Raw genomic sequence first — 72089 nt, 5'->3', positions numbered from 1 at the left:
ATTTGACTTGGGCTTGTAAGATGTAGTATGTGCAAGAGATAATAAAGCACATTTTGTAAAAATCATAATCATATTTGTGGGTCTTCTTTCACTAATTCAGTTATTGTCCAGTTTGTGATAAGTGATAGTGCGGTTCCAAACCTCTCTCCACATTTTCCTGTCATTGCAGCTCAGGAAATCATCATTGAGTTTTGCAGTGTATTGCAGGCCCAGGAGGAAGGAAATACATTGAATCATGGTTCATCCATCCAATGAGTGTTCTACTTTCAGAATCTGCTTTTAAACATCTTCAATATCTTCAATATTCACAAAGTATTAGAAATCAGAACAGTCTCAGACTTCTCAATGAGCAAGAAAAGAAAACTAAATGACAATAGAGCAAAGCCTGTAAATTTCTGAAGAAATTGCATTATGGGACATGTTTATTGTCTATATTATTAGAGTTCAGAAGTTTTTTACTCTTTTACAAAGGTTATGTAATATAATATATTAGCATTTAGGAAGTTAAAACATAGATTGAGAAAAAATTCCCTAACTTCATCCACCCTAAATCACTATTAATGCTCTTTTTCTAAGTATATATTTCAGCACAGTTCTTACTTCTGCTTTTGATAAATATACATTCTGTCTTGTAGTTGTGACTTTTATTTTTATTGAGATATAATCGATATATAGTATTGTATAAGCTTAAGGTGTACAGTGTATTCATTTCATACATTTATGTATTGCAAAATGACTCCTACTGTGGCAATAGCTAACACCTCTATCACATCACATAATTATATCTTTTTTCGTGGTGGGAACAATTAAGATTTAGTCTCTTAGAAAATATATAATATTTGAAGTTTAAAGATGAATATTTGAAGTTTATCATACAGTATTGATGATTACAATCACTATGCTGTGCATTAGATCTCCAGGACTTATTTATTTATTGGTTGCAAGTTCGTACCGTTAACAGCATCTCCCAAATTCTCCTACTCCAACCCCTCAGCCCCTGGTAACCACCATTCTACTCTCCATTTTTACTAGTTTGGCTTTTTTAGATTCCACATATAAGTGATATCATACATTATTTGTCTTTCTCTGTTTAACTTACTTCACTTAGCATAATGCCATCGAGATCACAAATGGCAGGATTTCCTTCTTTTAAATGCCTGAATGATATTCCATTTTGTGTGTGTGTGTGTGTGTGTCTTCTTTATCCATTTATCCATTGATGGACATTTAGGTTGTTTACAGATCTTGGCTATTGTGAATAATACTGTAGTGAACATGGGAGTAAAGATATCTCTTCAATATCCTGTTCTCATTTCCTTTAGATATATACCCAGAAGTGGAATTGCTGGATCAATTGGAGATTCTTACGGGCAGAGAGGAAGGAGAAGGAGGAGGAAAATCAGTCCTGAGGATGTCTATTTGCTTAGGAAAGTTTAAGATCTGTTGTACATTAGTATATCTGAGGACACAAGATTGGAGGAAGACAAATTGTGGGAGGTGGAAGGTTTTGCCGAAGAGCTAGGAAAATATACTTTCTCCATTAGTCCCTCATAAAAAGGCTCCCACGGAGATTACTGGTAGCCCCAGCTCTTTCGTGACAACGTAGCTTTCCTAATGCAATATTAAGGCACTTAACAGACATAAAGCATATTGGTTACTATCAGGTTGTAACAGTGGAAAGATTAATTATTCTTATGATTCTATTATTGGCTATGTGTTTCTTATCAGAGATAGGATCTAGTGGTTAGAGTCATGAGTTTAGACACATTCTGTTTGGACACAAGTTTGGAAAAATTCCGTTTCCATCATTTAGCAGTTGTGTAACTTTGAGCAAGTTACTTAACCTCTATAAACTTCAGCCCTCAATTTACAAAGAAGGCTACAATCATTTCTATCCTGGGGTTGCTGTGAGAAATAAATGATATACTGTGTTGTGTTCGATACAGCACGCATCACTCAGGAACTTCTCACTAAGTAGTGGCTGCCGTTACTACTGTTATTGATATTGCTACCTAACACCATTATGCTCCCGTTTTCTCATCTTAAAGTACAGTGGGTGGGAGTTAACTTAATTGCTATCTCCTGGAAAATGTGTGGATGTAGATTTTTCTGTCAGTCTTCCTGGGTTAGGCTCACTTAAATCTATTTTAATCGTTGCGAACATATAGTTCTTGTTGTCTGACCTGGTATTAGTTTCATCCCATTACCAGCTCCCCGTAGTGCCCAGTGCTGAGCGCTTATAATTAACCCATCTAACACTGAGAACACTGTTTCTGGAGCCTGATGTTCTCAGCACCGATGCTCAGCTACACTTCTTTAAAATTAAATTTATTGGGGTGCCATTGGTTAATAAAATTATGTAGGTTTCAAGTGTACAACATAATATATCATCTGTATATTGCCTTGCGTGTTCACCACTCCAAGTCAAATCTCATTCCATCACCATGGTTTTGACCCCCTTTATCCTTATCTACCTCCCCTCTCTCCACGTTTCCCTCTGGTAACCACTAGACTGTTGTTTGTGTCTATGAGTCTCTCTTCATCATGTTTGTTTGTTGCTTTTAGTTTTATATCCCGCATATGAGTGAAATCATATGGTTCTCAACTTTTTCTGTCTGGCTTATTTCACTTAGCACGATTATCTCAAGATCCATCCTCATTCTTACAAGTGGCAATATTTCATATTATGGCTGAGTAGTAGTCCATGGTATATATGTACCGCATTTTCTTTATCCAATCATCTATCAAAGGGCATGTCAGTTGTTTTCATATCTTGGACACTGTGACTAATACTGCACTGTACATCGGGGTGCATATATCTTTACAGATAAATGTTTTCAATTAGGGGAGTAGACACCCAGAAAAGGGATTACTGGGTCATATGTTAATTATAGTCTTAATTTTCGAGGAACCTCCATACTGTTTTCCATAGTAACTGTACCAATTTATACTCCCACCAGCAGTGTATGAGGGTTCCTTTTTCCCCGCAACCCCTCCAACTCTAGTTATTGTCTTGTCGATAATATCAGTTATACTTTGGAGTAAATGGTTAAGATTACACTTCTGGTTCCTGAAGCAGAGGGAGAGCTGGGGGAGCCAATTTTGTGTTTTCTCTAAAACAAAATGAGAATTAAAAATAAACTATGACCTTATACAAATCCAAACAAACACATTGGAAAGTTGGTGACCTCTGCTAAAGAGGCGGAAAATCAGATTATTGGCAAAAGATGAACATAATGTATTTTAAATACTAGAAGCAAGCACCTAACTGAAGTTTGTGAAGAGAGAAAGCCATAAAATACAAATATGCTTAAGAAAAGTTGTTGAAAAAATTATAGGAGCAAGAACTTTGCAATATAATAATGCTAATTGTATTAACATGTCTACTACTTTTTCTTTAAAAAAATGCTCACATACTTGTGGATAATACAGATTTGCAGACTGATACGAAGAATGTTCATGTCTAATCAGCATTTACGTGAGTGGGAAATAGCCATCAGCCTTATCTACATTTTGCAGAGACCTGGGTAAATGCTCCCACCACGTAGTAAGACCAGTGCCTTGTGGGAGTCCATGCGGTAAAATTAAAAGAGGACAGGCTTTGGTGGTTGGTTCTGAAATGTGACTCAATGACATTATTTTGGTGACTTTAGGCATGTTTATACTTCTTCTCTATAAAACATCCCAGTTACTTCATCTATAAAATATTCTAACAGCTACTTTAAAATATTGCCGCAACAATTATAAATAATGCTATAAATGACCCAGAATATATAAGACACTTAAATAGCAGCTACTGCAACCAGAGAGCAGCTTCATGTCAGTACTGTCATGAGGTATGTTTAATTTTTTATTTAGATTTTTGTGTTGTAAAGAATTTAACCTTACTTACCCAAATATGTCTGTATAATGTCCTGCCTAAAATAAAAGTCTGTTTAGTGGGGGGCTTTGGGCCACATGGATAGACTAACAATGTGATTTAGGGTGGAAGTTTTAGGTCACACATTAGTAGCTCAGCCTCCTGAGGAGCTGGAGACTGAGCTCAGCCATGTGGACAGCTACTGGGTCTAAGTAACCAAAAAAACCTCTGGACACCAAGGCTCAGATGAGCGTTCCTGGTTGGCAGTGCTCTGTGTGTTGTCAAACACTGTTGCCAATTAAGTAAATGCTATCCAAGACTCCGTGAGAGGGCAGCTGGAAGCTCCATGTTTAGTGGTCTTGGAGACCTCTAAACTTGCAACTGGTATAAGAAATAAGGGTGATTTGTGGACTGTTCCCTAACTGTGTGATTTGGTTTGCAACTTTTCAGTAAGTCCAAAATTATTTCAAATTAAAAGATTATTTGAAAACAAAATAAAACAAAAAAAACAGAATCCACTAGAATCTACTCTGACTAGATAAAGCAGAAAGGCAGGCTTAATATAGGATATTAGGTGAAGGGTTCTTAAAGCTAAGGAAACAAAGCCTCAAATCACACCATCTAATTTCACGACCATGGGAACTTGACTTTACAACAACCACTGGTAGCTCTATCACCAGGGATTCTTCTGCCTCAGAAACTCAATCTTGCAACAACGGATAACACCAGCACTGCTTCTCCTGTGACCTGTACCAGCAAAAAATGGAAGCCCCAATTACAGTGCCCTAAACAAATATACCTCAGCTGCTAAGGAAGCTTGGAATGTGAGTTCTGACATCTCCATTGGGGAGGGATGATATGTTGTGGGAAAAGAAAAGAAGTATAATTAGATAGAATAAACTAAAGAGAAAAAAGAGATTGCAGCTCTAACTTATTTATTCATGATTACAAAGATAAACTCCACAGAGAGCTAGAACTGGCAAAACACCATCTCTAAGCTTCCTAAAAACCCTGTATGGTAGGTATTCCTATCCTCATGTTACAAATGTCAAAACTGGAGTCAGAATTTAAACACAACCAATATCACACAGCAGTAGATCTGACTGATTCCTCACCCTCTCCGTGATACCTCTTTAATATTGCCACCAAACAAAGTACCCAAAATTAGGGAAACCCTTGTACATGAATAATGTAGTAAAATGTATTTAAAGTTCATGTTCAGCTTTCCTTGAAGAATGGCTTTCATTCTGAAATCCCAGTCAATGCCAGGTGTTTCAGGCATTGTTCCAGTAGGTGTGTCTAAGCCCAGGCAACTGCTGGGGAATAAGAGGTCTAGAAAGGCATTCATTCAAGAGATGGTCACAGAGTGGGGAACGCTAGACAGGTGACTTTAGACTTGGAGGATCGAGAGGTTCTTTCTGGCTTTAAAAACACTTTAGTTCACCTTCCTGGGGATGGGAAGACTGGATCAGGCCATCATCTCACTGTTTAGTTCCTCATTTGGCAGAGCCTGCCGGAGGCCCTAAAAACACAATAAAAAGAACCCTGCCCATTTTTTAAACTCCCAACAAGTTTAGCACTAGGACATCACAGACATTTTACCTTGTGAACTGTCATTAGGTTTTCTGCCAATGACTTGAAGGACATGCTTCTAAGTTTTCGCTAAAATATTAGTTTGGGAGGGTCATGAGCTCCAAACAGAAAATTCGCATATGGGAGAATATGACAGTGGCAGGATAATTCCTTTGTCTGACTTGCCACATTTAAATTGCTCTTTCTAAGCATTCTTGAAGATTTCAGTAATGTGGACTTGTTTTCGCATAATGCGTGTGGTATAAACGGTTCAGCACCCATGAACAAAGCTTCCTTTAATATCAAGATGAAAGCATACCAGAGTGATATACTTAGCATGCAAATTGGATCGCGCACTCCTCTGCTTAAAGCCCTTCAATGCTTTCTTTTGCCTTTAGAATTAAATCCAAACTCTACGTACTTACGACAATGGAAAAAAAGATTTGCTTCTTCTGACCTTGGCTTTATAAGCTTGAATAAATTTACCTACCTAACTGTGGCAATATAGTTTGTTACAAAGAAAGATCCAAGAAAATATAGTTCAATTTAGTTAAATAATAGTCATTAAGTACCTATCATGTCTCAAGCTCATGGTATATGATGGGGATATAAATTATATAAAATGTGGACAATCATGCAGTCTAGTGGGGGAAGCATATATAAATCAATAGTTACAGAACAATGAGATATATGCAACAAAAAAAAAGTACATTCAAGATGTAGTAGTGGAACAAAGTAGGGAGTAACTACTGGGGGTACAGAAGTTTGCACAGAAGATAAGGGAACTAAATTGGGCCTTGAAGGATGAAGTTATTAAGCAGAAAAAACAGTCGAGGAAGAGGAACCAGCATATCACAAGGGAGCATGAGGCAACACTATAAGGACTTTTTCATGTTGGATAATCACATGAGGGACAGGACGTGGAGGGGAAAGTCAAAGCTGGGGAGAGATTATGAGGGACTCGGATACCATGCTAGTGTTGGTCGCTAGTCTTCAGCCAATGGTTTTCAATAATTTTTTAATCTACCATAGAGATCTGAATGGAAAATAACATGGCAATGCATCAGGTTTAAAAGATGTATGAAAATATACAATATCATGTGTGCAAATATGTATAATGAATATTTATATTCTAATAATAATAAGATGGGGTACCATAATTATTCAAACATAATTGTGCATTAATTTACATGTTAAAGTGACGGATGAGTCTTAAGCCTGTTTATCTCAGACAGATCGCCACCCCCCACTCAGGCCATCAGGGACGTCATCTTCAGGCAGTTCCCTCACACCCCACCGTCTTCTTTTTGTCTCTCTGAGGGCTTTTCCGGCAGCAAAAATTATATTCTTCAGCCTGCACAAGGGAATAGAAGGGCCCTAAGATGTCCCTCAAACAATGAAAGAAGGTCATTAGTGAGAAAATACTTATTCTTCGACCCGCAGAAAGACAATTCTCAGGGTCTCTTTCTACACCTTCTTTGAGAAGCCCCAGCAGGCACAGCCCAGCCGCCCACGGCAGTGACCATCACCGTGAGTGCTGGTGTCTCTCTCTCTCTCCCCATCTCACTTCTCCACCCCCTCACCGCACCGCTTCCAATCACCTCCCAAAGAAACCCTTGTTTCAGGGTCTAGGATTCAATTTATTTAATGTATCTTAGAAATGTTATGAGAAAAAAAAATGATAAGCCTCATTTCATGTTCAAGAGAACTGAGTTGTTCCCTTTTTCACACTTCGTAAGATAATAGAAGATTATAAGAGTTAAGAATCCCAGCTTCCAGAGATTTGGCCAGGAAGTTATAGTCGAGTTATCAGAGCGTAGCTCTGGTCGTCCATCAAGCACTGTGTTGGTCTTTGGGTAGAGCTGTTTACCTCTCTCGCTCCTGAGCTTGCTTCTCCTCACTCCTCAGACAAGGGTACTGCAGTTCCAGGAAACATGTGACCTTTCTTTTGTCCTGGCTGAATGTCAGTGGCACTGCAAGCTCTAGCCCAGTCCATACTGAATTATATGACCCTCTCAGCTAGCTCCCTGTTCTCTCTGATAGGCCGTGTATTTTGTAAATTTCAAAAAAAAAAAACCTTCCCCCTGACTTCTAATATCACAGGGAGTTACTCTAAGGTATTCATTTGGCTGTGCAGAACAGATTACTCTGTTGTCAAATAGAGTCTTCTGTAAAACACATTTAAAAGCACTGTTTTAAAATGTGGGTTTTATTATTACTCAGGTATGGTGAAGCCAATAGATCAGGAAATAACTGACACTGAATACTTAGTATGTCACACTTCCCAAGATCAGTGAGCGTGCTGCACCATGGGGCCACGTGGGGAAGCACTAGGCTCGGTCGGGAGGCTGAGGGGGCAGGAGGAAAGCACGGACAAAGATCTTTGTTGTGGTTTCTGCGGAAGGAACGGGCAAGGCTAGGCGAGCAGGCGCAGGACTGGCTAGTTTTAATAACTTCAGTGGATTCTGGGGTGTAGGTGCTGTCCCTAGTTGTCTGGTACCTGGTCCTGGAGTGGTTAGGGCAGGTGGACAGTGGCCCAGTGTATGAAAGCCGGATAAAGGAGACGAGAGTGAATGTGGTCTCTGGACTGGTTAGTTTGCACATACCTGGGGTTATTGTTTGCTGTCTATAGGAACTGGCTAGCCCCTGGAGGGAGAGATTTTCCAGATACCAAAACATCAGAAATTCAGAGAATGAAAGAGGCACGAGTAATATAAATACCTTTCCTATAAGTGAGTTTGGTTTAGATAAGATGCAATTGCACTTCCTAAACTGCCTACTTTAAAGAAATTATTTTATAGACTAGTGGTTACCAGAAGGTAGAGGGAGAGGAAAGGTAAATGGGGTAAAGGGGACCAAATATGTGGTGACTGAAAGAAATCTAACAATGAGAGGTGAACACACCTTACTGTTAAAGTGTACAGCTGAAACTTACTGGATTTCATTAACAAATGTCACCATTAAATAAACAAAATTTAAAATAAATAATGTTAGAATAAAATATCTTCTAGTAATAGTAGGATCCAAAAGAGACACCAGTGCCAGGGAACAGGTTCCAATGCTGAGACACACTGGGATTTCTGCTGCTAATAGAGCTAGAAGAGGGCCCTGACATTTCTTTCTGTGTGAAAGGAAAGTCAGATTGAGTAGCTAACAAGTCATGTGAACTAAATGAGAGCTAAATGAATTCATTTACATGGTGTCAATCCGTAGCAGATTGATTCACTTGGTTTTTATGCAGAGCTCCAGGAGAACAAAGCCAATTATTTCCACAAATAGAAAGAATCCAGCTATCTGAGAAGCGACTTTATCATGCTTATTCCTGTAAGGCGGAGGTTCCCAACCCCCAGGCCATGGACTGTACCAGTCCATGCATGGCCTGTTAGGAACCAGGCCACACAGCAGGAGGTGAGTAGCCAGCAAGCAAAGCTTCATCTGTATTTGCAGCCGCTCCCCAGCGCTAGCATCACCGCCTCAGCTCCACCTCAGATCATCAGGCATTAGATTCTCATAGGAGCACTGGTCCCTGGTGCCAAAAAGATGAGGGCTTCTGTTTTAAGGCATAGATCTTTCTTCTTTCTGTCTCATATTTCTCTCCTTTTGTCCTTAGGAAAATAAATAAAAACATACATACATACATACATACATACATACATACATACATACATACATATATATATAAAATCTTGGAAGTTAAAAAGGCAAATTCTAACACAAGAAGTTCAAATTCTTCCTGGGTGTGTTTTCTAACACTGATGTTGCTATAGATGACAATAATTGGCCCATAATGACAACATTCTCTTTTCCAAGTACATGCTAAGAGCCTTACAAGCATGGCCTCATTTCGTCTTCCTATAACCCTCTGAGATAGGTATTCTCACTGCCATCATGTTGGAAATATGAAAACCGAGGCTTAAAGATGTTAGGTAAGTTGCCCACAGGAGCCCAGTTAGAAGAAAGAGTATGACATATAGGACTCAAAACCAAGTCCATCCGATGTTATAATCCATATTTCTAAGGGCTGTACTAATGCTTCTTAAACTTAACATGCATGGAAACCACTTGAGGATCTGGTTAAAATACAGGTTCAGATTCAACAGACTGCATTAGGGGCCTGTGATTCTGAATTTCTAACATGCTCAGGTGATGCGGGTCAACAGACCATCTTTTGAGTAGCAAAGCTAAGCCATTTGCTGGCACTGTCATCTATTCTTTCAGGAAAACAATCCCATTCTTCCAAAAGCAAAGTCAAAGTACATGGCGAAAGTGCCTGGTCAACTTAAACGCTTCAGATAGTTTCTATTCTCACTTAAAATTAAAATACACACACACACACACACATATGTATGTATGTGTGTGTGTGTGTGTGTGTATAGATATATCCACAGTGAATTTCAAAGATTTTCTAGCAGCAAAACTCAGTTTTAAAAATTGATATACTTTAACAGGACATGAAGGAAAACAAGTGACTGAGGAGGCTCTAATGAGCCACCGTAGCAAGGGACACAGGAGGTTTGGTTTACACCAATTTTTCTACTATAAGCTTTGAATGGAAAATACTTTGTCACACCATGTTTCACTAAACCATGTTTCATAATGCTGTCATGTGTATATATTATATTTCTATGGTTTTATTTTATTTTTATATACCAGGCCCAATAACATCTTTAAAAAAAAATGGTACATTTTACATTTTAGAACACTTTCCAGAAAAATTTCCCCCAAAATAGAGTTCCCATCTGTACCCTCTTGCATGCAGTTTTGCTCATTATTATTATCTTGCATTAGTGTAGGACATTGGCTATAATCGGAGAGCCAGTATTGATACATTATTATTAACTGAAACCCATTGTTTACATTGGGGTTTACTCTTTGTATTGTACGTGCTGTGGATGTTGATCCCGCTCCCTTCTGGCAAGACCCACATGCTAGAGATCCCCATCATTCTCACCATATCCTTTTGTCTTCCCAACAGCTGCTGTTTATCTTTTCTTGTGAAAGAAAAACATTTTTTGGTACTCATGTCCTGTCAAAAATAAGAAAATGAAAGATGGACCAGAAAAATCTTCATGTTTTCAGAAAAGTAGAGGAGAGCAGCCACTTGGCTTCGCACACATTTGACGACTGCCCAGCCTCAAATATATTCTGAGTTTGAGATGTTTAATATAGAAGCTTAATATAGAACTCCTGTCCTCCATGCCTCCAGCCAGGTAGGATAGCCACTGTGAAAGAGGACAGGACACAGCAGGATTGTGGGGAACCTGGCATTTTCCAGGGGCACTCAATTCTGGCTCCTCCTCTTGCCCCCTTTCAGTTTCTGCTACCTGCCCTCTTTGCCAAAGTCAATGCCATAGCATCAGGTTCCTCCCACCCAGTGAGGTCCTGCCTCCAAACCTTCCTAGGGACTGCCTTGGGTTTCTTTGATATCATATACAGGATACACATTTAAACTTGATTCACTTAGTATATCCATTGAGACTGACTAAAAACACTACACACGTACACAGAATTTTTTTTGTTTATTTGAAATTCAAATTTAACTGAATGTCCTGTCATTGTTCATTGCATTTGTTTTTCATTGTTGTTGTATTTGTTTGTTTCTGTTGTTGTTGTTATTACTAAATCTAGCAAGCCTGACTCTAAGATTCCTTCTCAGATGCTCAAATATCACTCCGGAGACTGAATGTTTCATTTTTTCCTGTGTGACTTTCCTTACATGAACCCACTGTGTTGAGTTAGTGTCCCTATTTTTACGTTAACTCCTTAGTAGACACTTTTTATATAGCCTAATAGTAATAACAGACCTCTCTGCTAATTTCCACCCCTTTCTGTCTTTCTCCTGTCACCAAAGCAAACATCAGGACAATCCTTAAACAAAAATAAATTGGTAAAGAAACCTCCTTCCTATGAATCTCTCCTTGGCTGCCATCATCTTCACAGACACAACCTCTTATTTTGGGGCTGCATTTTAAGTCTCCCCAATGATATTTATTTTGTCACTTTTATTTGGTGCTACTTACCCGACTCTTTTCATTTTATATAATCTTGAAACACTCTCTTTCAGATCTTCCTTTAATCTATTAGGGACAAGACACTATGCAGTTGTGAACTTGCCGTCTTTTACATCTTAGGACTGTTTTTGCAATAACAGTTTTAGAGTGAAAGTCATAAAATATGAAATATTTGTCCAGCCTCACACCCGATGAAGCCAAAATAGCTGAATCACTGAGCATTTTCTGAGTGTAAAAGTAATAGACCTGTGGACCTCAGGAAGGTTTGGTAATTTGTATTTATGTCGTGGAGGTCAACAAATAAAGGGACTCATTGAGTAATTACTCACCCCAGAGGTTGCTAAGGTTTCAAATGGTTCTTCTGAGCCTCAGGTCCTCTGGTTTCCCCCACATTCTCTCCATTAACCAGTCAGTAAAGGTTCTCAGACCTTTTCAGGTAGAAGCATGTGCTGGTCTCTTCCATCATGGATGGTATTGCTATAAAACTGAAAAGGAACTAGCCGAAAGAGCGAGAGGTCATTTTAAGAAGTAGATCTTTCAAAAATTATAACCTAGCTTACTAGTTTCAAAGCTGAGAGAGCTAGGAATTAGGGATAGCACGTGGAGAATGGTGAAAGCAAAAATAGGAACACAAAATTCTCAGTGTATGAGCTTTTTCAATTACGGGTCCCACTCCTCAACAGAACTGGTTTCAACTGCACAGGAAATCAGTGTATTTATCATTAACATTTTTGAATAATAAGCAATGTGTAGTATACTGTCTAATTAGTTATCCACTGTATTGGCTACACTTGATTATTTTCCAAAAGCAATTCCGCTCTCAGAGGCAGAATATTCAAAAGGATTTGCCGCAGTATGTTTTGGTTTTTTAATCTCTTCTTAGTTATTGCTGAAATCTGGACCATTACACATTAGGTTTGGGCACATTAGGTTTTGTTTGGCCCATTAAGTTTGTAAAATATGCTTAACTGACTTGGATTTTTTGTTTTTGTTTTTTGGTGACTATTGCAGTGAGGCGAATATCACATACAAGTGAGATTTTTAATTTCTAATTAATCAAAGCATCTCTCAGTTCTGCTTCTATAACCATTATGCCTCTTCAATGTCTCTCTTAAGTTTATATTATTCAAAGAGATAATGAAACAAATAGAGCTTTACCATTCTTATAGCATAACAAGAGTTTAAGAAACAAATTTGTGAGGAAAGCTAAGCCAAATAGAAAGATCTCAAAATAGTAAATAAATGGTTACATTGTTGATATTCAACCACTGATTTTTTGGTTTTGTTTGTATGTATACCAAAGTTCCTTTAGGGATTTTTACTTAGAAGGTAATGATCTGACACTTCTCTTTACCAGGCCTGTAGGTCCCATAGGTCCCTTGAGGTCCACTTTTACCCCAAAAGTTGATGAATGCCACCTGACATGATATTTTATTTGTATGTATTTTCTTTATAAACATCATATTTTCCAGAAATTAAATGTGTCCAAAATAATTTAAAATATCCTTAGAGATTTTAAGCTTGTAAAATCGAATATTGTGAGTAATGGTTAAAGTCAACTGACTGTTTGTACAAGTCCCCTTAAAAATACTTCACAAATCTGAAAATAGCACAAAGATAGGAAAGAGCTCAAGTTCTGACGTTGGATGAATTTCCAATTTAAAGGCATCCGTTACGCACAGTCTATTTATATGTGTCCTCTGTGTCGCTGGAGCTCAGCGAATTTGAAATAGATTTGCCCCAAATTACGGAATTACATGTTACAGTTAGACTAATTGCTAAAGCAATACAGTCCAAATCTCTCTTGTGGCAGAGAGGAAACTGAAAACCCAAGTCATTGTGTGATTTGTCCAAAGTCACAACTTCGGGAGGAGGTTTTTATAGGCCCATCACGCAACTCCCTTTACGCAGTTAGTGTGGTAATGCTGTGTTCTGGTCCACACAGCATCTGTTCCAACTTTCTCCTTGTTTGGCTTCCTGGACCGTAGATGCTGGTGTGGCTGTAAACTGCTCTCTTTCAGCCAGGATTCTACACGTGACCTGGTAAAAGAACAGCTGGACTATAAATCTCACTCCAGCTTCAGGGATGCTTGAGCAGTGTTGGAGCTTTAGTCAAACTTTTTGAAATATCCATTGGGGTTAAATGAAGGATCCACAAACGTTCCCAAGTATGCTGTACCTAGTTGTCGAGATTGTTGTATAAGCTGTCACTTATGGACTGCAGCTGCAATAAAGAGTGGAAGTTAGCAAAGCATTTAGGCTCAGGGATCCTAAACCCTGTGACTTCCTTATGCTGGCATGGTCCACGTTCGCTTCAGCTTCGTTTCATGTGACCAAAACATACCCAATGCATGTGATTGGGGATGTCAGAAGCTGCACCCAAGGCCTCCGTGATGCTGGTGCTCTGGGCACTCTCTCTTCTGGATCCTTTCTAAAGCTCAGTAAACATTGTGCTGGCTAAGGCTATTGTGCCTTGAAAATCTGAATGACAATCCGAACTAGAAACCTGCTCTGGTGACCTTGCACTGAGGTTCTGCCAAGAAGATCCACCTATAGAAGGGAGCACCAGGTGATGTGGCCACATGCAAAGCGAGGCAAGCTTCTAGTAGGCACAACAGCAGAAGTATCTGGTTTTTCTGAGGCACGTGTTGGGATATCCAGTGGTACCCTCCCCAGCAGCACACCCAGGATGCAGTCTCTTGTCAAGCTTGTAGCCTGGCCTGGTGATCACTTCACTTGGCCCTCCCAACATGGACACTGAGCATTCCAGGCCCCTTGGCACTCTGCCCACATGTAGGTTTCCAAGGCCCTGCCTCACTCTGTGTGCCTGCCACCAGCCCCAACCTGCCTGCACTCTGTAAGTTGTTTTCCAAAGCCCTCGAGACATACACACTGCATACACCATGGTGTACACCGCCCTGCCAATGAGCAGGATCCCAACACCCCAACTCCTCTTTAGGCCTGCCTGCCACTACCCGCTCCCCCCCCCCCCCCCGAGAGTAGTTTCCTGCTTGTCCAGCAAATGTAGACTAGCTATGGCCTGGGCAACACACAAAGGTCTCTGCTATCCTGTGGGCTGCAACCACACCTTCTCCAGTGAGCTTTGAATCCCAGCCTTGGAGAGGGCCTCTCTCATTTAAAGTGTGTCCTTCGTTGGTTACTCTCAGCCCTGGGGTAGCCTTTAGAGTTCTGTTTCTATCTCCAAAGTTACTTCCCTATTCTATTTATATTTTTTTTTATATTAAACTATTTATAGTCAAATTAATGGTGGTTTCCGTCTCCAGAGTAGGTCCTGATTGATACACTATTTTACATATTATTTTATTTGACAAATATTCACAGAGTCGTTGCAATGTGACTGACACTGTTCTAAGTAGTGACGAAACATCAGTGAACAAGACAAAATTCTTACCCCTATAGAACTTGCATTCTCTATAGGAAGACAAGTTGGAGCAATGAATAAATGAAGTGAGGCCTCTCTGACTCTAGAAGTCAGAAGGTGCCCCTCACATATTTCAAAAAAAGCTAAGCTTTGAGATAAAATTTTCCTTTCTAATTTAGAAAAGTTGGTTTAAAATATCAAGTAATTCAAATCCAGTTCATTCAAATGTTTTTACCATAATCTTTTTGTTTAATCATATTTTAAAATCAAATTGCTTTTGAGTGAGCTTGTCTTACAAGTTCATTTGATATACATTTTAAATGTAAAATTATACTGTTCTTTTACCCTGGTGCTTGGTTCTCTTTTCAGTCACCTAATGTGAGTGGCAGTATTCACTAGCTGTGTCATTACTATGCGGATCGTCCTCCTTTCAAAGTTGCTTAGCAACAATTACTCAACATTCAGCTCTAATCAATTTTTGCACTGCGATGATTCGAAGCCCTGAAAAAGGGGTGTACTATTTCAGGTATCTAGAAGTGAACTCTATTATTTCCCTCCTAAAATAGCACAAATTAATCTTATAGTTTGTATTACAATAATCATTTATTGAAGCCTATACTAATTGCTAATTGAGCCTGGCATTTCTGCATGGTTCTAGTAAACTTAGAGATATCCAGAACACAAAACTAGTTGGAATAAGTACATTTGTGTTTCAAATTCACTCATCTTGAGTCAAGATGCATTTCTTGATCAAATAAATTCTGAAAATGAAAGGATGAAAAACGTGGTTAGACTTTCAAATTTACCAGCCTCTTCAAATGTAATAATTTTATGTGAATCTAACTGACATTACAAAGGTCCTCTAGTCTTTTCCTCTATCAGATCTCTTAGCAAAAGGATAAATTAGAGGCCAAAGAGAAAATGCAAACAACCTTCAAGTGTTGTTCACTGCAAAACCAAGGTTTTTTTTGAAACATTATATAAAATGCTGCCAAATCTAGAAAGTAAAGAGTGTTACATACTGTTATAAAAAATAAAGCAACAAGTGAAAACACAAAAGTATTATCTTTATTTTTCCTCTCAAACAAATGTGTGCTTATGTTACATGTTGAACAAGTCCATGAAGTGTTATGGAGAAATGGAAATCGTGGACAGCTGGATTGTCCTGCAAGAAGGAAGCCAATTATGCTAAATGAAAGAAAACCTGTGGCGGATCCCAAATTAAAATAATTATTTTCCTACTTTATTGAATCTTCAGGGTGGGTCCCCAGTAATCTGTATTTTTAAAAATCCAACATCATATCCAATTTTAAAATTCGCTTGTCAGTGAAATGCTCTTCTTTAATAAGGCCTAATCTGCCATGGTGAGGGAGAAGGGCCAATATTAATGATGAACATTCACATAAATATCACCCAGTCAAAATATAATGCATTGCCACCCGAGACCCCAGAAGTCCCCCATATGTCTATCCTCAATCACAACCTTAGTCACTCCCCTGGAGGGAAACATCCTCCTAATTTCTGACTGTTATTTCCTTCTCTTTGTAGCTTTACCACTAAATATCTGCATCCCTTACGATACTGTTTCATTTTGCCTGTATCTGAACTTCATACTGTCTGTTTGTATTTGACTTCTTTCTTTCAGTCAGTATTATAGTTACAAGAAGCTGTAGTTCGTTCAGTTTCGTGTGCCGTCACTTGTTACCCATTCTAGTGTTGGGGAACAGTAGGATTGTTTCAGGCTTGAGGCTGCTAGACTAATTCTTGGATGAACATTCTTGTTTAGTGTCCTAATCCTCCATGAGTACATAAAATTATCTAGTGTACACAGGTAGAAGTACTTTTGTAGGTTGTAATGTAAATTAATAACAATAATAGCAGTAACAGTGATAGCAAACACTTTATACTGTTTATTATGTTTCCAGGTAATGTTCCAAACATTTCAGATAGCTTAACTCATTTAATCCTCACAAAAATCCTGTGAAGGCAAAAATTCGTTCTTACAGAGTGTGGGAGGGTTAAATCTTACTTTTTTATGTATAAAGTCAAATGCTTAAGGTCATAGAATTAGAAAGATGGGATTCAAACCCATGTACAGAAGGTCCTTGAATAACTTCATTTCGTTCAACATTGTTTTGTAATAATGGTGAGATGCCATAGGAACTTAACTCATGTTTATATCCATTAGCCTATGGTAAAATTGGTTTCATTATATGTCATTTCGCTAAAGTCACAGAACCTATCCACGATGTTAAATGTCGGCAGCAGAATCTGTACTCAACTACCACATCATAATGCAACAGTATTACAGAGCATAAACATCTTCAAACTTGTTAAAGAATGTGAAACTGTTTTCCAAAGAGGTTTTGCTGATTTTATCCCCACTAGCAGGATAAGGGTTTCCACTACCTTCTATTTTGTCAGCACTTGCTGTCGTCAACTTCCTTATGTTAGCCAATTCAGAAGTTGTGTAATGCAATTTCATTGTAATTTAGATTTGTGTTTCTCCATTACAATGGAGGCCAAGGATTTTTTATGTTTACTGACCACGTAGATTCCTTATTTGTGAATTACTTGTTCAATTTTTTTGCTTATTTTTCTACTGGATTGTGTCTTCCTCATTGACATATTGGTGTCCTTTAGATGTTCTGAATACAGTCAGCCCTTCATATCTGTGGGTTCTGCATCCTCAGGTTCAACTAACTGCAGATCAAAAATACTAGGGAGAAAAAACTTACATTGTTGCTAGTGTATACCATGTAGTTAGGCCTACAATGGTTGTATCTGTACTGAACATACAGACTTCTTATTTCTTGTTGTTATTCTCTGAACAGTATAATTATTTACCTAGCATTTATATTTTATTAGGTATTGTAAGCAATCTAGAGATGATTAAAGTATATGGGAAGATGTGTGTAGGTTATATGCAAATATTACACCATTTTATATAAGGGACTTGAGCATCCATGGATCTTGGTACCCACAGGAAGTTCTAAAACCAATCCCCATGGATACCAAGGGATGACTGTACCATTTCTTTGGCCATTATTTGTGGTGCAACTATCTCTTCATAATCCGAGGCTTATGTTTGCACACTTTACTGCTTTTGATGGAAGAGGTAACATCTTAATGTATTCAGATTTATTCACTTCTTTCCTTTGAAGTTAAAGCTCCTTGCATCTTTTTAAAAAATCCTCTCCTACCCCAATATTTTGAAGATATTTTCTATATTATATTCTTATGTATTGTATTGTGTTGTAACTTTCCCTTTAATATGTCAATCTTTAAGAAACCTAGGCACCAAAGTTTTTTACACACAAAAAAACCCAACGCCCTAGAACCATTTATTGAAAAGCAGTCCTTTCTCCACTGCTGGGCAGGACTACATAACCAGTCTCATTGTAACAAAATGCTACACTATCTTAATAACTATAGTTATTTTTTGATATCTGGCAGACAGGGTAAGTCATTTATATCACTCTTCTTAGTGCCTTGGCTATTCTTGGTCCTTCGCACTTTCACATACATTTTAAAATTTGCTTGTCAGTTACTCCCCCCCCCCCAAAAAAAAAAAACACCATCAAGAATTTTGATGAAGATTGCATCAAAATTACAAATCATTTGGGTATATTTACAACATTTAATCTCAGTCTTTGAGCATGGAATACCACTTTAAGTCTTCCTTAGTTTCTTTAAGTAAAATTTGACAATATTCTCCAGAGAGTTTTGAACATCTTTTTGTGAAACTGCTTTCAAAATATTTAATATTTATTGACATTTTAATGATAGTTTTATAAATTTTCACGTTTGTTGCTCCTATATAAAAAAGCAATTGATTTTTCTATAGCAACTTTTGCATATAACAAACTTTGTTAAATTCTCTTATTCTAATAGCTTGTAGATACCTTCAGATTTTCTACATAGACACTATTATCTGAGGTTAAAGTTTTGACTTAAAAAGCAAGTCTTGTCTTTTTCCCAGACTCAAAGAGAAAGTTTTCAAGTATCCATCACTATGTTCGCTGCAGATGTTTGGTAGAACCCCTTTAATTAGGTTAATGAAGTGCCCTTTAAACTAGTTTAAGAGAATTGTTATAATGAATGGATATTGGATGTTTAGCAAATTCTTTTCAACACCTGATGAGAGAGATAATTATGATTAAATCTCCTTTAATTTGATTATGTGATGGATCAGTTTTTCCAATGTAATAACATCTTTAGATTCCTGGCATAAACCTGACCAGGTCATGATGAATCATCTTTTGCTGGATTTGTCTAATTACTTAGCTTAGGATTTTGTGTCCATGTTCCCAAGTTAAATTGGTCTGTAATTTTCCTTTCTCATACCATCATTTGGTATCAGGTATATTTGCCGATCTCATAAAATGTCAGGGAGTAGAGTAACTAACTCGTTTTCTATTCCCTCTTTTTCTATTCACTGGAAGGACTTACGTTTAAAATTATTTATTTCTTGATTATTTGGCAATACTCACAAAAGAAGTTGTTTAGGCCTGAAATTTTCTTTCTAGGAATATAGATTCAATTAATTTAATGGCTAGAGAATCATTCTTGTCTACCTTCTAAATGTTACAAATTTACAGGCTTTAAGTTCATAATTTATCTATTTAATGTCACAACAGAAATAGTTGTCTTTTTCACTCCTGATACTGGGTATGTGTACCTGTTCTTTTTTTCTTAATTAATTTTTCCAGGTTTGTCACTGCTGGGGTTTTTTTTTTTTTTTTTTCAAAAATAAACTTTTGATTTTTTATTCTCAAATCTTTATTTCTTTCTATTTCCTTCTATTTCCTTTGAGATTGCTATTTTTCTAATACATTTAGATGTTCTTCCTATTAATATTCCAGCCTTTCTGCTAGACAGATTAAGTCTATCAATTTCTCCCAACTACTGTTTTAGCTAAAATCCATTAATTTTATTAAGTAGTTCACTAGTGTTCAGTTCCACTTGTATTCTAGGAGCCATGAGGATTTCTTGATTGATATATGGGTTATTTAGAACTGTGTTAACTTCCTAAAATAATGGGGGTTGCTTAATCGCTTCCATAGTACTAATTTAAAATGACCCTCCTAATGAATTGAACCTTTCATTATATGAAATTACTTTATTTCTAGCAATATGTTTGCCTTAACTTTGTTCAGGTATTACTAGATCTGTATCTGCTTACTTTTGGTTGGTATAACTTCTGGCATATTTTACTTCCAAACTTCCTGTATTTTATGCTTTAGGTGTGATCTCTTATAATAGCATGTAACTCCTTTCATTTTCAACATTGAACAATCTGCCTTTAACTGGATAACTTGGTTCATTTACAACAAATTTAATTTCTGATATATTTGGATTATATTTATTATCTCAATTTTTTATACTTATCCTTCCTCTTCTTTCTTTTTCCCTTTACTTTCATTATGATTGTTTTTTCCTATTTCATTTTTCCCTTCTACTAGCTTGGAAGTTACAGACTCATGTCTATATAACCACCATTTTAGTGATTATACAGAAATGGGTTATGCACTAGAAATCACATTTATACTTAATCAGTATCTTCATTCTCTTCCCAGACCGTCCACACTTACAGCACTTACTCCATTCAATACTCTACCAACTTATATCCTTGTTCTTGTGTATTTTTAAATCCCTCCTTTAATACCATGAAACATTATCATGCTATATGGTAAATGTTCCTTTAGATTAATTTTTACAAGCATTTTGATCCTTTGTTCCGTTTTCATCAACTTCCTACTATAGCCAGCACATCCTTTAGAATTTCCCTTAGTAAACACCTGCAGGTGGCAACCTTGCTCATGTTTTGTTGTCGGAAACTCTTTACTCCTATCACTCTTGAAATGTATTTGGTGAGTACACAATTTTAAGTTGGAAGTTATTTTTCTCTCACACATTAGGGAGAGTCATACAACTGGTTTCTGGCTTCCACAATTACTGTTGAAAAGTTAGCTAAAGAAAGGTCTCATTGATGTTGCTTTGAAGGTTATGTGACTTTTGGCTGCTTTTACAAGTTGTCTTCAGCATTCTACTGTTTCACTGTGATTTATCTAAGTGAGGGTTTCATATTTATCCTGTTTGGGATAAATTTGTAGACATGTATCTTTTGATTTGAAAAATTCTCGGCAACTCTTAAAATATTGCTTCTTCCTCATTATCTACTTGAAACTATTATTAATTAGCCATACATTAGTCTCAGTGCTTTATCCCCCACTCGTTCATATTTTCAAGCTCCTTTTCTGTGCTACATACATTCTGGATAATTTCTTCCATCCTATTTTGCAGGCATTAATTCTCTTTCAGGCCCATCTGATCTTTTGTTAAACCTGCGCATTGATTTAATTTTAGTTATTCTATTTTCCATTTTCTAAGACTTCTATTTGGTTCTTTTTCAAATATGATTTGTTTCTTGTATTTTCAAACTTGACTTTTTTGCAACATATAAATGTTTTATATTATGCATGTGCTAATTTCGAAGTTGTTTTCTGCTGGCCTTTGCTGTCTTTCATTCATGGTGCTAGTCTTCCTTGTACAGTTTATTTACACTTTAGGCATCCACTTCCTAGGAAAAGTACTTGTGACCCTAGCATCCTCCCAAGATTTGTTTACGTCTGCCAGGCACTCCTTTGGGGCCATTAAATTAATAAGTTCCAGTACTCAGATGACTTGCATTTGGGGTGGCCTGCAACCTTGCACAAATACTGGAGGTTTGCTCTTGGCTCACTCTTACCCTAGCAATGCAGTCCTTAGGGGCTGGCTTTCACCACCTCGGATGGACTCTGCCTTGTCTTCTGCCTGCTGTGTTCCAAAGGACAGTCAAAACCAAAACTTAAATTCACTTTCAGGCAGTTTCACTTAGATACTGGCCTTCTAAATTAATCTCTTAGGATACTGCCAACTCCTAGATGCTTCTCAAAAATGTTTTTATAGTCTACCTGAAAGTTTTAGTTTTCAGCAAGAGAACTAAGCGCTCAGGGTAAATAGTCTGCCACATTACTGAAAAGGAAAGCAAACATCTTTGTGAAAATGTATATTTTGTAGCATCCTTTTCTTATCATTGTCAGGAAATTTCCCATGTTGCTAAAAACTCTGTAAACCTAAATTTAAATTGTTTAGTTACATGTTATCACAACTCACTTAACCTTTCTGGAATTAGGGGAAATTCTGCTATTCGAAAATTTTTAGTCTTAAAAACCAATTCTAATAACATGTATATATGAAAAACTGTCTACATTTCTGAATTTTTTTTTCCTTAGGAAAGAACCCTAGAATAGAATGGACCCGAAAAGTTATATTTAAAGTTCTTAATACATATGGCCAATTTATTTCCAACAGTTGTATCAGATTCTCCTCAAACACGCCCCCACCCATAATGCTAAAATGCTAATTGTGCAAACTGTCACTATAACTGTATAATCCCAACATATCCCCCACTCCAAATTTCCAGCAAGAAAATGTTATGATCACTTACATAACAGTAAGGTGTTGTTTGCAGCCATAATGTATTAAGGAGTCTGTCAAAGACACATAATAGGAAGATGCTACAGAAAAAAAAAATGTAAAAAATCAGACTGATAAGCAAAGGAATGATATGATTTTGAGACAGTAAAGCAGTAGTGTGTATCAGCTTTAACTGTGTAACAAACGACAACAAAACTTAGTTATTTAAGAGAACTGCTGTTTATTTAGTTTATGATTGGCAGTTTAGGCTGGGGTCATTAGTATATCTGCAGTTGGCTGAGAGCTGGCTGGACTCGATAGCTTCACCTAAGTTAGTTTACTTCTGTTCCATACGATCTCTCATCCTTTGGTTGGCCAGTCTGAGCTTTTTCATATGCAGCTGGCTTGGTTTCCAATAGCACAGGGGAAAGTGTACAAGGTTCTGAGGCTTAGACTCCAAGTTTACATGTTACTATCCACATTCTTTTAAAAGAATCAAGGCCTGTCCTGGTTTGAAGAATTGGAAAATAGATGGAATTCTTGATGGGAGGAGCTGCAAAGTCACATTGCAAAGGGCAGGGGTACCAGAAACAGTAGAGAACCACAGACATTTTTGCAATCCACCACGTGAAATTGTCAGAATTGCTGAATACTGAGAAAGAGACCTCTTAAGAAATGATGAAATTTAGGCTGAATTATAGAATTCGTAACTGGTGAACGGGGGGGTATATGTTAATATCATGCCCTCATTGAAAAGGAAAAGTAAGTTTTATTTTAAGCGAGTCAGAAATGCCAAATAGAATTCTGAAGTTCGGAAATGAGATTTAGGTTGGTGTTATAGATTTAAGAGTATAGCTAATATTTGAAGCATAGATGTGTAAAGTAAGAACTCTGATAATGAAATCCCAGAAAAAAGTTACAGCCTAAAGGAGAGTAAGGCATACACAAAACAAGCAGGAGTGGTAAAAAAGCAGTTGAGAACAGTTAATACTATTAAGCCTCACAAGAGCAAATACAAATCAATTTTTAATGAGCTGACCTATCATGCTGTACACCTTGAACTTCTACAGCAATGTGTGTCAATTATTTCTCAATAAAACTGGCAGAAAAATCTGATATAAATGCAATTGCATTGCTGAAAAATAATCACTTCAGAGATCTCAGAGTAAATATCCATAACTAAAAATACAAGTTGTTTTACTAATATATTTTAAAATTCATAAACATTTTGGGATGTGAGTGGGATTAACATTTAATTTTTCCACTTTAGAAATCAACCTAAGTGTAAAAATTTGAGGGTTTTTATCTCACTAACCATTAGACAATAAATGAGACTCTCAAGATAACTACAAATTATTTAACTACAGACCATATAAGGGGCCATTTGTTATTAATGCTATAGAAATGTATTACATGTTATATAATCTATTATACAAATGATAGTATAACACTGAATCTTAAAGCTTCTCTCTAATCTTTCATTGTAAATAAACAATGACTCAGGGAGAAAGGACATTTAAAAGAACAATATCATTAATAATATTTAATCATGTATTACAGTAGAAATGAAATTTTCAGGATAACAGTGTATTTAAATAACCTTGTTGAAATTTCACATCTATCACATGATATATTTATCTGATGAAGCTAAAACCATGAGGCTAATGCTTGAACAAGTACAGTGTTAAAAACATTTTGGCAAAATTCCGCAAGTTTGTCTATTTTAGAGCCATTCTTCCTTGTTTAATCCAAAAATCAATTTCAATAATGTAAAGTTCCATCTACTAATGATCCTGATATATATTTCATTAACACCAGGCATTCTAAAGCTGAAGAAATAAATTTTAAAAACCAAGGACAGATAAGGGGTTCTGGACTTTATATGCTTTGTTAAGCTTTATGGTACAGACTAAAATTTTGGTTTTCTAGACTCAGTAATACTAAATTGCCGATTGGGTTTCGTGGCTTCTTGCATCAGCTCCTGCAACTGTCCAATTTGTTCATCACGGAAGTCATTAAGTCTTTCTACTGGTAGGGCAGTTCCAAAGCATGCTTTTTCAGTCGAGTTTTGTCTATTTTCATTAGCTTGTTGCCAGAGCACTGCTGCATAAGCCTAGGAAAAAGAAAAAAGTTATAGATATAAAATTAAGATCTGTACTTATCTAATGTCGGCAGACTTAAAGAATTCTAATTCCACATCATTTATTTTTCTCCATTACTGAGTCTTCTGCCTTTAGTGAAAAAGATACAAAACATTCTATAGCTGTGTCTTTACTATTTAGTGATAATCTCAAATATTTTTAAGAGATTAACAGACTTTTAGCAAAGTTCTTAAACTGGAAAGCAGGGGTGAAAGTGGTCCTTGGAGAGGCTTTAGGAACATGTATAAACTACACGGAAATCACATGCAAATCGTATGGACATGCACACTGTTCTGAGGCCATCATTTACATTGGATTTTCAAAAAGGGGAATGAACTTAATCAACTTTGAGACCCACTGTAAGACCCATCTTCAATTTAAAAACTAATTCAGATCACACTGGAGAAAAAAATACTTTTCAAACTTTTGAACCTTCAATATTTAACAACCATCCTTGTCAGGAAAAATCTACATTTTTCATGCTGTGATTTTTTTTTCTCAGCATCTTCAGCTTAATATTTCAACTTCCATTCTTCTGCACAAGTGACACGTTTTTGAAGCAACTCAACTCTAAATCTTTTAATTGGGCAGGAAGTACCACTGTATTTCAGTTCTTGGGTAAGTGAATGAATTCATTAACTCTACATAATTCTGCTACTTCATCTGTGGTTTAAGATAAACTGCTTACACCTGCTGGAAACTTTAATTCCAGACATTTCAAACCTTTACTTGTGTGGGAAATATTCTTGTTTTACAGATATCTATTCCATATAATAACAGTAAAAACACTGCACACTCCCTAAGCTTTATGAACATGCCACAGGGCAAGGTTTCTCAACCCTGCCACTGTTAACAAATCGGACAATTTAGATAATACTTCCTAGCGGGGTGCATTGTAGGATGTTTAACAGCATCTCTGGGGCCTCTAGCCACCAGATGGCAGTAGCACCCCCCCCCCTCAGTATTGCTAATTAAAAATGTCTCCAAACATTGCCCAATGTTCCCTAGCAGGCTGAGAAGTACTGCCCTAAAGATTTTAAAACTGCTACTATAAACACGTAAAAGAAAATATGGTCATAACGAATGCATAGATTAAAAATCTCACCTGAGAAACTGTAAGAATCAAATGCAGGCTCTAGAACTCTAAAATTCAATATCCAGAATTTAAAACAAAATTCACCGAATGGGCTTAATAGCATATGAAAGTTAAAAGAAAACAGGTTCAATAAGGACATGGTTCCATAGTGTAGCAGTTAGTACATCTGCTTTACACGCAGAAGGTCCTGGGTTCGCGCCCCAGGGGAGCCATGGTCCATAGTCTACGACCATGCCACCCTGAACAAGCCCAATATCTGATCTTGGAAACTAAGCAGGGTCAGGCCTGGTTACTACTTGGATGGGAGACCACCTGCTGTAGGCATAAATAATTATCCAATCTGAAAAACTATTAAAAATTAACTTAAAATCAATGATTTCCAGTACAATGTCAAAACATCTACCATTGGTTTTAATAAAATCCCAGAAGAAGAGACTGAGGCAGAAAAAAAATTTGAAAACTGAGTATTTGAAAAGTAAACATACAGGTTCAAAAACTTAGCAAGCTCCAAGCAAGATAAATACAAAATAAAGCCATGCCAAGGCATATCAGTAAAATTATTGAAAAAGGCCAATAAAGTGAAAATCTCAAAAGAAATTTATGAACAGTTGCAGTATAGATTTAAAAAATAGAAAATGTTTTTTTAATATTTACAAATATAAATACATGCCAAATATATAAAAATGAGCATGGAAATCCACATACTAAAATCAGGATACTAATTACTTCTAACAACAAGGAAGGGAAGAAAGACTTGGATAAAGTTTTAGCCGTACTTTTAACATTTTACTTACATTTTAAAAGACTGTTCTAAAGCAAATACTGTCAAAATTCAATATTTGTTAAATGTGGGTAGTGTATACATAAGCCTTTTACAACATTTCTTTTTTTCTTATATTGAAAATTTGCATAATTTTACACAAATTTATATATAATTTCAGAATATTTCATTAGGGTATAATATGAAATAATTAAGGTAAGAGTCTAATGCTTGTCATAAACTCTTTTGTTTCTTGAGGAAACGAGAAACAAATTTCACACAGAAGTGTAAGAAGATTCCAGATCAAGATGGCAACATAGGAGGCTACTCTTCCACAGACACCCTGAATCTACAAGTACATATGGAACAATTCCCTCTGACAGAAATCCAGAAACTAGCTGAGCAACTCCTACATATTGGGCAAATGAGAAAAAAACTGGCATCAAAACAGGTAAGAAAAGCTGAGAGTCTTGCCATAAATCCCAACCCAGCAACATACAGCTCCTGAGAGAGAAAGCCCCAAAACACATAACTGAAAGCCAGCAGGGCTTGCATCCATGAGACCCACAAGGATACAGTGAAGTAAGAAATAGTTTTTAATAGGTTTGTATGAATTCACTGTGGCTATTCCCCCAGGACCCAGAACAGACAGCAGACTGAAACACCTTTTAACTCTATGAAAAGAGACCCATTTGCGGATCTTAAAAGCTGCAGTTTGAGGAGCAGGCTTCTAATTTAACACAGATCCCGGGGCTAACTGCAATCTTCTCCAGAGACCAGAGAGGCTGGCAGGTGCCATCTTGGCACTCTCCCATTGCCCCACCACAGGTCACCAGTGTCTCTGTGCATGAAGCTTGTGCGCAGTGGTGCCATGCCATTTGTGGCTGCCGCCAGGAGGACACATCCCTGGATGTGCTTGGCTCTAGTAGCCAGTTGGCTTGTGTTCACAGGTTCAACGGGATAGTAGCAAAAAAGGAAATAGTTCTTAACTGGCTATCGCACCAGGACGTAGTACAGAGGAAGTAGACAGAAATGCCTGTTTCCCCCATCCTTCCCTAACAGATATTTGCATACTTCAAAGACTGCTGCCTCAGGGTCCTGGTTCCAATCAGCCTGCATCTAGGTACTAAGATCCTCTGCTTTGGGACACTGGCAGGTCTGGCACATCCTCCACTACTGCAAGTCACTGAGACAAACGATTTTACGGGAGTGTTGAACGAAAAGGCCACTCTGTCAAGAATGAAAACCAACAAAAGGAGTTAAGGAAAATGAAAAACAGCAATACATTACAAACAAAAACAAGATAAATCCCAAGAATAATCTTCATGAAATGGAGATTAGTCATTCACCTGATAGAGTTCAAAATAATGATCATAAAGATGCTCACTAAGGTCAGGAGAACAATGCATGAACAAAATGAGAATTTCAACAGAGAAAATATAAGAAAATGCCAAACACTGAAAAAACACAAAAACTAACCTGAATAACACAGAGGGGTCAACAGCAGACAGAAGGATCAGCAAACTCAAAGACAGTACAGTGAAATTCATCCAATCCACTTAATGGACTAACAGGACAAAGATCACTATGTGCACAACAGGGGTCCCAGAATCCGGAGAGAGAGAGAAAGGGGAAGAAAATTTATATGAAGAAACAATGGCTGAAAACAGACATGCAGATCCAGGAAGTCCACAGAGTTACAAATAAGATAAATCCAAAGAGACACAGATGCATTATAATTAACATGTCAAGAGTTAAAGACAAGGAGAGAATCTTAAAAAGAGAAAAAACTTGTTATAGACAAGGGAACGCCCATAAAACTACAGATTTTTCAGCAACAACTTTACAGGCGAGAGAGGAATAGCATGATATACTCAGTGTGAAAAAAAAGAAAAATTTACCAACTAAAAATACTCTACCTGGCTAAGCTGTCCTTCAGAATTGAAGGAGAGATATAAAGGTTTCCAGATAAGCAAAAATTGAAGTTCACCACTAGTAGACCAGCCTTACAAGAAATGTTAATGGGACTTCATGCTGAAACATACAGATATGAATTAGTAATAGAAAAACATACAAAAGTACAAATCTTGCTGATGAAGGTAAGTATATAGTTAAATTTAGGATACTCTAATGTAAAGGTGCTGAGTAAATCACTTATAAATCTAGCATGAAGGTTAAAACATGAAAGTATTAAAATTTGTTAATGAACACACAAGGTAAAAGGTGTAAACTGTGAAATCAAAATATGGGGTATTTATAAAGTTGTAGAGCTTCAGTACATGTTCATTGTTAGGTTGTTATCAGCTTAAAATTCACTGAAATAAACATTTTCTATAAGCTTCATGGTAACCACAAAACAAAAACCCATAATAGATTCACAAAAGAAGAGAAAGGAAATCTAACAATACCACTACAGAAAATCATCAAATTACAAAGGAAGAGAATAAAGGAGGGAACTAAGTAAAAAACAAAAAACAATTAAGGTAGCAACAGTAAGTCCTATCAATAATTACTTTAAATCGACTAAATTCTTGAGTTAGAAGACACAATGAACGCATTAAAAAACAACCTCCCAACTACACGCTGCCTTCAAGAGACTCACTTCAGCTTTAAGAACACATATGAAAGTAAAGAGATGACAAAAGATGTTCCATTCAAATGGAAACCAAAAGAAAACTGGAGTAGCTATACATCTACTCTAAGACAAAAACTAATAAGAGATAAAGGGTGTCATTATATTAGATAGGGGTCAATCATAAGTATTTATGCAGCCAACGTAGCACATAAATAGGTTTCACAATTTCCTCGCTAAAAGAATAGGATTTTAAATTGATACTTTGGCATATGCTTGTGAACCTTATAAAATTTACTTCATGTACCATTAAATTACCATGTGTATTTATGGAGTAAATCACTGAATTTGTGCTACCTGCATCACAGACTAGCATCCGAGTGGAATAAAATTCCATACCTGGCATGTAAAACTCAAGACTGATTGGTTCTTATGAACAAATCTGGGTCACAGTTTAACAGCAACAAGGACAGAATTGGCAAGGAGAAGAGAATGGGATTTGAACATGATGGTGACAGAGTCGTAGAAAGCTAAGAGTCAAGAAAATCTATGGATTTCAGAGAGTTGAGACCCTAAATGTGAGTAACAGGAATATCAGAGCAGAAAAGCTACTGAAGCCATTCATATCTTACTTACTGACATACATATATATAAATACATAAAGGATTGGTCAAATTAACCATGGTACACCTACACTATAAAAGAGTATGCAACAGTTAAAAAAGCAACTTGCAGATTATATAAATACAATGCCACTTGTATACATTTTTAAAATATGTACAAATTTATATATGTAATAGAGTGTGTGTGTGTGTATATATATATATGCGGAGAAGCTGAAGGATGCCCCTAAAAGTTTTGGGGGCAGTCTTTCCTATTTTGTTTTGAATATATCACCTCTGTACTGTTTTTATCTCATAATGTTTAATATTTAAATGTAAGAGAAAGCAAGGAATAAGGAGGCTTACAGGGGAAATTTTGAAATGGAGAAAGATATAGGTCTGGATTTTCATGATCTAGAGTCCAAATCAATTTGCTGATTGTAATTAATTGGCCATAAAGATTAACAAAAGAAAATGTAAATTCTCATTACTTTGTTTAATCACAACTCTGTTATTTCCCCTTTAGTCTTTAAAATATTGCAACTAAATGACCCAAAAGTAGAAACATTTTTGGTTCTGTAAGAAATTATGACATATCAAAATCTAAACTGTCTGACTATAAAAACTATTTCACAAAAAGGTATGCATTTATCATATCCCTCCCTTTAAAAGTGAACCGAATGGTTTATTTCTTTTGAACTACAGAAATTAAATTCCCTTAACAAGATAGGCATATATGGTACTGCCATGCCCATAATTTTCTGGAAGGCTAAAATGACAGTTATTTTTCAGATTTTTGGCAAATTATTTGTACCCCTTTGATATGAACTCCCCAAAGAGAAGGACAACCACTGGAAAGAAAAAGTCGTTATTCAATTATTGTAGGATTAGCAATATTGAACCAACAAACTTTCGAGTATTTAGTCAAGTATTCCCTAGAGAACTGATTAAAAATGCCATGCCTCCTTGAGGAAGAAACACAAAAATACCCACCTCCATAAGAAACCTTAAAGTTACCTGAATTACATAACTAAATCCAAACACACCTAAGGGATTTGAAACACAGCTGCCCAAGTCATTAATACAGAAAAAAAAAAAAAAAAAGAATATGTTGGTAATTAGTTTGATTTCTTGGCTCTCTTTGTCCAAATTTTATGGTTTTCAAATGATTAATGGTTATCCATTTTTTATAGTACAAAAAATATCAATAACCTGTGGTATTTCCTAACCCCCAAACTTATAATGCTTCACAGTGATTCACAGAAAAATAAGAACAGAAAGTAGCAGTAGTGTCACTAATAATTGTATGTCTCAGGTGGCCATGAAGCTGGGCCCCTCTGGAATCACGTTCCCCTGTTTGTCTGCCCAAGGCAGTGAACCAGACTCAGGACTCACCTGTGACTCCAGAGATGAGCTCAAAAGGTGTTAGTTGCTACTTACAGCAGGGCCAAAAAAAGAACATAGGACAGCATGGGAGGTTCTTGGTTAGGGAAGCAGTATTATAAAAGATCTCAAAGTGCACACTTAAGAAAACAATACTATAAAGAGAAATTTTCATTTTTAAGAAGATTCCAACTTGCCTCACAGAAGAGCCACTCTTCTTTCTGATTTTTCACTTTTATTTCATTAAATGCTTACTTTAGTTGTCAATTATCTAACCGCTAAAAGGATTTAACAAACATAAAATCTGCAAAAGAAAAGTCAAGTCTTTACAATCTCTCTTTGGGGGAAAACATACATCCAAATGTGAAGAGATGTATGGCCAACTCAGTAAGATGTGAAAAACTGAGGGAAAAACTATTGGAAAAGAGGCAAAATGAATGCACATAATATATATAACAAGAAAACGTTAAAGATTGACTAAACACATTAGAATTAATAAGGGTGCTCGGTAAAATTAATACCAAAATAGCAATATCACACACACCCCAAAAATAACTTAAATGGAGACATATACCCAGATTCACAGATTTAATGCAATCCCAGTCAAAATTCCAACAGGGTTTTTGTGGAAACTGACATGTTGATTCTAAACATATAAAAAGTCAGTGCAACTAGAATAGTCAAAACAGTTTTGAGAAAGAAGAATAAAGATTGATTTACACTACCTGATTTCAAAGTTTACTATAAAGCTACAATAAATAATCCAGACAGTATGGGATTGGCAAAAACACAGATACATAGAATAACAGAACAGAAAACCAGAAATAGCCCCACAGCCAAATGATTATTTACAAGGGTACAAAAACAATCTAATGAAAAAATATCTTTTCAACAAAATGTGGTGGAATAACTTGACATTCACATGCAAAAAAGTGAAAATCCATATCACAGTGTATACAAAATTAACTAAAAATAGGTCATATACTCAAATGTTAAAAAATTATAGAACTTCCAGAAAAAAAATAGGTATCTATTTTTGTGACCTTGGCATGCAAAAATTCTTATAATTATCATATAATTAAATTATATAATTCTTATATGTATAACACTGAAAATATTTCATGTAAGAAAAAATTGATAAACTGGATTTAATAAAAATTTAAGAGACTGCTTTTCTAAGGATACTTAGAAAAATGAAAAGGCAAGCCACAAACTGGGTGAATATATTTGTAATACAAGTATCTGACAAAGGACTTTTATCTACAGTATATGAAGAATTCTTATAACTCAATAATAAAGAGGTGAACAATTCAGTTTAAAAAAAGGAGACTCGGCAAAGGATTTGAACAGATACTTTGCCAAAAATATAAGGATCACAATAAGCACATGGAAAGATTCTCACACTGCTGGTTATTAAGGAAATACAAATTAAAACCACATTGAGCTATAACTACACAACCACTAGAATGGCTAAAATTAAAAGGACTAAGTATTGGCAAGAACGTAGAGCAACCAAATTTTCAAACACTGCTGGTGGCAACATAAATTGGTACAACTTTGGAAAACAGTTACATAGTTTCTTAAAATACGAAAGAAATAACCCAGCTATTTCAATCTTAGGTTTTTACCTAAGAGAAATAAAAGTGTAAGTCCACATAAAGACCAACACACATATGCTCATGAAACTTTGTTTGTAATAATCAAAACTGGAAACAACCCAAACTGTTCAATAAGGTAAATGGATAAACAAATTTGGTATGCCCATATAATGTACTACTACTACTTAGCTACAACACTGCTGAATTCCAAAATAACTATGCTGAGCGAAAGAAGCCAGAAAAAACAAGTACTTACTGGAAAATACTGTTTATATAAAATTCTAGAAAATATAAACTGATCTACAGTGACAAAAAAAAAAAAAAAAAAAAAAAAAAAAAAAAAAACCACTCATGTTGCCCGGGTCCCAGGGAGGAAGAAAGAGTACAAGAGAACAGAATACAGTGAGGCACAATGAAACATTTTGGAGTGATGGATATTTTGTTCCCAATAGTAGTAATGGTTTCATGCGCGTACACTTAGGTCAAAATTCATCCAAGTATATAATTCATCCAATGAATGTGGGCAATTACTTGTACATCAATAATACCACAGTAAAGCTGTTATGTTTAAAGAAAAAAAACTAACCAACCCCCTCCTTCCCTACTCATTACTCACAACCTGATGCCTCTGTTGCAGGGAAGGGTCCGAGAAATTAGTAAGGAACTAAAATTAACTACAGTAGCTAAAAATGGAAAGGGTACAGTGAGATAAGAATGCATATACAACTGATCTAATAATTCAAAGGAAACAAAGTTTATGTAGCTGATACACTATTATGACAAAACTCAAAAAGCATTTTTAAATATCTTTTGTTTCGCCAAATACTTTGCATTAAATTTTAAGCATAAAAAACCAGTTTCAGCCTAATTCACAAGAAAATAGGAGGAAAGTTGGCTTTTAGAATTATAATAATGTACAGAATTCAACATTATACTTTGATTTTCCTGTTTAAACTGATAAGATTTTTATCCCAATTATCTAATTTATACAAGGTGGGAGGGATATCACAAAAACATCCAAGCAATAAACTGATATATTTTTATAATTAGCTTTTCTCTTTTTCACTTTACAGACATGTCTTTGGTACATTAAAAGCTGAATAAATGCTATACATTTTTCTAAAACTCAATATTTTGCATTTACCAATAGAGGACTTTTTTAAACTATCTGTTCATTTGTAATGCAGCATAACTTTATATTTGAAAAAAGAATTATACAAACTAACTTAATAATATGATGCATCTGAATTATACTTTGATATAATTTTTAGAAATCTTCAAGAGCAGTATATTTTCTAACTAATTACTAATTTATACTCTGGCTTGCACCAAAAACAATTTGTAACAGTCTATGATTCTCAGATACTCTCCAAAGCAATCTATTAAAAGATCAAGTGAGTCACAATGTCAAATAACATTTTAAAAATCACGTATGAAATTGATAATTTTACATTTCAATTTGTGATTGTGTGCCATGATCCAATATAGGCTATTACTTTAAATACTTTGTTTCTGAAAGGCAAATTTTAACAGAAAATTAAAATATACTATGTCTTAAAAGTCATTTTCTGCATTTAAATATTATTCTAATGAACCAAGTAAGAGAGTAGCATTATCATTCCACAATGATAGTACATAAGTTACCCAAAAACTACATGTCTATAACTGAACCAAAAAGCAAAAATAACTCAGTCATCAAAGGAGACTATATGCTTAAGCATATAAAAAATGAACTTAGAATATTTATTCATACGTTTAAAAAGAGAAATAATAGGAAGAGGGAACAAAAATCAGTTTATAGAGCAACACGATAAAAGAAAGTCAAAAGGCATGAGGAAAACACAAAGCTAAAGTGTAATTCCATACTCAACACACTCTTCAATGGCCTCAGCGTGGTAAAGCACTGAATGTTGTAAAATGTTAACAAGCATTTCAAGTGAGAGAGTGCCTGAACGAGTTAAAGTATTTTAATCCTCCCTCGAAGCATGACCTTATAGTGGAAAAAAGTACATCACTACAAAAGTTGAGTCATAAAAGACCTCATACATTGCTCTGAGTATGCTTAACAAATAACTTCCAGACATGCTTTAGTTCTTCAAATTGCAAGGATATTCTACATGATCCTTCATCATCTAGCCTCTGCTTCTGTCACCAGCCTCGTTACAAACCACCCATAAGTTAGCATAATAAATTCCACACTCATTCAGGCATCAACACAGGCATATATTCCCTCTGTGGGGAATGTCCTTATTCACTACATGGCATAAGATTTCAAAACTCAGCTCAAATGTCACTTTTTTCTCCAGGATACCTGCATCCCTGCCCCCAAGTTTGCCTCTGGTGCTTCCCCTGCACTCTGTACACATTTCTTACAGCACACATCTTATGGGGTTATTTATGCTATTGTGTCACGTCAGACTCTGAAGGCAAAGACCTGCAGGCAAAGGAACATGCCTAAACACTCACATGTCTTCAAAGTCTAGCATTACCAAGCTTTAACATATATTTACTGAAGAGAAAAAGGGAGAGGAAGGGAATAAAATGTGTAATGTACAATGTGCTGGCCAACCAAAACCCATGTTCTCAGTTCACCTGACAAATTTTTTTTCACAAGAGAAATTGCCAATTTAGCACTGTAGTCTGTATATTACCTCTTATATTTCACAAAAACAGAACTTGACAAGTTTTAATGGATGGACTTGTAACTAAACATCAGAATACAGACTATGATTTATCCCCATAAAAAGAGGATATTCATGATTAATATAAACATGATTATCTGAGGGTGTGTTTTATATTTCTCCTCACTCTTTTACAAAATTTCCCCCAAGATGAACGTTTTACTCAAAAAATATTGTTAAAAGGGCAGCAAGGTATCCCTAATCCCATACTTGAAAAGTCCGGTATTACTTTTCAAATAAAAAACTTTAAAAACACACTAATGGAATACTAAACAGTAACCAAAATAAAAACAAATAAGCAACGAAACAAAAGCAAAAAAATTCTTTCAGATATCCTCATGTAAAGTCAAATTTATTTTGCCACTATGTAAACAGAAGTTTAATCTGGTCTCAAAAATTCAACCTAAAAGCTGTTCTAAGGTTATCCGTGCCTTTCTCTTTTCCTTCCTCTGTATCCATGTAAAACCTGCATGACTAGAAATGATAGTATCTGTAGTAAATAACTGATCACATCAATTTCCTTCAGTTTTTTGTTGTTGTTGTTTAAAGTATAAAATGTAGCTATCTTCTATATGTGTTACTTTTCTCAAATGATGGTAACTCTAAATGCTGCTTAATAAAAACCACTGTTTTCAGAGGATGATTCTCATGGACATACTCTTTGATTTGCAGCCGGCTATAGTTTCATCTTTCAAAAAGTGAATAACTTTACTTATCAAAGAACTCCAAGCTATTATTTTCTGTTAGTTTCTTCATAACCATGATACATCATTTTAAACTATGTTCCCTAATATATCTATTTTGCCATCTGTCCTATCGTTTAAGTTCACTCTATAATTGTTTATGATAATGTTGCTTCAGCATGTAGCAAGTTATAAAAAAGTATGTTAGTTTGTCCTCTGTCCCCAAATTAGTAGATTGATTTCACTCCTAAACTTCACCCTTATTCACTGTGATAATTCTAACAAATCATCAAGATAACTAGTAGCATAACTGTCACAGCTTTATAAAAGAACAATGAATCAACACACTTTGTTTAGTTTTGAGATAATTACCTTGCTGCAATACATTCAGAAACAATGTTATTATTCGGTCCTTCTCTTATGTTATTAATCACAATGATGTCCTATTTTCTGCTGGATCAAATTTAAATTCTATCAATCAACCCCAAGTAGTCTAAAATTATTTTCAATTTAAATTTCATAGGTAGCCCCTTTTCCACAATTCATACAACCAACTTTTTTTTATTTATATCTCTATCATAGCCACTAGCCCTAAAGTTATTACTTGTCAGGGAAGATGTTTTATTCACACAACAGACAATGAACAATCAATGAATGAAGTGAGTAAATACAAATCTCCTTTCTCATTAGATCCATATCTCTGTATCTGCTCTATCCTGCTTCTAAACTTCTACTCCAGCTATTATTCTCTCTGCCTAAAATGCCCTCTTTTTTCTTGTTTATCAGTCTAAAACCTTACGGGGAAGATAGGGAGACTAAGATTGAAACTACAGCTATAAAACACCTTTATATTTTGAGATTCACATTTTACAAAAACAACAATCCTAGACAGCAAATTGACTAAGTTACTATCAATGATACTTTACAAATAGTAAATCGATTTATTCAATTCTATTTATTTGCATATTAGAAATTTTTACGCTTTCCCTTTTTTGTCCTTCAACTACTTAAAATTTTATTTTGCTTTGTTAAAGGTTATGCACATACTAAAAAATCATTCTGTAATGTGTAAGACCTATCAGCTGAACGTTTGATCATATGAGTTAAGACAATTAAGTGATTGCCTCTGGGAAGCAAAAATGCAAGAATGGGGAGGGATGGGATAGGATATTTTTTTACTATAAATGTTTTGGTACTGCTCGACTTTTGAAACTATATACACTTAAAACTTCGAAAAAAAATTAAAAGAATGTTTGATGATTATGTGTCTGGCAGGTAGAGCAGGTGTTCCTGAATTAGACTTTATTCCCTAACTGCTTCTTAGATTTCCAATCTGCCCTCATTTCCTAAAATGAAGTCTTCCTTATGATTTTCCTGTCAGTCTTATCTGTCTAAAATCTCTAAAACAGAAAAGAGCCAGCATTGGCATCATCTGAGAACTTGTTAAACATGCAGAATCTCAGGTTCATCCCAGATCTAGAGAATCAGAAACTTCAAGTGAGATCTAGGAACTATAGTTTAAGAAGCTCTGCAGATGATTCTCATTGTATTCTAACATTTAAGAACCACTACTATAATGGTTAAACATTCTCTTTTCCTAACTCCTTCCTTCGCAAAGGTTGCATGCTGTCAGGTTCCAAACAAACAGATATGTAAGTGCCCAGCCCATGCAGAAAACCAGTTCTGTTTAGTGTAAATACCTGGGGAGAAGAGACCAATTATCATAAACACTGCTCTTCATTCTGCCCTCTAATATCCAGGAACTGATCAGTGTTTAATAATAAATTTTAAATGTTTTAGGTGTTTAATGAAAAGAAACAGTGTGGAAGGAATGCCCTGAAGACCTTTTCACCAAATAAAAGTATCTTTTTAACATTAAAAAACTGAGTGTACTGATGATATCACTTATTTTGAGTGCTTTGACTCATCTTTCAATTCTTACAACCAAATAAAGCCACAGAACATGTAGGACATGTCTATAAATGCTAATAAACCAAAGCAAAGCTTCCAAGGATTATTTTTTAATTAAAATTTAAACAACTTTATAATAGCCCAGGAAGAAAGCTTAAGATTTAATAAAAGATTCAAATAAAAATACTAATATTTTTTAATGTCACATCATAATGTATGTTAAATACTTCACACCAATAAATATTTGGAAAAATCAATTCCCATTGTAAAAATAAAAAGCTAACATAGACCCCTGAAATCAACTGAATGTTGAAGAAAATAACATACTTAAATAGAGCTGAGCTTAGAAGCAAAATAAATTTCAACAGTGGTAATCACAATTTGTAGGTAGTTTTAGTTTCTAAAAAATTCTCAGTATTAAATTAGAGGCGGCCATCCAAATGGGAAATATGTTTGCAAGCAATGCCTCCAATAGGGGCCTAATATCAAAAACGGTCAAAAAACTCATACAACTCAATGACAACAAAAAACAATCCAGTTAAAAAATGGGCAGAGGATCTGAACAGACACTTCTCCCTAGACAATATACAAATGGCCAAAAAACATGAAAAAATGATCAACCACACTAGCTATTAGAGAAATGCAAATCAAAACCACAATGAGATAGCATCTCACACCTGTTAGAATGGCTATAATCAACTGGACAAGTAATAAGTGCTAGAGAGGATGCGTAGAAAAAGGAACCCTCATACAGTGCTGGTGAGGATGTAAATTGGTACAGCCACTATAGAAATAGTACGAAGGTTTCTCAAAAACCTAAGAATTGATCTACCATATGATCCAGCAATCCCTCTACTGGGTATTTACCCCAAAGACTTGAAAACATTTATCCGAAAAGATATATGCACACCGATGTTCATAGCAGCATTATTCACGGTGGCCAGGACATGGAAGCAAATGAAGTGTCCTATAATAGATGACTGGATAAAAAAGATGTGGTATATGTATAAATGGAATATTACTCAGGCATAAGAAGAGATGAAATACTGCAATATGTGACAACATGGATGGCTCTTGAGATAATCATGGCGAAATAAGCCAGACAGAATAAGTTGAAAACCACATGATAACACTTACATGTGGGATATAAACCTAAAAGCAACAAATGAACATGAGAAACAGAGACTCATGGACATGGACAGTAGACTCGTGGATAACAGAGGGTAGGGGGTTGGGGGAGAGTGAAGTAGACAGGGGGAAAAGGGGTCAAATATGTGGTGACAGAAAGGAATCTAACTATGAGCAGTGAACACACAATGCAATGTATATATGCCTTACCGTTGAATTGTACACTTGGAACTTAATGAATTTTGTTAATCAATGTCACTATAATAAAAAATAAAAATTTTAAAAAGTAATGAAAATTAAAATTTGTATCCTTAAAAAAATTAAAGTAACTATAAATATTAATAATGTCTGCAAGATTTTATATAATTTTATCCTACTCTGGTATATCTTCAACTTCAAAACTATTTAAACCTAAAAATATTAACATTTGAATGGTACAGAGGGCTTGGAGGAGGATTACTTTCCTCAATAAAATTTTAATTCATTATGTTGAAATGGAAATTTAATGTATTCAATATAATCTCTGAAAATAAGGCCTATAATTCATTATTAACTTAAAATATTCTACAATATACATTTATATATCACATTTAGCATAGTGAAGTTTCTGAGAAATTTATGGACATAAACATGTGAGCCTAAACGTCCAAGAAATGAAGAGGTGCATATTATATATAGCAAATAATAAGTAAAAATTCTAGACTTTAATCAAAATGAAGAAAAACTTCACATTTCCATGATGGCCAATCCCTAAAACAACTGAAAATGAAAACTGAAAATATTTGATCATTTATAATGTAGCTGCCTACACAGCAGGTCTCAAACCCAACTGTAAGCTCTGGTTTATTTCTCATAAATGTTACATGATACTGTAGTAAAATAAGCTTAAGAAAAATAATTCTCTTTTATAAAACAAATTTGCTGCTTCATATACAGTCTTAGCCATTCTTTCTAAATAAAACAATTTCTCAGCCAAAATTAGGAACCTATCTTTAAAGGGACCATAAATATAATCTAATCTATAATTTAATCTAATTTTAATCTCAATAAAATGTAAAATTTATTAATTTCCATAACAAAGCATTTTAATAATAATGAAGAGACATACAGATCATAGGTGGTTAAATTTGAGGTACACGCCACTCAGCTGAACTGGACCTTAGGATCTTTTTCCAAAGGTAGTCTGAACGGCTAGTCTATAGTTTTAAACAAGCTGAGATCAGAACCACCATAGCTACTAAAAATCTTAGTCACTACAGGTTCCAAGAAAAATGAGACAGTGACTGCATAGGCTGGGCCCTATCTCCCATGCTGCCTACCGAGTAAAGAGGAACCCTACCAGCATGCTCTAATTCTCACCTTTCTCATTTCCCAGTTTTGTAAGACATTAAAGAAAACTCAGAAAAGTGGAGATACAATACTCCATAGGGTTCATGCTTCTATATCCCTTAATGAGTTTCCCCATTTCACTGAATTAGGCCCTGGCTTTATAATGAGACCACCTTCCAAGGTGTGTATATAATCTCCAGTGCATATAGACAACATGCTTTTATACTATAGTCTCATAAAATAGAACAAGAATGCTTTAAAGAATACATACTCACAAAACTGAATACTGAACTCTAAACAGAATTTCCTTAAAATCTCTAGACTTTATTAGTAGATACACAAATTTACGTTATCTAAACCAATATGCTAGGGAAAATGCTTTTGGTGTTTCTATAACATAGTCTATAGTATTGTGCCCTCCTTTACCAATTAAAAAAAAATGTTATTACTTTAGTAAAAAACACTTAGGGAGCAATTAAAACTTTCACGATCATATCCTTTCTTTTCTAGTCCAATTATAGATTGATTTTTAAAAGACAAATAACTTACAAATCACTAGAGAGAAATTACACTGAAATTCCCAAAAGGTTATGATTCAGTCTATATTATATTTATAAACTACACTTGAAAATTAATGGGATTTTTTTTTTTTTTGGCAGTTCCAAATAATTAAAGCCTCTGGTATTCCATCCTGGAAATTGGCAAAGTACATTGGAATTTTTGATAAATTTCATCTCATTGCCTTTTCAGAAATGCCTACGGGCCTGTAATAAATGGTGTTAAATAGGAGAGAAATAAATACTAAAAGGGAAAGGAAGATGAGAAGAAATTATTGTTCAAACTGATTCAGCTGACATTAAAATACTCTGGTATTAATAGAAACTGGAAATAAGCTACCTGAGTTTGGGGAGGGGGAAGAAATTATCAAAGTAAAAAGAAGGTAACAAGAAATAAAATAGACACTGAGTATTCAGGTCTTTTTTATTTCTCTTAGTACAAATTAGTGTCTCTCTAATAAAAACTAAGCAGAGAAACACTGTTATTGTACTCGTTTCTTCTAATCCCAAGTAATAGCAGCTAATTGCGGAGTCCCACAGACTATACACTATTTTTTTAAAAGCTGACAAATTGCATATGTGTTACTTTACATAAAATTCCAAAAGTAACTTTCCATTTGAAAAAGTTCTACTGCACCAATTTCACAGGTTTCCTTTAACACAATGACTGTAGACTATTCTCTAAACCTAAGACCTCAGTGCCCTTTGCTATTCTACAAATTCATTTCTAAATTCCAGAGATTCAACACTACCAAAATCCAAAGTCAAATCTCAAACATTGACACCTCCTGCCTTTCACCACAGTCCCACTTTTTCAACTGCCACAGTGCATCTCCATTAGGAAACTCTTCCTTTAGTATTCAATGGGTGACATTTCCTTGTCACATCATCTTTCCTTTCCCAAAGTCCTCAGGACAAAGCCATTCTCAAACATTAAAAATCACAGAACCAGATGCCAGCAAAAATGGTGAAGTAGGGAACGCCAATGGTTCATCTCTCTATAAAAGCAACAAATACACTGGGAAAGACTGTCAAACCCAACTTTTTCTGAACTCTGGAAACCAATGGAAAGCTTGTAACAACCAGGTAAACATTTAATCAAGAAAAAATAGCTGAATCTCTGTCAGAGAGCTCTGTGGTATTTTAACTCTGGTCCTGTCCCAGACTCTAGAGATGGGCAGTGGTTTTGAAGATATTAGCTCACATTCTCAGCACAGGCACCCAGTATCAAAGGGAACAGATCTTATTCTCAAAGAACTGGGATTGTTTTTTGTGACCTGTTTGGTGACCTCCTGGATGAGTAAGTAGCTCAAAATATTTGCCTTTATCTCATCCTTTACCTCACCTGACCAGGAACTCTCCTAGTGCTGGGGGGACAAACTAGGGACATTTGTCAAAAATATATAAAGCAAACTATACTAGTCACTGATGCCTGGGACCATGAGTAACAGTTAAAGCAAACAACAGACTAAAACACTTGGAAGGAAAGGCTGATAAATTAGATGCTTTGGAGAGTAAGGGTTTTGAAAAGCCCCCACATATTTCTAGGCGTTTAAAAGGTCACATACACGGCCACAAGTCTAAAATATTGAAAGAATTTAATTCCAGTGTGACTGCTTAGAGAGGATCCCTCCAAAAAAGCTGCCTGAACAGAACATCTACTACACACACTTTTCAAGAGCAAGACAAATTTCTATATTAAACCACAGAGATTTAAGGATTATTACAGAAACTGGTATTAATTATATGAATAATAAAGACCTAGAATCTAAGGAAACTAAAAGATATGCATGCTATTTTGGTGTAACATAAAGAAGAATGTGTTTAAAGAAAAGAGTTATGTGTTTATATTATGTTCTATACAATCAGGCTCTCAGCAAATGTATTTTCTTTATATTAAGTCACTAACAAAAACATTTTTAAAAAGCCTTTTTACATATGTGTATGTAGATGTAGTTCAATAAGTTATTTAGAGCAGTACGTGTTGGCCACCCCCTACTAAGTCTTAAATTTCATAATAAAAGTCACTAGGTAAATGGAATTAGGTATGTTCAAATTTAACTTTGCGAAAATACATCTATCTTATAAAGAAAGTTTCTCCTGAGTCAACAAGTTTTAGCATTAACATCTGGGAACAATAACTCTGAAAATAACTATGGATTACTTTCAAGCTAAAAATGAAGAGTAATACGGTCAATACAAATCTATTCAAATTGTATTCAAATCCTTGCAATTATTCTCCTGAATTATGCTTCAGATGAGAAATATGTGACAAAAGATTTGAATAATAAAATCATTTGAAACAATGAGAAGGCAAAGTAACAAATAGAAAAACATGCAATTGTTAAGTTTATCTGGTATAACCAAAGCCCTAAACTTGCATTCATCTTAAATACATACTTTTAAACAAAAAAAAAATTAAGTTTCACAAAATGCTCTAAAACATATAACCTAAATAAATAAATAAAATTCAGAAAGCAGCATCTCAAAAAATGTCAGATGTATATTAACTTCCTTGAGTATGCTGTCCTATGCCTTACTTAAAAGTGTTATGAATTTCTTTTCCTTAGTAGCATCAAAATGATAAATTTTGCAATTTACTACTCTTAGAGATTCAGCATTCAGTATTATTTAATGTACACTCAATTTTCTAATTAATATATAGTCCGTAAATGTTGAAATAAGTAACAGGAATATATTATATAAATATAATGTGTATATATACTAGTGTATAAAGTAAAATCAAATATGTTATAACATAAGGTACATGTTTTCCTTAAAAAGATTACAGATATCCACCCAAACCTCTCCAACAAAAAAATTCATCATTAACTATTATATTTGGGAAGTGTAGCAATATATGGTAGAACAGATTATCCAAATATTACTTTATTTAGAGTATATTAACTGGAATCTCTTAAAAATAGAAACCTGTCAAAAACACCTAAAGACGTATGCCTCACTTTGTAACAAACAATATTGAAAAAGCTGCATCAATCAAATTTGTATAAGTTGAATTAAATTAAATGAGCTACAGAATTAAAGAATTTATTCCTAAAATCTTTGTTAATGTTTAAAAATCCCTTTGAAAATAATCAGTCCTAATCAATCATAATTTAGGTTCATATTCTGTAAAATGGGTTTCCTAAAAATGATTTGGCCTACATTATTTTCTAATTATGTTTTTCCAGTTATAGTACATGTATGTTCCCATTTCAAAGAATTGCTCATAAATATAGGAAAACTAGGAAGGAATGTGTAAGATGAAAAGAAACATTTTTTTAAAAGCAAAAGAGTGAAAGCATTCAAATTCTAAATTCTAAGAAAATATAAACATCGTCCTCCTAGAAGTACTCTCCTCATTAACCCCAAAAGAAAAATTCTGAGAAACCTAGCAATGGCTGCAATTGCTATATGGATTCTCAGGTTCTAACTAACTGGAATGTAGGAACCAGTATACATCCAGTCTGGTGATCAGGAAATAGAGGGGAACTGTCTTAACAAGGATACCATGCACAAAGGAATAATAACTTGAAGAAGTCTCCACACTATATAAAAGAATCAATTTAAGGAGGCAAAAAATTATCTTTGAAATTCTTTTGGTTCTCCAGACCATTAGTCTCGAGAGTCAGATGTGAGCACCCAGGGAAGGATCACAGCGAGACAATCCACTGGAACAAGAAAACATGAGACTTTCTATTTAAGTTTTTTATCTAAAAATAAGGGAAATTTTGTTTTACTGATATTTAGATTACCGGTTGTCACTGGCATCCTCATAACTGTGTAACATAGCCAAAGTCGTGTAGGATTCAGGCATTGCGTAACATGAGGCTAGCTTCCAGTTCCCCTATGCCACTGAACTGACAGAGACCTCCCCCTAGTACCCCAATCTGCTTCTGATGTATGTTATTTGTATATGCTATAGTTTGATAGGTCAGTTAAATGTATTTACAATTTATATTATCTAGTCTAATTAAAATAACTCATAAAATGGACACGTAGCTTTTAAAGATGCCTATAAAGAATCTTCTGGTTGAAAACAATATTAATAGTGCACACACAGGCAAAGAATAGAGAATAGGTACCTTTCAAACTACCAGTGCAAGCTCATTATCATCAGACACATTAACGAAGTAAAAACAATGACAATAATGTACTCTTGATATATGATGAGAATGGCATTTACTTCTATGGTTTTCCTTCCCAAAACTCATCAGCTGAGTTTATTTATCAGGAAAACATCAGACAAATCCCAATTGGAGGACATTCTACAAAACAGATATTTTGTACTTAACACTGTTAAGGTTATCAAAAACAAGAAAAGTCTATGAAACTGTCACAATCTAGAGGTGGCTAAGGAGACAATAAATGTAATGTCTCCTTGACGGGATCCTAGAACAGAAAAAGGTCATTAGGTAAAAACTAAGCAAATATAAAGAATAGACTTTAGTTAGTAATACTGTATCAATATTGATGCATTAATTATGAAAAATGTACCATACTTTAGCAATACAATCAGGTCTAAAAGAACTCAGCCCAAAATTTTCAAAAGTATCAAGACTACCTGAAATACAAATTTACATCCTCTGTTAATAATTAATGCTCTACCCTAAGTGTATATGCTTCAGATGTTAGCTAATGATAACACAGTTCAGAATCTATTAAATAACATATATACACATGGGTGATATAAGCACCAAAAGCTTCGCTACCACACTTCTAGAAAATAAGTAAATTAACTAGATATGCTACTACTGTTCATATATCACCAATTATTTATTGAGCACACACTGTCAGGTGCTAGAGATACAAGGATAATCACAATTTCTGATTCGAAGCAGCTTATATTTTACTGATGAAGCAGACAAGTAAAAAAGTAATTTGCATACAATATAATGAAGAGGAGTGCATAATAATTGCCATAAATAGAAATGAACACAGAGTTCCATGGGTGCACGTGGGTGGAGAAATGAGATGTGGGGCAGAGAACATATCTAGGACAAGGTGCCAACTAAGCTGAGTCTAAAAGGATAAGAAGTTGGCCAAGCTAAATAGGAGGCAGGCGTTCCAGACACAGGGACCAGTGTGTACAACAGTCTAGAGCAGCCAGAGCCAATGTGACTACTGAGCACTTGAAATATAATTACTGAGAAACTGAACTCTTAATTTTGTTTCACTTAAATTTAAAAGCTGAAGCAATTCAGCATAGTAAAGATGTCATTTCTCCTGAAGTTGATCTCCTCAAGATTCAGAAGAATCACTCTTCCTGATGTTAGGGGCTTGTGATATAGCTACGGCGAACAAGATAGTGTGGTAGAGTGATCGATATACACATAGATAATGGAACAGAATAGAGAACCCAGAAGCAGACTCATACGAACATGCTTGATTTTTCAGTAAAGTGCAAAAGCAATACAATGGAAGAGAAACAGCCTTTTCAACAAATGAAGCTGAAGCGACTGGGTATCATTAGGCCAAAATGTTTGTGTCTGTATGTGTGTATAAAACTTGAGCTAAACCTCACATTGTATACAAAAGTTAATTCAAAAAGATTATGTGCCTAAACATAAAATTTAAAACTATAAAACTTTCAGAAAACAAAAATAGGAGAAAAATCTTCAGGATCTAGGAGTGGGTAAAGACTTCCTATATCTGACACAAAAAGCATGATCTATTAGGGAAAAAGTCTTTTGCTCTGAAAAAGATCCTGTTAAGAGAATGAAAAAACGAACTACAGGCTAGGAGAAATATTTACAAACCACAGATCTTACAATAGACTAGTATCTAGAACACAAAGACTTCTCAAAACTCAACAGAAAAATAATCAGATTAGAAAATGGGCGAAAGGCGTGAACAGACATTTCACCAAATACAACATACAGATGACAAATAAGCACATGACAAGATGTTAACTATCATTAGCCATTAGGGAAATGCAAACTAAAACACAATGAAATATCACTACACACCTATCAAAATGGCTAAAATAAAAAAGTGACAATAAATGCTGGTGAGAATGTAGATAAACTGGACCAATCGTATGTTACAAGTAGGTATATAAAATGGTACAGTAATTCTAAAATAGTTTGGGAATTCTTTTCAAAATGGACTTACCAAACACCCCAGCAATTGTGCTTTTGGGGACTTACCTCAGAAAAATTAAGACATTTTCATATAGAAGCCTGTACACAAATGTTCATAATTTTATTCATAATAGCTAAAAACTACAAACTACCTAACGGTCCTATTTTGAATAATGGTACAACAATGGTAAAACCAATTGTTATATATCTATATGTCAAAATAGTACTCAGCAATAAAAAAGGAATAAGCTGTTGATACACAAAGCAATTTAGATGAACCTCAAGGGAATTATATTGAGTGAAAAAGCAAATGTCAAAAGTCCTATATTGTATCATTCTATCTATAACTATGTAAATTCTGAATAATGGAGACCGAATTAGTGGCTGCCAGGGGTTAGGGATGGGGAGGAATGGGTTGGGTGTGGCTACAAAGGGATAGCACCAGACTTGTGGTGATGTTCCAGATCTATATCTTCACTGTAGTGGTACTTATAAGAGCTACACATATACTGCATACGTCTGTGCGCACTTGCATATGTGTGCATGTATACACACACACTGCTGCATTTATAACTAGTGAAATACGAATAAGCTCTGTGGATTGTAAACAATGCCAATTACTTGTTTTTTTATACTGTACTGTTATACAAGATGCTAACATCGAACAGAGCAGGATTAAGACCCACTCCCTTGTATATTTCTTTGCAACTTCCTAGGAATCAATAATGAATTCAGAATAGTTTTTTTTTTTTTAAAGAAGCTGAATCAGCAGAAAATATTTTCCCAGTAAATACCGTTTCATAGGAAACGTTTCATTTTAATAGCTGCCTTGCACAAGGTATTGTTCTTGCAGTGTCCTGGGCAAGGGAAGTGTAAGCATTACTTCCAGTATTACACACAAGCATATTACCAATCTAGTTAGTGTCACTGGGTTGATTCAGCTCAAGTGATGTTTTTCTAAGCACCAACGTAATATGAATTAGAATTCTTTATGCAAGACAGCATGACTTACATGGATAACTATTAATTAGTAATTAAATCAAAACACTTATTTTTGAATAATATAAATTTATTTGTTAAGCTTAAAATATAAGTATGGACAATTTTCTCATTTTAAAAGAAAGGCATATTATTGATACAGAATGGAGTATTATGACCAAAACATTAAAGACTGGAAGGAGGTATCACAAATTTCACGATAAGTAACTGCAATTTGCTAGAGCAGAGCAAAATAAGGCAGCTGTTCATTTTTGTGTTAATTATGAAGGCATAGCCACTCAGCTCCAAATTCACCCAAAACCTTCTCTGTGAAATGGACCTGGACCCTTTAAATATTTTTCCTTCACTATCTGACACCATGTTAAGCTTTGTCGCTAGAGGGCACTGGAGAAACACTGCAGCAGGAAAGGGTTTGCCTCCTCACTTTCTCCAGCACCAGTTCCTGCAACGCTCACAGCTCCTGCAGTGGTGACCAGTGGCCAGCAGCACCCAGCAGCCAACAGCTCCCCTGGTCACCCCCTCGGATACCTCCAGTGAAACACCTCCCTGCGAACAGCTTTCATCAGCATCCTTAGCTCATTTCTGGCAAATTCCAAATGGCAGATGCCTAGCAAATTCTGCCAGCAGGGTACCACAGCAACCTCTCTGCTATCCAGCGAGCTATGGCTGTGCCCTCTTCAACAAGGGCTAGATCTCAGCTGAGGAGGAGGTAGGGTCATCTTCCGGAGCTCTCTCTCAGTCCTGAGGATAGCAAATGCCCCTTTTATCTGTTATTCCTATTCACTAGAGTTCTCTTCACTTCTTCCTAGCCAATGTCTTATTATCCCAACCTCCTGTTACAGTTTTGAATTGTTGATATTAAACTTTCCTATTCAAATTACTACGTAGTTGTCCTCTCCTCATTGGATCCAATTATGTAAAAAGTATTTTAAAGAGACGAGACAATTACATGTCCAATAAAAAAATTTTAAACAACTTTTAACAGGATTTGAGCTTTTAATTTTGGTCAGCTATGATACAGCCTGGATTCTTGCACAGATAAAACCATTTTCAAATGGAGAGATGCTAAAAGACATTATTACTTCGATTATGGAAATTTTGTAAAAGCATGAAGAAAAAAGATCAACAAGTTATTTTACAAAAAAGTGAAAGCTCTTCAATTAAGTAATGCCAACAATTGCCCATAAACTACAAGACCTTTTCAACAATATCTCTCTGAACTTCTATTTTCAAATCTTAATTTTCCATAAGTGGTGATACTCCTGACATTTAACACAAGGGCCTTATATCATAGCTCTAGTTTTCTTACCTCTTCTTCTACATCCTAATGTTTCCTGAGGCCCCAAATCATACATTAAACAAAGCCATGAACCTAATGGGTACACAATAAATACTTGTTAACGAATACATCATCAATTTTATTAAAATCTCTTTTTGTGCATATGTTTTTTTTAAATACATGGCAGCTATAAACCATTACGGTACACTGGTATAAAGAAGCAGAGAGGATGACAAAAAATTCCCTGCCACTTATCTCCACATAAATAAATGCACATATACATACACTCATCTCTTAAAACGTACATTGACACAAACCACCATTACTAGAGATTGAGCATCTGAAAAGATACTACAGCAGAAAAGCAGCAAATGAACTAGCATGCATTTTAAAAACACTGACATGTTAAGGTATTTTTATTTACAACTAGAATACTTCAGGAATTATGCAAATTTAAAGTATAATGAAATGCAAAAAAAGCTGTTGGAGGAGTATAACAAGATAGAAGCTAGTAAGGTTATCACACACACACACACAAAAAAATTAGAGTCTTTTAAAATGGTACCCCTAAGATGGTAGAAAACCAAAAACGAAGAGGTCTGTGTACCCTAAAAAAATGGTGGACTGAAGAAATGTCTTCTCGCTCCTTCCACTTTCTCCCCCTTGTTCTTCTGTAATGATTTTAAAGTTTCAACTGACCAAAAACAAAAAAAAAGTTACCTAAAGAAAAACCAAAAACAAAAAATCCTATTTAGAAGTGAACCAGGTTAATAGGCCATTCTAAAAACAAGATAGCTAGACATGAATTAATTTCTTAACCAAAAACTTTTATTGTTCAAGGTATAAAGTTTACCTTATTTGCATGATCCAATCTATTACTGGAATTATTATGGAAGAAAACAGCCTCAGAAACACAAGAAAATAGGAGAGCAAGGTGTTATAAAAATTATTCAAGTCACTTGCTAAAACGGTAAGGCAGGCTTTATTCGGGACTATTACAATAGATACACAGACCACTGTAATAGGGTTTTGCAGTAGGGGAGAGAGATTAGGCTCAATTTTGAATACAACAAAGAAAAGTGGAAATTTACAGCTAAGGAGCATGGTTGGCGGTCAATGGATAGAATTACTAAGAGGGTAGAGTAATTCTTTGCTATAATGACCTAACAGGATTCTTACTAAAGGCAGTTTGGGTGATTAGATATTACCTGAAGGATGGTGGAGACAAGGAACATGATCAGATATCAAAGGTGATCAGATAGGGTGGAGGATTCTGGCTAAACCAATTTGACAGGGTTCTTGCTAAAACTGGGCTCTTGAAGGACACGCCCAAGGATGGGGCTTGCTCAGGAGAACTCTACTAAAGTTTGGACAAAGAGAGACCAAAGGCCAAACTGAACTTCCTAAGACCTTTAAACAGTAAAGGGAGGAGAGACAGAGGGAGCAGATTTTGTGGAAGACGGGACTAGCCCATTGTCACCAACAAAAATTACAGGCTATCGATAGAATCTCCCATGAGTCTGTACCCTGGCGCAAACCTGAACGCCAAGATTAGCTACAGGTATAAATTGAGAAAACCAGGATGCAAGGCCTTCATGAAGCCAGTTGTGCCCTGAAGCTCAGGAAAGTTTTTGTTGGTATTTTGGGGAGTGCTATTTGTTGGCGGCCCTACCTTTTCACCTTATAAGACCAAAAATTCTTTCAGGTTTAGATTTATTTCTGTAAGATCCAAAGGTCTTGCCAGGTTTAATTGTTCATGAAATACTTTCTACCAAATGGCTCTGAAGCATTTTTTTTTTTGAAAGATGGAGAAACTAAGGAACAAACTATGAAACATGACAAAGGTAATACAGCAAATCGGTGAACAGGGTCAAGTACTAAAAACTCTTGACCAGATTCAATATTTTATCTACAAAACTAAAATGCACCACTTCCCTACCAAAACTATTGCCATCCTGGTTGTCATGACTATTGTTATGACATTTCATCCAGTTTAAAATTTATCCTGATATTTTTTACTTTTTACTAAAGTATTAATTTGCATTAAGATAGTTAGGATGGTACTGGAATAACTTCATTTTCTACTTCTGGCTTCAGCCATAGTCTAGTCCAGAGATGTGACAAAGACAAGCTCTCAATTTAATAAGCAGTGAAATATGAAAGATGACTGTTAATAACTAAGTCTTTTTCCTGACCCTTTCCTGACAGCACGCAAGTCCTGACTGATAAGGCAAGTACACGCAGAGGCTCCAGATATATGTAACTCTCTCTGGTCTAGAGGAGAATGCTCAAAGTAAATATTTGACCCTACTTCCCTCACCAGCTAATTAGTCTATCAGGCAGTTGTGCTCTGGTTTGTGCTTCAGCCAAATATACAAAGCTGCCATTCAGCAGGCTCAATATTATAGAATAGGTACATGTGAAATAATGTAAGAGAACTAGAGTAAATATGAAGAATAACAGTATACAGAGAGTTTGAGCCTACCAGCGTTGTTTTGTCATTTAACATATGGTACAAATCTACTACTATTCATTTACTGTTTGGTAATGCTTTTTTATTTCAACATAAACTCTTTGGGAACTAATAAGCTCTTTAAAAAAAAAAAAGTGCATCTTGAATAAAAAATTATGTATAGCACACCTGAAACTAATATAATACTGAACATCAACTATAAATTAAGAAATAAATAATAAAGATGGTCAATAAGATATCAAAGTGAAAAAAAAATTAAGTAGTTTCCATTTCGCAAAAAAATTTGGTAACGAATATGCAACAAGAACACTTGCAATATACTGACCATATGAAAAGCAAAAGATGCAAATTCAGTGATTAAGCAGCAGCATCTACTTTAACAGTTATTTCGAATTATGTTAAGAAGACTGCACATAGAGACAACATATATAGAGAGCTACATATATTATATTTATACATTACACTGAGAAGCATTTCTACTTAGATCGAACCACTTTGTCTAAATTAATTTTACTCATTTTACTCCAGGTTATCTGATGTACACACAAAAGGCAATAATTGTTAAACTGTTAGCAAGAGAACTTTGCAAAACTTTAAATGATATTAGCTGTATATCAATGATACAAGTGCTTCAAACAGACATTAAGTTAAATCAAATAGCTTGATTTCCTTATCCAATTCATGGAATCAAAGTAAAACTACTAGAAATTCACTCTCTGAAAAGGTGAAACATCTGACATTTTTGTGAGTGCTACTATAAACCTTTTATTTTAAAAAAAGTTCAGCATTAAAGATAAAATTGTTCATTTTTATAGTGATAACATGAATATAAGTTTTGGTAGAGAAGAGTGCCAAGGTAAGAAACAAAGTTATGAAAGGGTCTAAGGGTCTCAAAGCTAAATTTAGAGACCCTTAGAGAAGAAATGTACTTGGAATTGGTTGGGGTACACAATTTATAACTGTGCCCAAACCCTGATATTCTATTAATCAAACAGAATCTATTGTTGAAACTGACATTTTAAAAAATCTGTAGCTTACACAGCACATCTACAAAATTTTTGTAACAAGCCTGACACCTAATGAAACATATCAGCGTGGCTATTATGAACTTTCTCTCTTTGTACCATCTACCAATATTTTAGAAATATTTGAGCTTTTAAAAAATAATTTGTAAATCAGCCTAAATGTCCTACAACGATATCCAACTTTTCTGTAAATGAGTCCCTTAAATTTGCGTTGTCTTTTGTTTAAATCAGTAGGAATTCTTAATCAAAGTATAAGACAAAGAAAGAAGTAAAGAGCTTAAGCTTTTAACTCTTTTAAGGAATGGCATTTTTAAAAAATAAAATAACACAAAGCTTGTAAACAGGAAGACTGAAATCACTAATAAAACCAGAAAAAAATTAAATTTTAGAAACACAAATAGTATATAAGATTTAATTCTGAAATTCAATCATTGCATTACCTATTTCAGCTTCTGAGAACAATCTTTTGAAGAAGTTCCTATTTATATAACTGGATGTATTAATATCCATACCAAAATGGATGAAAATTTAAAAGTCCTATGATTTTGGAACATCTGAATTTGGCAAAACATTCAAAATAATTCTAAGGACAATTTATCTAACAAGTTTTGTCTTATAAAAATGTTTGGCAAAAAACGCTACTCTAAATGAAGACCAAAAGGTAGTACCTGTTAAAGTATTTGGGCGAGAAGTCAGCAACTCAAATCTATTAATGATAAAATGTAACTTTGGAAAAGCTTACAAGCAATTTTAAGAAAAATTTTTATGTAACAAAATCATATTATAAAAACTATATTTTTCGGAAAAAAGTGACAGCATTACAGAAACGGCTGAAAAGAATACAAATATTTCCAAGAGTAATTATTCTATTTTTTCTGTAATATTCATGTTATTACTAAATAGGGGGGTTTTTTGGCCTTAAAGTAACAGATACATGTAATCTTTTTGAAAATTTATTTTTGAGGACCGTTTCATAAAGAACTATTTTAAAGTTCTATCATAATAAATTTAATTTGTAAGTCAATAAAAATACATTTAAGATATATATCTGTGTACACGTATTGTATTTTATTTTAGTGCTTCATTACTCTCAAATGTCCCAGTTTTGACAACAAATTATACAATCAAACTAATAATATATGAGAAAAAGTCTGCACATTGAAAAAGGCCAGAATGTCACCAGCTCAAAGTAAAAAATGTCATAATCGCAAGGTGATTTGACTTGGGGTGGTGAACACAGAATGCAATATACAGATATTATGAAATTGTACACTTGAAACCTATATAATCTTATTAACCAATGTCACTCCAATAATTAATACATTTTTTAAACGGCTTTCAAAAATGTCATGTTATTTCTCTTCCCTTTTTTAACTAGATAAGCTAACATTTATTATTTAAAAATGAACAAACCTTGGCTTATTTAAAGTTTTTCAATTTCCAAATCTTTATTTTGATCTTTTTCAGGTCATCATTCATAAAATTCAATACTTTCACAATTAATTAACTGTATCTATGTAAAAGTTATATGCTCTTTTAAGTTATGAAAAGTATATTGTTTTAATAAGTACAAACATTAACTCAAACACAGTTATGTATTTGGTAGCTACTCGCCTTGCGAGAACTCCAGAAAACAAAGATTATATCTGGAGAATTTTTTTACCACTATGAATTATCAGTGTATAGGATGGTATTTGAAACATGGTAAGCATTTAATAACTATTTATAGAATGGATGAGTGTCTTAAATTAAGACAGGGAAAATTTCAGAGAAGACCTGACAATGATAGAGAAAGAAGGCAAGAAACAAAACAGCCAAGGGACCATGAGATGGCCATTCAAAATTCTAAGCAAGTTAATACAAAAGATGTATGTTGAATCAATGCCTTAATTTCTATAAGTCAAATAAAAGTCCACATACTGGGTTTCATACATTTATTTGTAAATAGTAAGCAACTGCACTCAATTTCTCCTAAACTGACTTATTAAGAAAAAATACATTTATCAAAAAAATTATTTACAACACTCTTCAGGGGAAATCCATTAAATCTTCAAAAATGGGCTGACATTATATATAGGAAAAAGAAAAATATATATTCCATTTTAAAATTAGTGAAGACATTTAAAATATTTAAAATGGCAAGAACATATCTATATTATGAAATAGAAACATGAAGATTACTAGTTGAAATATAAAAAGACAAATACTATTTCAGATACAACTGAAAGTTTTCTGAATGTCATTAGTCTTTCCAGATGTAAGGATCTTCTGCCATCATGTGGACATATTTGAAATTACAGTTACACAAAAAATTCCTGCGTCTGACTATTCATTTCCCAATGAAAGGTGCGATCCAGTTCTAAAGAAGGTAAAACTAAAATACTCTTAGAAAAAATCTAGTGAAAATGATCATGTAGAATTACTCCTAGCTTCTCTCTTCTTCCTGAAAGAAAATGATATTCATTGTAGCTTAAGGAAACTGTATGACACTCCATTTGTTTTCAAGACTCTTAGTTATAGCTATTCTAGGTCTCAGTTCATAATCTTAAATTCCTTAAACTTTCTTTATCTATCCCACACCTTAGACACTTAAAACACTTTACTAAATGGATAAAGAAACAGGAATATTAAGCGACTTTAACTTGTCCTGAATAATTAGGAACCACAGATGCCTGATTTGAATTTTATAAAGGCCAGAAGCTTAATAGTTACATGGCAAAATAATAATTAAAACATGAAATAAGCCGAGTACCCTATGAAATACTGAATTCTCATATATTTATAAAATACAATTTAAGTATTCTCATGATCCGAATGAAGGCCTTTTACTGTAGGACTTATCAAGAAAAAGTTGATAGCAAAGAATTAGAGCTGATTTAAAAGACATTTTAGGATTTGGTCACACAGAAAAAGACAGGAAAACATTTAGGCCAAATAAACAGAGCCAAAATAACTTAAGGCCACATTCAGAGAACAACACTTGGTTGAATATGACTGGAACACAGAATACATTACAGAATATTGAAATGTGAGGTAGGAAAAATATATTCGAGTCAGATTTTGCACAATTTTGAACTCCAGGTTAAAGAGAGGTTGATGGGAAAACAATCGTGGTTTTTGACAAGGGTAATAATATGATCAAAGTTGTGTTCTATAAACTGACAGTTAAAAGAGGCTGAAGACAAGATTATTTATGAAACTACTACAAACAGCCAAAGGAAATGACAATGAGAATGGAGGCAACAGGTCAGAGTTCTGATACGGTAAAAGACAACAAGATCAACACGATTCGGCAACTATTTGGATACGAAAGGTAAGTGAAGAAAGAATTAAGAATAATGGCAAGTAACAGGGAGATATGTTAGGTAAAGAACTGCCTAATTATAATTCAATTCAATAGCTAAGGGAAAGAAGTTTTCCTCCTATTCTTATACTACTCGTTGTTTGCCACAATGCCAAAAGACCAACATTCTCAACAATTATTCTTTAGGGTACAATGAGTATCATTCTATCTTATACAGACTTATAAACTACTTAACAACAATGGTCAAATATTAATCTCTGTATCCCTAAAAAATAGTAGGCAATGAATGAATGAGTAAACAAGTCAACTTAGCTGGGCTGTTTCTGGCTAGTCCTCCCTGGAATAGTGTGACCGACATCCTCGCAAAAGTCAAAGCCTACTTTTGGAAAACCTCCATGTTCCATCTTGCGCTTGTTGCTGGAACCTGTGCTCCTGATTCTTTGCTTCCTTCAACTTTTTAACCTTAATAATGTACTCTGGATTATTCCTGATGCTCAAAGTGTTAAGGAATGGACAAAGAGATGGCTGGCCCTATTTATACTAGAAGAGGCGTTTCTTGTAGATCCCAGAACATTTCCAAGGGTTCCCTAACCCAATGACTTCTTCCTCCATTATCAAGGAAAATCTTTAATTTCTGATTAATCTAACAGTACCTATGTTAAATTATGAGAGGATTCTCCCTCGACTATCCAGAGGACTATGCAGAGGGTCTAAGACATGGGGCCAAGTTCCCAATGCTGTCAGTTGCTTTAATTTGTATATACTTTCCCAGAGAAACAATATAACAAACAGTAGCTCTCAGACAGCCCCTGCAGAAGTCTATATAACCACAGTGCAGTTAAAATATTATACAATGGCAATTACATTTTATTTTTTCATATTTATAGAATATAGAATGTATTTATTCTATATTATGGGTTAAATAGCTGTTTATGGTTAATTCTGGTTAACAACATTTCAGTATCCAAACCAAGAAGAGGATGAATTATCCTTAGTATCTTCCCAGTATTAAACACAGCTTAATAAACTGCTGGGTAGTACAATTAAGTAGAAAACTAACAATATGTTGTAATTAAAAGCAACACATACATCTACTTCTATAACTACAGACTAACATAAAGCAAAATTTTTTAAAAAACCAAATCATTAAGATCTGGAATTTCGGGTATACTTTTAAGAAAGAAAAAACTGCTAAATAACTTTTAAACTTCAAATACCTTCACACTAGCCCTGTTACTATTTAAGAAAATACAGTTTAAAAATATACTGTAGTTCAATCTTAACATATGAACTCTTTGCCACCCCTTAATTTAGGGTGTAGAGCATATTTTGATAGCATTTAGTTAAGAATAGAACTAAAATAATCTGGCATGTCTCACCTATCAAAAGTGCCAAATCTAAATTTGTTCTTCACATCCAACAGAAATGAAATTTTCTTTTCAGATAGATGCATTGACATTTCTAGATAAATGCTATTAAAACAAATCCGATGTATGAAAATGCATGCTTAGCCAAAGAAATAAATTATGGCCTGATTATTTACTTTACAAAAGAATTCCCTAAAGAATTCCTTTAAATAGTAAGTTTGCCAGTATACTTAAATTTTCTAAAATCAATTTATAAACAACTTTTCGGAAATACTCAGTACAAAGAAGTTACAAAATTATCAAGCTTCAAAAGCTTCTATTATTGCAATCTTTGTCTCAATAGCTTGACAAATCTAGCAGGTGAAACCAACGGGTTAAATACGATAGATGAAAACGGTATGAAAATGTGTATTTTAAATTGTTCTTAAATATATTTTTATAATTACTCTAATAATAACCATGAAACTACTAAATTCTTAAGTTTATATGTAGAGAACAGCAAACAATTGAGTCAACATGCTTAAAAGCAACCAAAGAAATCAAAGAAAAGTCTGTTTTGCCTTCTTTATAAAGGCAAGAAGTACAAAAGAAGAAAAATCCAGAGATCACCATCAGCATCGCAGTTTTTGTTTCTGTTTTGTTTTTTCCTTTGCAGTTTTCTAAGAAGTGCTCTGAAGTGTAGAAGACAATGATGTGTGGGAAAAGAAAATCCAAGTGTGATGATCCAGAAATGGAGCATTTCGGACCAACTAAAGGAAGCAGAAGTATTCTAAGGCCCTCAAATGGCCATTACTAGCCAACATCTTCCTATTCTGTTCAGACAGAGTTCCACACAAACCCTGCCATCTCCACTGAAGACAGAATATACGTAGAGTAACGTTAGTAAAAAAACAAAAACAAGCCAACAAAAAAACAGCCTTCCATTAATAAGGTAGAGAGACTGAAAGAGACATAGGAAAAAGATATGGCTAATTCAGAAAAATGTGATGGTGCAGAGGAGACGGCCTGCTGCCTGAAAAAAAGAGGACGGGGACAAGGATAAGAGGAGGAGGAGGAAGGGTTGAAGGGAGGAAGACAGAGAAAGAAAACTGAATATCTATCTCCATATGAATTCTGCAGTAGGGAAAATACAATATATATCTCTTTGGGGTGTCGCTGCCCTCATTAGATTTAATCACAAAATTAGAATATAATCATATTGCATTTTCTAAAAGTGCCCTCAAAATTGTAAGTGATTTACATGACATAGCCAAGGGTGTTAAGAGCACCCCGAAGCCATAACAAAGTTGTACATATTTCCAAATATTTTAAAATAAGTTTTTCCTCACTCTGTGCATCTTGCTCTTAGCCTTGAAGCAGCATGTAAGGATGTTCATGGCATTTTTTAAAAAGTGGTGTTAACTGTGGTTATTGGTTAGAAATCCTGAGTTTTGAATTGCACATATCTACAACTTATAAAATGAATGAGTAACACAGACAAACTATGGAGGCCCGTGTGGAAGAGTGAGGCAGTGAACGAGATGCCTTTTGGAGGGGTCACAGTTCACGGTTGTGCTGTAAAACCAGACCCACTGATGCTGCATGCTGTTGTTGTAGTTGTTTTATATCTATGTATGTTTTATATACGTATTGGCCATGCCATCTGCTGCCATTCTTAGTTTAAAAGAGAGGAAGTGGTATGAGAAATGTAGTTTTTTTACTCTTAGGATCGCTTATAAACAAATTGTAGACCTCTTCATCTTCAGCAGAGTCACTGCGTCAAAGTCTAGAAAACTTTGTTAAACATACAACATGCAATATTCTATTTTTTGTATGTTTATAATGATGAAATGTTTTTGAAGAAAATAAACCATTTACTTATATGAATGTAATCTATTCAGATAAAACATAAATAAATGTTTTATTAGTGTTTGAAAGTTTAGAAAGTGAAATGCAAGTCATTTTAGAAATGCTTCAAGTTCTAGTGATTTAGGAATAAAGAGCAAAAATTTGTAAATAAGATAAATATTAGCCCACCTAAGGAATTAAGCTAAATAAACACACAATAGGAAGTATGTCAATTCTCTCATAAATTCTCTCAGCCGCAGAAGACAAATTAGGTAGCGTATTCTATTAGCACATTAATTAATAATAGTTTGACAGCTTAAAATAAAGTATTAAGATGGGGCAAACATGTTAATGTATTCGGCACTGTCCAGGAAAAAAGAGGAGTGACGCAGTAGGATCCATGATGTTTTCTACTGTAAACTCAACGGCTGTTTTCTACTGTAGACACAGTGAAGCCTGATGAAAAATCTCTCATACCTACCCACTTCCTGTCATTTTAATTCCATGTTTACCAGGCATCCTTCTAAACACTAATTCAGTTTCCCAGAAAGCTTAATAGTAGTCCACGACCCCCTGCAATTCTGAAGTCAAAGAAGTTTCAAATAAACAAAAGCTCTTTCAAAACTTATCTAGCAGCAAATCTTGACTTATATGTACATGAAGCCTTTACTTACTATGAACAGTCAAATGTTTTACTACAGAAATATTAATATATTTGATTACAGTATACCACCCAAGATCCCACTGGGGTATTTCTTAAAATTTCAGTAATACGCATGATTATCTTTCTCAAATCTAAAAAAAAATTAGGAATTCTGAGACATGTGAAAGAGTGTTCCCCAGATCTAAATGTAAATATTCTGACCCCTGGAAAAAGAAAGCCCTCCTCACCAGTCCCCAGTTACCCAATCATAGAAATGAGTATATCAGCAATCTGATGTATACTTTAATAGTACATAAATTTAGTTAGTATAAATCTGATGCCAGTACCTGGCCATCTCTGGATATTAGTGAAATCTAATTCCAGACCTACAAGATCAATTACCAGGACTTATAATCACAATCCAGAGTGGCACATACCTATCTAGACTCTCTTTCCTAAGCCAGCTTACTAGTTTCCAAGCCACCAAGTGAGCCTGTTTACCAGTCTTCCATCCTCTCTGCCTGACCTGCCAGAAGAACCACCAACAGTTAGTTAACCAAACTCCCTCCCAATCCTAACCTATCAGCCTTCATGCAACCATCTACAATAATTAGAAAAAGGAAAAGTGAAAAATTAAACATTTGATTTTTAACAGTTATTAAGTTATTGGAGAATCAATGAATATTTAAGCATGATCTCTAAGAAATTAAACATGAAAAGATCCTTCATATTGCTAAAAAAGACTAAATACCATGCCACATTAAAGGCCCTGATGGTTCTTTTCTGATCTCAATTTAGAGCCCTAAATATTCTAACCGTGTGTTCTAGTGGGTAGAAAAAAAAGAGTAAAGTTTAATTTTGAGTCTATACATGTTTTTGGTTTTTTTCCAGCAATACATTATAGTTTTCAATGTACAAGTCTGCACATCATTTGTCTAAAGTATCCCTAAGTATCTAATACTTTTTGGATAAGTGGTATTTTTCAATTTTAATTTCCAAGTTTTCATTGTGAGTGTACGAAAACATAGTTTATTTTTTTATATTGATCATGTATCATACAACCTTGGTAAACTGACTTATTTAAGGTTTTTTTTGTAGATTCTGTCAGATTTTATACATAATCATATTATTTATAAATAAAGACAGTTTTCTTTGCAATAGGATGCTGTTTTTGCTTCTCTTATTTCAGTGGCCATTTACAATGCTAAATAGAAGCCCACATTTAATTTTTTTCATTTCATTTAAAAACTCCGCAAGAAACCATATAAAATATATGGCTGATATCATATATCATTTATTAAACATGAAGAAGTCTAAGTTTAACCTATAAAATGTAAAGAGCAAAATTAGGAAACATATTCATAAGGTGCTAGTAACTGCCTCATTGAATATGTCTGCCTTAGTGTTTTGTGACCCAAGACTGGTAACAAAAATATTGAGTATATCTAACTGCATTTTTTCAAAATAACATTATTGGCTTTCTTATAATTACTAAAGTAACAGATGATCTTTGCAGAGAATCTGGAAAATTTAAGTTACAAGGAAGAAAATGACAATTATTCTTAATTGTATCACCTAAAGATAAACGCTATTTACCTTTAATTGTATCATGAGCAGTTTTTCATACTAATTCCTCTGAAACACCATTTCTAATAGCTGCATATTAATCCATCCATCATATAGCTATAATTTTATTCTCCATCATTAGACTCTACATTGCTTTAAATTTTTCACTATTACTATACATGCAGCAGAGCAACTAACATCTTTTATATGTAAATCACAGAGTGACCCATTAGAATTTCTTTTGCTCATTCTTTTACTAAAGCTGTTTTCTCTATACAAGCAAAACAAGCTCTTCTTACACTAATGCTATCAATCATAAATCATATTAATCCCAATTATTTAATTCATAAGCTATTGATTTTTTGTTAATTGCAATTGTTACAAAGACAAATAAAATGTGCTATATTTTTATTACTCATTCTGTTACTATAACACATACCCTAAAACCAACAGAAAAGATTAAACAGAAAAATCAATAGTGCCAATGAAAAGTGGAAAGTGGGTTAAGCTCTTTGATTATCTTAACATATCTAATAAAATTACATCTTGGAGGTAAGAGAGAACTTTTTGGTCCACCCCTAATTTCAAGGGTAAAATATTATTTCCCCTATTGAGACAAGTGAAAGGCCAATGAAACTTTCCAAAAATTACACAGAAAACATATGTGCCCGACTACAACAGTTTAACAGTTACATTGAAGCAACTTCCACTCTCATTTCTTACTGAAAAAAATCTTTGAGAGAGAAATGTGTGGTAATCATCATCCTGCCCTAATAAATATAAAAATAAACCATTAAACAATATTTAAACATTTATTATGCTAGAGATGTAGAAGATAACAACTTGATTAAGAAGCTATCCTTTCACTTAGAAAAAATACAAAAAAATGAAGGGAGAATCAAATATATGAATAAATTGCAGCAAACAAGCAAGCAAAATTCAAAGAAAAATATCTCAATCATTTTACACTGCAAAATCTTAATCATTTTTGAAAACATCAGTTTCCAAAATCTTAGCTAGACTTTCACGAGGTAAGAGCACAAGATTTTTGTCCTATCTAGTTGTGTAGTCCCAAACAAGTCATTTTATTTCTACAAGCCTTAGTTCTTCATCTTTAAAATGAAAGAACTGAGGATTTCCAATCCAAGATGGCAGACTAGAGAAATCAAGAGTTTATTTCTTATTTCCTCTCCCTTCCAAAACCCTATTGAACTAATAGTAAAGAAATTTTTTAAAGGAGTAATCTATAATGATTAAGAGAACAAGAATGGATCCATTAGCAAGCAGAGAAGAGACAGTAATAAATTTCTCAAGATGGAAAGAATATAACTAACAAAACAGTGCAGATAAAGGAAGCCACAGCTTAGAATACAAAAGAGAATATATCTTAAGATAAAGCCAAACTGCCAGAATCAACTGAACACAAACACCAGGAAAGTAAGGAAATCACAAGAAGCAAATCCAAGGAGATTAACTGAAACTCTGTAACCCTAAAAGTAATTTTCCAATCAATAAGCCTATCTACATGCAGTCTCAGTTTCTTATTGCATTACTTGTAAATATGGAACGTTAACAAAAATTCACAAGATATTTGAAACAGGAAAGACATCAAAATAAAATTTAAAATGTCCCCATAAGAGATAAATTAAGGAATAGAGAAGAATATATTGCTCTTTATTATAATTTTTTAACCATATGCAGACATCACTTTGATTTTTGGAAAAAGTTTAAGTGCATTTACTAAACCAATGTGAAGCTCTCTTTCAGTCAAGTCTAATATTCCCTATGTAAAATTTTAGACATTTGTTCTTATTAAGCAACCATAAAATATATTTATTTCATAAAATAGTAAAACCAGTATAATTAACATTGTGCACATATAATCCTTCATCTTAAACTCTATGCAAAAACTTACTTCAAAATTTTAAGACTGCATTGTTTGTATACATACACACATGTACATATCTGTTTTAGAACCATAATCACTAGCATTTAATATTATGCTATTATCATTATTTTAAATCTGTAAATACAAATAAATTTTGAGTCATTTAAATAAAAATAACATCTCTATGTTCCAATATCAAATAAAACCAATAATATGTGCAATATTGATCAAATTGTGATTTTTTTTAAAAAACCTTTACTTTATAATTTATAACATAAGTATTGTTACAACACATCTCATGAAAACCAATAAAAGTTTAATGTTCTTAAATAAAAACGATATCTTAAAAGCTTCACTAAAAATCTAAATGCTTCGGAAATGGGGGAAAAAAAAACATTTTATGTTCCAAAGATACAGTTTCATGTCTTCTCCTTTATTCTTTTTCAACCGTTAAGGATCACGATATGGCTAAAATTTTTTAAAGGTAAAGCTTAAGGCAGAAAACATACATGTGTGAAACATCACCATTCAATAAACCATTACCATTCAATAAACCATCACAAAAACACAACATTGAATAACATGCAAAATAACCAGTACAAATGAGAGATGCCTAAATGACTCCCTCAGACTTGGTAGATATATCTCCCACACATACGATCTACGGAACAGAAAGGTAATTCATTCCTTTTCTCCCACAAGCTAAAATACAAACTACAAATCAAGATCTTCAAAAGCAACAAAACGAGGTTCTCAAATTAGGTAAGAGAGGCATACAATTATAAAAACTGCAAAATACACATCCAACCCTAATTATACTGAGTTAAAAACAACTCTATAGGTGACATGAAACTTAATCATACATTTTTTAGCTTCAAAGTTATAAGATATTCTGTGAGTTACAAATGAATGAATACATGAAATCTGAAGAAACTTCTTCCTCTCTCAAAAAAAAATACAACAAAATAAAACGAAGGCAAATGTTATAATATCTAAACTAATACACAAATCTAAAAAATTAAACATAATCAAGAAGAAAAACAATACATTCCTTTGCAGAAGTAGTCGGGAACAACTAAATACAGAAGAACAGAACTGTCGCAGCGCTGTACCTTTATTCTCCTAACCCCTTAATGTTAACGGTCTATCTCTGAACACCTTCCTCCCCCCGGGGGAATTTCATCCACAACTCTGGACCAACAACTACAGATCATAAATTCCTAATCTCTAAATCCAGCCACTATCTGTCTCCTGAGAATCGGACCAATTTATATTTCAACATCTCCTTTTGACTGTCTGACCAGAATTTTTAACATAAAATATACCACACTGAACTCATTACCCACGTGCCCCTTCTATATACCTATTCTGGTTATTGGCATCATGTTTTAAAACCTGAGAGTTATCCATTCTATTTCCTCCCCCCTCAGTAATCCTGTATCAGTCACCAAGATCTATTCTATCTTAAAAAGTATATAACCTAAATTTATACTGTCCATTCTCAAGACCTCTGTCTTGGTTTAGGCGCATATATATTTGGGATTACTATATCTCTCCTAACAGTTTTCCCTACCTTCAATCTGGCTCATTCTTTAATCTTCCTTTATATTGCTCCTAGAGTAACCTTTCTAGAATATAATTTGAATCATTTCCACCATTGCTTAAAATCTTTCAATGATTCAAAATAAAAACCTAAAATCCCAGCAGAATATCGTGTCTCTTGCCACCTCTTTAGCTTTCTCTCTTCCTCATTCATCTTCCCTATGAGACGCTAAATTCCAAACAGATCACTGAAGATCCTGGAAAAAGTCATATGGTTTCTATTTCAATACCTCTGCATATGTTATTCCCTCTTTTTAGAAAGTCTTTTTCTTGACACTTTCAAGTAGCTTTGACCAGCTTAAGACTCAGCACAGGCATAATATGTGACCTTCATTCCCGCCTTGCTCCCACAGCATTTAACAGACACCTTTTCAAACCATATAATTGTCTATACTTCAGTAACTTTTGAACACTGTGAAAGTAAAATATGGTTATTATTCATTTTTGTGTCCCACAATGCCTAGCACTTTGCCTGGCAATAGTAAGTAATCAATAACTATATATAGAATGTTTAAGCCTTTTTTATTTTTCCTGAAACAGAATTTCCATTATAAAAATCCCCAACAGACACAGAGCAAAGTGGCTACTCAAGAACAGAAACCAGTTAAGAAAGCAATAAGCAAAACAAATGAGACAGAAAAGGGAAAATTAAACACAAAGAGTCTCTTCAAAGCAGCTCCTAAGCGCTGTTTCACTCTGTGTCCCATATTCTATCACAAATGTTTTACTTGCTGTTTAATCTCCAATGCTTATTCTGATTTCCCAGAAGATAAATGTGAGAAGTTCTCCCCAGTGGGTAGGCGCAGAGAAAAGTGGAAAGCATTACCTAAATCAGCTATACTTCAAAACTGAGCATAGTTAGGACTTTAAAAATGCCATAAAAGTAAGACTACTGACCTATCCAGCCCCAATTCCAATTCCAATAGTTGCCTCCTAAAAAACTTGGGAGTAATATTACGATGGAAATTTTACCAACCAGTTCTCAAACATTCTCCCTAACAGATTCCCAAAATCTCTTCCTGAACTTACATTTTTTTTTTCTCTTATGGTAAGGAATTAAATAGATTCACTATTTACTCTGTAAACATGCCTTTACATTTTTATCCTCAAGATAAACTGAAATACTTTCTTCCTACATTCCTCCAAATGGTCCTTGAACAGAGACTTCTCTAGCTGAATTCCCTCTAATATTTGTCAGTTTTCTATGAAAGAAATATAAAACTCTCCTCCTAATACTGGGGCTTCTAACATTCTCGATCTTTCCCCTTTCTTTTCTCCAGCGGTACCCATACTCAATTTTGCCCTTTAAAGTAAAACAGATTCAGAATCTATTCAAGTTTATAAGTAATTTTAGAAGTGTATGAGAGAATCCCAGAGACCAACTCCACACAGCACAGTAAGTCCACAATTGTGTCACTCTCATTTAGCATGAAACAAACATAAGCATTCAAGTTTATGTTATAATCAGATGTGTACCAAGTTTTAACCATCATTAACCAAAAACAATAGAAATCCATGCCATGAATCCATGCCATAACTAGTAGCATCAAGTATAACATAAATTAGATGTTCTGAACAGAAAAGAGGGGAAAAAAAGACATAGAAGACTGAAGGATATCACTCTCTGATATCACTTACCTAGCGAAGTTTTTCTCCCCTCCAAATCATCAGATTCTTCTCTAGCCCTCATCCTTGGAAAAAAGAAACTGGTTGTCTTGGTAGAATTCACCCTACCCCTTCAGATTTTCAGGTTTAGACTGAGCTGCCTTGCATCTGCAAGAATTATTATTTTATCCAAATAGATAACTAGGTTTAAATCTTTACCCAGATGCCAACTCATTAACTACAGGGCTGTAGCCCCATGGAATACATTTTTCTTCATTAAAAAAAAAAAGGGAAAAATGTTAAATCAATAGGGAAGAAAGTATATTTCCCTATAGAAACATTTCCAACTAATAAATTTAGAAGGAATAAAGGAAACAGAAAGTCACCATTGGAACACAATGGCAAGATCCATCAATGAATGCTAAAATTAGTAGGCAAAGTTTAAGGAGAAACAGGATATTTATATAGCCTCACGGTATTTCCCCCAAAATATGTATTAATTTCAAAATGGAAAATAGTAACTTTATAGTGGAGACACCTGGCAGATATCACCTTAACCAAGTGATCACAGTTTTAACATCGCCAGTAATAAGTCAATTGATATCACGTGCCTTCTGATATGACGTGTTGAGAAGGGTTCGTTGACCTAGTGATGTCTTTCCCAGTATGCCTCACATTAAATCTAATCAAGAGAATACATTAGACAAACCAAAATTGAGAGACATTCTACAAAATAACTAATACTTTTCAAAATAGTGTCAAGGACATGAAAATATGAAAAGACTGAGGAACTATCATAGACTAAAAGAAATTAAAGGGACAGGATGACTAAAATGCAATGTGGCATCCTGGATTAGATCTTAGAACATGATAAGAACATTAGTAGAAATACGGGCAATATAAACAAAACCTGTAGTTAACAGTGCTGTAGCAATGTTAATTTCTTGGTTTTGATAATTGCACTATAGTTATGTAAAATGTTAACATAACAGGAAGCTTGGTATAGGATGTATGAGAACTCTGCACTGTCTTTGTAATTTTTCTATAAATCTAACAATATTTCAAGAGTTGAGAAAAAAGCTGACCTGCTGATACAGAGCCTCCTAGGTTAATAAACACATTTTTACTTACTCAGGTTTTTTTGATGACGAAACCCTTGATTGACCTCACTGATTGCAAGGACCTTGTCAGTTTACAATCCCTTGTTTTTTGTTTTTTACGCTTACAGCACCTGGTCTCCCATCCAAGTAATAAGTCAATTGATATCATGTGCCCTCTGATATGATGTGGAAGCTAACCAGGCCTGACCCTGTTTACCTTCCGAGATCAGACGGGATCGAGCTGGTGTGGTCATAGGCTTTACCAAGTTTTTTTATAATGTCTCTCTCCTCCAGCCTATTATAAATTAATTCTGAGTTCCCATTCTTTCCCTAAAATTCTTCCAAGTTCTTAAACTTTAGGACCTCTCAAAGTGCCCTTATTTCTTCCCAAATAGAGCTAGACTCTTTCCTGTTCAGCCACAAACAGACCTAGCTTCACAGTTATCACTTAACAAACACCTTAATATCTTATAGTTGGGTTGCAATTAACATTTACAAAGTGCTTTTAAATACATTTATATACACTAACTTAGAGGTGCCTATTGTAAATAATGTTATTATTTTACAGATTAGAAAACAAGTAGGAAAAATTAAGTGATCTGACAATAAATGCCAGAACCTGAATTTGGATCCAGTTCTTCTGACTCCAAGACCAAGTTACCATATTAAAAGATACCATTCTGCATTTAAAGACATTCAACTTCCCTGGTCCCGCCCGCCTCCCCACCCCCGCCGGCTAATTACATCGTTTACATACATTTATTTAGGAAAGTTCTAAATTTTACCATTGTCCTAAATGTCCCTCTTGCAAGCTTCAATGGTTATACAATCAAGAATTGTGGGATTTGGTGAAAAGGTTCTGTGTTCGCCCTAACCATAACCTTTACAATTAAAAAACAACAACAAAAACAACAACAAAAAGCTTCAGTCATCTCCTCTCCAGCCATCAACTTCTTAGGCTGAGGAATCGCTTACCTCTGGTTCTTTTACCAATAATGTTTCATGTTTTCAAACACCTGAGTTTTCACTCTAATCTCCAATTTCATTCATTCTTGATACTTGCAAAGCAGAACTAGAGGCAATCCTGCAATGCCTCCAACAACACGAAATACTCTGAATACCTTTTTTCTTTTACTCAAAAAGGAGGGGGAGGAGTCAAAGAGCTAATCCCTAATGTATGTGTCTAGTGCAATGATTGCAGAGTAATCTTAACAAAGTAACCGACCCGAAACTCAAGAGAAACCAACTTTCACCTGCCTTAACTCTGACCAGCATTTTCTCCTTCGGTCTTAACTGATTTCTCTATCAGTCAACTGATACTAAGACGCAACAAAGAGCACTGAGATTTTAAAAAACAGTAATTATGAAAACAAACCTCTAATTCTGAAAACTAATGAGAAAACCATTAATTTATTTGCTGCTTGCAAGGCATTGCAGAGGACAAAAGCTGCACGGTGGTTAAGTTCTTTGAGGACCTGATGGTGATTTATTCAATTTTGTAACCTCCCATCCTCATCCTCCAGCACCTGGCATTGGCAAGAGCTTAAACGGCTAAAATGAACTGGAGACGTAGATATAATGGGAACTGCTCCAGCGAGGTGCTGGTGGGAGAAATAGACAGGATTGGGATGTAACTTTGGGAAGTACGGCTCTGCGCTGTTTAATTCAAACGCGACAGGTTGCCGCTGCGTCTGATTCTGCGTGGGACCTGGGGAAACCAGTCGGGACAGGCACTCTGTCACTGGGACAAACAGGGACACCTCTGAGGGACCCCAAAGGTCTATGGCGAAGTAAAGGGGGCAGCCACTTGCCTCCCATTCCTGCAAGAAACGCTGAGCCTCGTCAGGACGAACCGTCTTATGTCTCCTAAATTCGTCCTTCACGTACTGGTCGCCAAGGGCTTTGAGGTCCGGGGGCAGAAGCCGGTGCAGCAGCAAGACGCGCCGATACAAGGCCCGGACACGCGAAACGTGCCCGGCAGGCATAACGCCGCCCGCGCACCGCACACCGCGCCTGCGCAGTGGGACGGCGCGCGCCCGCGCCCCCTGGGAGCCGGGGGCTAGCGAACCGGAACACGGGCGGAAGAAGGCGTGTAACCTTCATCCGCTTTGGTCCGCTCTAAAATCAGAACCTTCCGGAAACCCGTGCTGCAGCGGCCGCGGAAAACAGGCCTATCTTTGCGAGGGGCGTGGCTTTCGCGGAGTCGCGCCGCCGCTGCTGCTGCTCAGGAACTGCGTCGGGCAGAGAGAGGGCTCCAACAAGCGGCCTGGCTTGGGCCAGTTGTTTCCCCGTCGTCTTTTACATTCATTTTCTCTCTCATCTTCCGTCCTCGTAAAGGCGTGAGAAAGTCTTCGTCAAAATTAGTCTCCTCCAGGAAGCCTTCCGTCCAACTCCCGGCATTTTATACTGTCCCTGCGTTCTGAGAGGGATCAGAGTGAAATGTCTTTCTCCGTCCACGAGCCGACCAACCTTTGTACTTTGGACAATGCTATTCTAATTCGTCCCCTAAAAGTATGGCCCCTTTCATGTAATTCAAGTGAGCCCTGAACCAGTTTTGTCAAGTTGCCTGCAGAAGAATTATTAGGAAACATTTTTCAAATATTGTTTCTAGAGCCACAAACTTGGAGAGCAAATAGTATGAGATGAAAATGTAGAAACAGGACTTTTACAAATCACCTTTTGCAAAAGTGATGCTGAGAGTGTGACCAATTTTTGAAGCTGACGGAAACACATTTGGTCGTTTAGCAAATCTTGGTAGCTCCACCAACAAAATATATGCGGAATTCAAACATTTCTCACCACTTTTTTCTACCATAATTGTCTCTTTAACTGGATAATGGGATGGATTCTTGTGTTCCTGCTTCTGGCCATGATCAACTTTGGTCATTATCCACCTAAACTGTAAATCAGATGCCACTCTGCTCAACAAAATCCTCCAGTGGCTTCTAATCAGAGTAATCCCCAAAGTCTCCACTTCTTAGATTTTCAAATTTTCTCCTATTGCCCTCTCCCTAGTTAGCCAGTTCCAGCCACACTCACCTTCTAGTTCCTGGTTCATCTTTGAGTAGCCCAGGCACACTCCCAACTGAGGTCTTGGCACTTGCTGTTCTCTACCTGGGATGGCCTACCACAAAATTTTCTTGGCTAACACCTTTATTTCACTCATTACTTCAAGTCCCCATCAGGTTAAGACCCTCCCTGGTAACTGCATTTGAAACTGCAACATCATAATGCCAAGAACTCCCTAAGTGATCCCGCTGCTTTATTTTTCTCTATAATACTTAAATATTTTACTGATTTTCTTATCTTTTCCCACCACCACCATCTTAGAATACAAATTCCATGAGAGCAGGAATTTTATGATTTTAAGAGTGTCAAGTAACTCTTGACTTACTGGTGATGAAGGGGCAAGAGTGTGGGAATTTGTGTGCTTTCCTCACAAACTCCAGCCTTTCATCAGTGCAAACTTTTTGAAAGACAAAGATACATGACTCACTACCAAGGGCAAGGATTTACTCATTTTAATATCCTATTCAGGGCCTACTACAGTGTCTTACAAATAGTAAGCACTCTAATATTTATTACTTTGAATGGACTTTTTCCTTTTGCTAAAATTTAGGAAAAATTTGTTTAAAGGAACACAGAACATTTTTTAAATGGTTTTAATTTAGTATTATGACAAACCACATTAATGGCAAGGATTGAATGGCAGTGTGGTTATTTACTTCAGGAAATTTTTTCTAACCATACTTCATCTCTTAATATCCCTGTAAATTGAAAGTTAATTTCTTGTTCCAGTTTACTTTTTTTCTGGTTTCCTTTGGGGTTAAAGTACATGTATAATAAATACTTCTTTCAGAGCCAAAGCTCTTATAAAAATGTGGAAAAAACATTCTGCCAATGAATTAATAAAAAAGTATCAATAAAAGAAGTAATTCAATCTAAATGGAGCAGAAAATGTCCACAGAGTATCGGGCAATCAATGCTCCAAAATGGCAAATGATGAGTGAGAACCTGAGACATAGCGGTATGGTTAAGCCTTGAGGTGAGAAATAACGCAATAATGGTGAGAATAATGATAGATGACCTTTATTTTTCTTCAATAGGCTAGACAGTGAGCTATGTCGTATGAGAAGAACTTTCTCTATTTCATTGACCTTTCAATTTTGGCTGACCAGATTTCCTCTTGTGGTCAAAATAGCCATGAACTGAAAATAAAGTCTGTGTTATTTTCTTTGCCGCTCATTCAGATCAGTACACTTCATACAGGCCTTTTCTTTATCCTTCCTCCATGTGTTTCTCTTCACTGTGTTACTCAACAAGTTGCTCAACCACTCTGTGCCTGGATTTTCTCCCATGTCAATGAATTGGGTTAGGTAATTCTCACTACCTTCCAACTATGCTAGTCTAATCACGGTTTCTCCCAGACTCCAAGTTTTTCTGTCAAAGTATAAGCAGATACATATCCATGCTGAAATAATTGCTCTGAAAAGATTTTTGTTCAATAAGAAGGGGGAAATTTCTCAAAACCTTATGTGGAACACATCGCCTAAGCTTTTCAGGGCACACGAAATATAACAACCACGATATACCCATACCCAT

General features: G+C 35.1%; 1 protein-coding gene across 1 annotated transcript; it reads right to left on the bottom strand.

The window, feature by feature from the left end:
- Positions 1 to 22506: 22506 nt before the first annotated feature.
- Positions 22507 to 69512, bottom strand: SDHAF3 (succinate dehydrogenase complex assembly factor 3). The gene is made up of 2 exons (XM_016133693.2): positions 69299 to 69512; positions 22507 to 24398 (listed from the first exon to the last, which is right to left on the bottom strand). Exons 1-2 carry the CDS (start codon positions 69470 to 69472, stop codon positions 24195 to 24197), a joined length of 378 nt encoding a protein of 125 aa, XP_015989179.1. The 5' UTR covers positions 69473 to 69512; the 3' UTR covers positions 22507 to 24194.
- Positions 69513 to 72089: the final 2577 nt, after the last annotated feature.

The sequence above is a fragment of the Rousettus aegyptiacus genome, unplaced genomic scaffold (genome assembly GCF_014176215.1).
Source record: "Rousettus aegyptiacus isolate mRouAeg1 unplaced genomic scaffold, mRouAeg1.p scaffold_m13_p_13, whole genome shotgun sequence".
Lineage (NCBI taxonomy): Eukaryota > Metazoa > Chordata > Mammalia > Chiroptera > Pteropodidae > Rousettus > Rousettus aegyptiacus.
Note: the sequence above shows the minus strand (reverse complement) of the source record. Positions and strands in the feature narration are given on the sequence as shown.

Coding starts and splice junctions, on each gene's coding strand:
- SDHAF3 (XM_016133693.2), bottom strand. CDS start 69,472: ATGCCTGCCGGGCACGTTTCGCGTGTCCGGGCCTTGTATCGGCGCGTC. Junction 24,399..69,298: donor GTTTCTTGCAGGAATGGGAG/GCAAGTGGCTGC, acceptor TCTTTTTCCTAG/GCTTATGCAGCAGTGCTCTG.